Source organism: Sciurus carolinensis, chromosome 4, assembly GCF_902686445.1.
Source record: "Sciurus carolinensis chromosome 4, mSciCar1.2, whole genome shotgun sequence".
Taxonomy (NCBI): Eukaryota; Metazoa; Chordata; class Mammalia; order Rodentia; family Sciuridae; genus Sciurus; species Sciurus carolinensis.
In genome coordinates this window covers 109,162,211-109,224,313 of record NC_062216.1, presented here as the reverse complement: position 1 = coordinate 109,224,313, position 62,103 = coordinate 109,162,211, and the positions used below count along the sequence as shown (strand labels likewise).

At 38.2% G+C, this 62,103-nt stretch overlaps 2 protein-coding genes and 2 pseudogenes across 2 annotated transcripts; 2 read left to right on the top strand and 2 right to left on the bottom strand.

Moving 5' to 3' along the window:
* Window positions 1-7,469: 7,469 nt before the first annotated feature.
* On the bottom strand, window positions 7,470-8,445 carry LOC124982876 (olfactory receptor 11A1-like; annotated as a pseudogene).
* Window positions 8,446-25,355: 16,910 nt separating this feature from the next.
* Window positions 25,356-25,451, top strand: LOC124984154 (uncharacterized; annotated as a pseudogene).
* Window positions 25,452-38,498: 13,047 nt separating this feature from the next.
* Window positions 38,499-40,466, top strand: Lalba (lactalbumin alpha). Its single transcript, XM_047551592.1, has 4 exons — window positions 38,499-38,631; window positions 38,937-39,095; window positions 39,570-39,645; window positions 40,215-40,466. Exons 1-4 carry the CDS (start codon window positions 38,499-38,501, stop codon window positions 40,273-40,275), a joined length of 429 nt encoding a protein of 142 aa, XP_047407548.1. The 3' UTR covers window positions 40,276-40,466.
* A 3,079-nt stretch (window positions 40,467-43,545) lies between these two features.
* Window positions 43,546-46,694, bottom strand: LOC124982875 (olfactory receptor 8S1). The gene is made up of 2 exons (XM_047549762.1): window positions 45,922-46,694; window positions 43,546-43,708 (listed from the first exon to the last, which is right to left on the bottom strand). The coding sequence occupies exons 1-2, from the start codon at window positions 46,692-46,694 to the stop codon at window positions 43,546-43,548; spliced, it is 936 nt and encodes a 311-aa protein (XP_047405718.1).
* Between the last annotated feature and the right edge of the window lie 15,409 nt (window positions 46,695-62,103).

The window sequence follows — 62,103 nt, the reverse complement described above, 5'->3', positions numbered from 1 at the left end:
CAAGAAAAAAAGTCTTCATCTGTAATCCCAAGGATAAACAGCAGGGATAGTCCAGATCCAAACTACAGAAATAACAGTATCTACTTCATAGGGTTACTATAAGGATTAAATAGGTTAACATAAACTACTGAGAATATGACTGGTACATAGTAAACACCCAGGACAGATAAGCTATTAGTATCTCTTGCTGTAGTATCCTTGTTTCTCCCTCTCCTGAGAGGAAATGAAAGTCAGATTGGAAAAGGTTGCTGGTGTTGTTCACATCATCTACTTCCTCCTCCCTTGGCAGTGTCAAAATGCCAGGCCCCTTCTTTTTCTTATTGTCTATTCTTAGGGATCAAGGGAGACCCAGCTGGTCCTTTTTGCAATGCTCTCAACACAGTTACAAAAGATAAAGCTCATTAATCCCCACAGTGCAGGTGCTGTCCTTGGTTCTGAAATCCATACTCTAGGTTTCTGGGGATACATTCCTTATCTCAAATTCATTCTTGCTCAGTCAGCTTCCTCTGACCCTCTGTTCCTTTCTCATATTCTCTTGTTCTCTACAATTCTGGTTTATTTTTTCTTGATTATTTATTTACTTCTAAAAATAATAATTGTGGTTTATTTCCTTTCCCTTTTCTCATCTTCCATTTATTTATTTATTTATTTATTTATTTATTTATTTATTTATTTATTTATTTATTTTTGGGTACCAGGGATTGAACTCAGGGGCACTCAGCCACTGAGTCACATACCCAGCCCTGTTCTGTATTTTATTTAGAGAGAGGGCCTCACTGAGGTGCTTAGTGCCTTGCTTTTGCTGAGGCTGGTTTTGAACTCACAATCTTCCTACCTCAGACTCCCAAGCTGCTAGGATTACAAGCATGCACCACCACACCCAGCTTCCTTTCTTTTATTTTTGACCAAGAATGACAACACTATGAAAAATAACATGGACTTTGAAATTTAAAAAATATTGGACCTTGAGTGCTGGATTAATTCCTTAAACAAATCACATATATGAGTGTGATTTTCTTCAACGATACAATGGTGTAATAATATTGACACCATAGGTTGTTGAGAGGCACCAACGAGATGATAGACATGAAAGTGCTCATCAAAAGTTCATTAGTGTTATTAGCATGAGGTTTTGGTTTTAGTTGAATAAATAGGTATTATGAAGGGAGAGTTTCCAGTAGATCAATACTTTTTGAGAAGATGCACAAAGGTAATAGTGGTAATAGTTGTTGTCTGAGATAGGAGCCCTTTTAGATCATCTTGAATTACCTGGAAAGACTGTACACATGAAAGGGCACTGGATGATGTTGACTTGGAGGTGTGAAGGATAGACTACTGGGCATATGCTGTTTATAATGTTTAGAATAACTAATTGGTCTAGCTATCTGTCTACTCATGCTTCTTTCACTGATTAAATTAGTTCATCAAATATTTATTGTTCACTTTTCATGCAAGTTCTAGGGAAGGCTGATGGGAAATTGTTATAGGTAGAGCAAACAAACCAACAAAAACCCAAACGTAAAAAGGACTGATAGTTGGTTGCAATCAAGGAAAAAAAAAAGGTAAACATATGATTGAAGCATAGAATCTGAGGTTGTCAAGAACTATGTCTGCAGAGATGTGTAGGGTCTAGTCAAATTAAGAAATTTGACCTTTACTCAAAGGGTGTCTATGAGTACATAATTCAGGATTAGATTTTTTTATAGGCAAGTGTGACTAAGAGATAATAGGCAAGGAAATCGAAGGTATTGGCAAAAGAATGGTTTAAGACTTTGGATTATGTAATCTTATCTGGATGAGGCGAGAAGTGAAGACAGGCAGGGGCTAACAAAGGTACAAAGGAAGTGATAGCAATGGACTGAATGTCTTAATGGAACCAAAACAAGAATAGTGGGAACAATCAAGTAAGCAAGTGACCTGAAAGAATAAGAGGTTAATGAGAAAAATGGATGTCTGAGCTTATGGTTTCAGAGGTGAGGCATTTTGGATTTTACAGCAAGATCCAGGATGCTGTCATGGGAATGGACAACTGAAGAGGAGCAGAGGAGGTGCTTATTGGATTTAGGAGGCTAGATCTTGGATTGGACATGGATGTTTGAAACATTCAGAGTAATAGCAGATCTTACATTGAAGAGGCAATTTATGAAACAAGTGCCAGTATTCTCAGGAACAAGGGAGAGTGACAGAAGAGGAATGCTATGTATATCCCAAATACACAAGCCTCAAGGAAATATGCCACTTTAACAGAAAGTGTGTGTGTGTGTGTGGAGGTCTTGAAGTGCTGATGAGAGACTGATTACTTTTAGATCCAGATATACCTGGGCTTGGGAGAATGAATAGCCTCTACTTGTGGCCATTATAAAAAACATAGTAAGGATGATAACTGTGTATGTTATTTCTGTGCAGGTTTTCAGATCTTCATTATGCATGTACACACACATATGAGCAATGTAAGGTATTGTCTTTTGTGATTTTAATCTTTAAACAATTGTACAACCCTGGAAAATTATGCTCCAACTTGTAAAAACATGTTTGTGAGGTTTATCCATGTTGACACTTGCTCTCATTCACATCAACTGCATCGTTTCACTGCACTGTCACACATTTTATAGCAAATATTCTATTGATGGACATTTAGATTTTTTCCAACTTTTGTTCAGAAAATACTGCTATGTATGTGTCTTTTTTATCTGTAATATTCTACAGTTTCATTTTGTGTCTGTGAATTTATATTTTATTTATTTTGTTTGGTATTTCAAATGTATTTTATTTTATTTTTGCGGGGGCTAGGAACTGAACCCAGAGTTTCATGCATGCTATGTACACAACTGAATTAAATTTCAGTTACTTGAGTACTATTTAATGAGAATTTATATCTGGGATCAAATCATAGGTAGATCTGTTTCTTTCCCTTTTACCACAATACCAGCAGCATTTGATCAATCATTAAAAAGATGAGACTTTAAATGGGGATTTCTAATTTAAGGAAAAAGCAGAGGATGGCAGGGACTAGGTGGTGGTGTAGGTGAGACTTGGCTCTTTTTCAAAACTTCAGAGGAATACCATGGAGGCCAGATGCTTTTTGAAGACCTTGGGACCCAGGCGTCTTTTAGTCTGCACCTCCTAAATGTCCTGGAGTAGTCCCTACTTTGTTCTAGGCTGTGTTTTCAATGTCTTTCACATGTGGACTAAACAGAGACCTGTGGGCCTGGTGTGGGTATTCTGAGGAGGGTGCTGTGCTCTCTGTCCTGGGATTTACTGTGCTTCTGGTTTACTCCCTCCAGGTCACTCTCACACAACTCAGGATTTCACTTTTGACTTTAATGCAAAGGATAAACATCACAGGGACATTTTTAACACTCAGATACAGACTAGATCCTGGTCCACTTCCCAAGCAACATGATAGGGGGATTCAAACATCTTTTTCCCTTGCTCTCTATTCCCACTCCACCCAGACAGCCACTTTCTTTCCCAGATCCTCTAATGCCTCCAGATCTCCTCACTTGTCCTCTTTAGTAAGTCTACCTGTCTTAGTCCCACTACTCGGGATTATATCTCTTTATATCCCTGAGCATCTACATTCCTTTTTTTCTTGCTCAATTTTCCTATTATTTATTTTTATTATTATTTTTTATTCTTAGTAAGTACACATAAATTTCATTTGGGAATAGGAAAAATGTGAACATTTCAGAGTAATCCTAGTAAAGAAATATGTGGTATTGAAATTTTTTCATTATCTTTTTTTGACAGTGTTAAATATTTAAAAATTTTTGTACATGTATATAGGGTAATTATGTTTATCTCATTCTATCATCCTCCTATCCCACCTCCCTTTACTCCCCTCTGTACAATCCGAAGTTCCTTCATTCTTCCCTACACACCTGCCACTATGGATCAGCATCTACTTATCAGGGAAACATTCAGCCTTTGGCTCTTACTGAAGCACAGTAAATCCCAGGACAAGGAGCACAGCACCCTCTTCAGAATACCCACACCAGGCCCAAAGGTCTCTGTTTAGTCCGCATGTGAAAGGCATTGAAAACACATGGGATTGGCTTATTTCACTTAGCATGATAGTTTCCAGTTCCATCCATTTACCTTCAAATACCATAATTTCATTCTTCTTTAAGGCTGAGTGATATTCCATTGTGTAGATATGCTACATTTTCTTTATCCATTCATCTGTTGAAGGGCATCTAACTTGGTTCCATAGTTTGGCTATGGTGAATTGAGCTGCTATAAACATTGATGTAGCTGCATCACTGTAATATGCTGATTTTAAGTCCTTTGGGTATAAATCAAGGAGTGGGATAGCTGGGTCAAACAGTGGTTCCATTCCAAGTTTTCTTAGGACTCACCATACTGCTTTCCAAGTGGTTGCACCAATCTGCAGTCCCACCAGCAATGTATGAGTGTACTTTCCCCCCACATCCTTGCCAACACTTCTTATTGCTTGTATTTTTGATAATTGCCATTCTGACTGGAGTAAGATGAAATTGTAGAGCAGTTTTGATTTGCATTTCTCTGAATGCAAGAGATGATGAACATTTTTTCATTTGTTGACTGATTGTATTTCTTCTTCTGTGAAGTATCTGTTCAGTTCCTTAGCCCATTTATTGATTGGGTTATTTGGTTTTTTTGGGTGTAAAGTTTTTTGTATATCCTGGAGATTAGTGCTTTATCTGAGGTGTGAGTGGTAACATTTTTTTCCCATTCTGTAGGCTCTCTTTTCACGTTCTTGATTTTTTTTTTTTTTTTTTACTGAGAAGAAGCTTTTTAGTTTGAATTCATCCCATTTATTGATTCTTAATTTTGCTTCTTGTGCTTGAGGAGTCTTGTTAAGGAAGTCAGGTCCAAGTCATGATGAAGATTTTGGCCTACTTTTTCTTCTATTAGGCACAGGGTCTCTGTTGTAGTGCCTAAGTCTTTGATCCACTTTGAGTTGATTTTTGTGCAGGGTGAGAGATAGGGGTTTAATTTCATTTTGTTACATATGGATTTCCTGTTTTCCCAGCACCATTTGTTGAATAGACTATCTTTTCTCCAATGTGTATTTTTGTCGGCTTTGTCTAGTATGAGATAACCGTGTGTTCTATTTTGTATCATTAGTCTACATGTTTATTTTGGTGCCAATACCATGCTGCTTTTTTGTTACTATTGCTCTGTAGTATAGTTTAAGGTCTGGTAGTGTTATGCTTCCTGTTTCACTCTTCTTGCTAACGATTGCCTTGGCTATTCTGGGTCTCTTATTTTTCCAAATGAATTTCATGATTTTTTCCATTTGGGATTTTAATAGGAATTGCATTGAATATGTATAACGCTTTTGGTAGTATGGCCATTTTGACAATATTCATTCTGCCTATCAAAGAGCATGGGAGATTTTTTCATCTTCTAAGGTCTACTTCAATTTCTTTCTTTAGTGTTCTGTAGTTTTCATTGTAGAGGTCTTTCACCTCTTTTGTTAGAGTAAGTCCCAAGTATTTTATTCTATTTGAGGCTATTGTCAATGGGGTAGTTTTCCTAATTTTTCTTTCAGAGGATTCATCACTTATGAATAGAAATGCATTTGTTTTGTGGGTATTGATTTTATATCCTGTTGATTTGCTGAATTCATTTGTGAGTTCTAGAAGTTTTCTGGTGGAATTTTTTGGATCCTCTAAATATAGAATCATGTCATCAGCAAATAGGGATAGTTTGAGTTCTTCTTTTCCTATTCGTATCCCTTTAATTTCTTTGGTCTGTTTAATTGCTCTGGCTAGAATTTCAAGGACAATGTTGAATAGAAGTGGTGAAAGAGGGCATCCCTGTCTTGGTCTAGTTCTTATAGAAAAATTTCCTACTATTATCACCCTCACCTCTGAAAACCATGCCTTTTCCCTGCACTGATAGTCAATTGTGGTGTTTGTTAAATATGAATTCCTGGGCCCAATTTCTAGGAAGTCAGATACTCTAGGTCTGGTTACCCAGAAATCTTTATTTATAAACAACTATTTGATCATTCTGATATCAGTGGATCATATATCATACATGGAAAAGCATATCCATAAAGTTCAAATTTAAAAATTAGAAATTTGTTTTGGGTGCTGGAGATTGAACCTGGGAACTTGTTAATGCTCATCATGCACTCTACCACTGAGCCATACCTGCAGTTTTTTCTCTTTTTTCCTTTTTTTTAAGAAACAGGGCTGTGCAGGTTGCAGTGGTCCACACCTGTAATTCCAGCTACTCAGGAGGCTGAGGCAGATGGATCACAAATTCTAGGCCAATCTGGGCAACTTAGTGAGACTCTGGCTCAAAATAAAAAAAAAAATGTCTGGGAATGTAGCTAAGTGGTAAAGCACCACTGGGTCCAATCCCTAGTACTGTGTGTGTGTGTGTGTGTGTGTGTGTGTGTGTGTGTGTGAGAGAGAGAGAGAGAGAGAGAGAGAGAGAGAGAGAGAGAGAGAGAGAGAGAGAGAGAGATTGAGACTGACTTACTATATTGCTCAGGCTGATCCTAAACCCCTGGACTCAAAAGATTCTCCTGCCTCATCCTCCCAAGTAGCTGAGACTACTGGAATGCTCCTCCAGAACAGTTTTATTTCATTTTTAAAGGCTTCAAAGATTCTCTGATAGAGAAAAATTTCAGAATCCCTTCATTGAATTAATTTATCCTTCCTATCTTATTTAGTTGCCTCCTTCCTTTCTTCTACTACTTATTAGTCCAACATCAGTAACAAGAGAACCTATGGTCTCAGAGCAGTGGTCTAATTGGCCTCCTGGGCTCCAGGCACAAGTGGATTGGGCTCTTGCCTGTCCTCTAACTGACCTTTGCTCTTCCACGGCCAAGCTCTGTGCGCAGTGGCAGTGCCTCTCAGCCTGTGCACTGCCTATTCTACGGAATTTGGGCCTAAGAGTTATGCTTTTTCATTTTAAAGATTTTGTTTGAAATGTGTCAGGAGATCTTACCTTAATTCTGGTTCTTATTACCGTCTTTCTAATCCCCCTTTTCCTCTCTCCTAATGCCCTTTCTCAGTCCTTGCCACCTTCGATTAAGAATCTGAAAATGTTCCCCACCTGGCATTACTGACCTGCTCCCTCCTGCATTCTCTTCAGTATTAATTTACTCATTTTTCAATTTATAGTTGTGGAATGTCTATAGTGTTCAGGTCCTCTACTAGGTATGCGATTTTTTAAAAAAAAATATATTTTTAGCTGTAGATGGACAAAATACCTTTATTTTATTTATTTATCTTTATATGGTGCTGAGGATCAAACCCAGGACCTCGCACGTGCTAGGCAAGCTTCTACCACAGAGCTACAACCCCAGCCCTAGGCATGTGATTTTGATTCTTATCTAGTTACAATGGAAAAATTGTCACCTCATGTGGTTAGACATCTACTTTTTCCATGGTCTCTATGGTTTTGCTGCCATAGTCTCTAATCTATCCAACTTTGAGGAAGGGGCTAAGCTGAAGTTGAGGAAGAGGTCAATAACTGTCCTGTTCCCCTCGGCAGGCATGCTCTATGATCGGCTGTCCCCTGAGCTGACGAAGAGCACCCTGTACCTCGTGGTTCTCGAGGCCGTAGATGATGGGTTGACCATGGGAGTGAATACAGTGTAGAGGACAGTGAAGGCCTTTTGGAGCCAGCGTGCCATGTGGTCTTTTGGAGCCACACAAACCACAATGAGGGTGCCATAAAACACTCCAACCACATTGAGATGGGAGGAGCAGGTGGAGAAGGCTTTCTGCCTCCTGGGCCTGGAGGTATTTGCAGCACAACCCTCAGGATGAAGGCATAGGATGTCACAATCAGCAGGAAGGGGACCACTGTCAGGAAGCCCGAGATGCTGACTCCAGTTCCCCACACGACTCCCACAATCCCACAGAATAGTCCTACAACTGGAGCGAAGTCACAGAAGGAGTGGTCGATCTCCCTGATGCAAGGACAGAGGGACAGAGGGGCTGCCAGAGCCAGAATGAAGGCAGAGAAGAAGCCACTGAGCCAAGAACCAATGACAAGGCAGCTACAAAACCAGGTGCTCATGAGGACAGGATAGTGAAGGGGATGGCAGATGGCCAAGTAATGGTCATAGGACATGGCCGAGAGCAGGAGGCACTCAGCTGCAGCCAGTGAGGGAAACATGTAGAACTAGATGGCACAGCCAACCAGTGAGATGAAGTCCCTCCCTTCCAGGACACTCCATAACAGCCGAGGCATAATGTTGGAGGTATAGCCAATCTCCAGCAGGGAGAAGTGGCACAGGAGGAAGTACATGGGTGTATGGAGTGTCCGACTGGAGACTACAGCCAGCAGGATGAGGGTATTATCCCCTACTGTCACCACATAGATGGCCAGAAAGAGGCTGAAGGGAAGGAAACCCAGGCGTTGCAGATTCTCAGATCCCACTAGGGTCAGCCAGGTGGTCTGGTTCTCACTGTCATCACTGGACTGCTTCCTCATCTAGATCTGAGCCCAAGAGAAGAGAGAAAGGTAACCAATATTGACCGGTATCGTATAATGGCCACACTCCGTGCTTGGCTTTTTCATTTATACATCACAACAAGCACTGGAGACAAATCTTATTGTCTCCTATTTTTAGAAGAGAAGCTAAGATCCAATGAGTTTAAGTCAATTATTCAGGGTCACTATGGTGGAATCATGATTTGAAACCAAGTTTGCTTGACTCCAAAGCTCCTGTCCAAAATACTGTTCTACAGTGCTTTCCTAAACCTTTTCTGAGTCATAAAAATGTCAGAATTAGCATCACAGAGCAGGGAGTTAGTTTCCTGGCACTCCTAACGGAGCACCAGCAGGAGAACCACACCTGTGAGCAGGTCTGGAAGGGTGGGAGTGGTACCCAGGGGGGAGGTCATTCTACTTTGAAGTCATGTGCATCCCTGAGGCAGCCACTTCCTTTTCCAAGAAAGTCAGACTGGAAATCCAGATAAGCAATCTGTATCATCTACTCTGCGGGAGATGCGATGTAGAAATCCCAGATCCCAGCCCCTTGGACAGTCATTCTTTCTTCCTAGACAAGTGGCCTGGTGACCCTTTGTAAAATAATTTTCAAAATTTGCCCAGTCTCTGGTCAGATATTCAGAAGCTAAGGATTCTTTATTTTTCTTGAGTCTCCTGCCCTGTATTCTCCATACAGGTAAAATACTCAATTTATCCCAACTAACTCTGGGTTCTTAGCAATTTCTACCCTAGTACAGGCTTTCTTCTCTTAGTTTCTGCAGTACTAACTTAACACCAAGCACACAGGGCACCCTGGTAAATATTTATGGAAGGAATAAATAAATGAACTAAGGAATTAGTTACAATAAATTCCCAGTAGCAAATTGCCATGGTAAATTGCAGCATGTGACAACTAATTCTTGTACCACAGAAAGGGGCATGAATGACTACTAAGAGTCATTAGTCTTCCCTAAATGAGAAAACATTGGACTATTGCCATTTAGAGCTTGAGATGGACCTATGATTAAGAATAGAGATGGAAGTCAAAGAGGTGTGCATGTATTCATGTGTGTGTGTGTGTGTGTGTGTGTGTGTGTGTATGACAGGAGAAAGAAACCAGAATGTCCAACATAATCAACATAATACAAATTCTCTACATTTTTGAAGTTGAAAAAGATGCTATTCCACATTCACAGATGGTAGCAAAAACACAGGGTTTTTGTGTTTCTGCTCTGGTCCTACCTTTCCCTCTGGGGTACATCATGCAGACACACATTCAGGAGCCAGGAAGAAACTTGAAACAGGACGCTTGATTTTGCAGACAGATCAAGTGTTCTGTTTCAACTGACCTCAAATTTCTCAAGTGACTAGACTCTGAAGTAGTGCTCAAAAGTTACTATCATGTTTGCCAAGTAATGGATTCAGTCTTGGTGCCTAGTGAAATTCCTAAAGAGTTGTTCTGTAAGAGTTGGAAATCTCAACAGGGATCACCAGGAGCTTGTGAAACTGTGCATGCTCTTTATTGAGAGCATTACCAGATCAGGAGAAAGGATTAGAAAAAGTACATATTAATTTTAGTAAAAAAAGAAGGTAATGACCGTGTGCTTAAAGACAACACTCTTAGTTTTGCTACCATATACCAAAATTATTCATTAATGATTCTGAAAACCTGGAGAAAGTTGTGTAGTGTAAAGGAGAAGGTGCTGGAGATCTTATCTCCACGTATTTTAACAGTGACTTCAAAAGACAGTAAAGATGCATGGCCCCACAAATTTCAGACAATAAGAAATGAAGTGGGTAAATCAATATTATAAGTGGCAGAATTATAATTCAAAACAATCTTGCCTTGGGATACTAACCTAAAAAGATGAAATTTAACAGGGTCACATATAAAAATCTGCAGAGCACTAATGATCAGCTGAAAAAAATATGAGAACAATAAGACCTGATTTAACAGCCATTTTATGTAAAAATAATTTGGATTTGTTTTGTTCATTATCATCAATTAGGATTTGAGAACTGTGGAATAGGAGGAATATATTAAGAATGTGGACGTGCGTATGCCTGTAATCCCAGCAACTCAGGAGGCTGAGGCAGGAGGATCATAAATTTGAGGCCAGCCTCAGCAACCTAGCAAGGTCCTAAGCAACTTAGGGAGAACCTGTTTCTAAAAAAAAAAAAAAAAAAAAAAAAGGAAAAGAAACAAAATGTCTGGGAAAAAAAAGAATGTGGAGATGTTTAATCTGGAAAAGACAAAACTATTGGAAGAATAAAGAAGTTGCTTTCAAATATTTAAGGGAATCTTATGAAAAAGAGGTAATATATTTCATCTATAGAAGTGCGGAAAGCAGAACAAGGGCCAAGGAGGTGTTCGTGGTGGCCTTTGATTGCTCACCTGTGCTGGTTTCCTAAAGGTGATTTTTCTTCTTTTAATGATGCTAGAGATTGAACCCAGGGCTTTGTGCATTCTAGGCAAGTGCTCCACCACTGAACTACAACCTTAGCTCACCTTAAAGTGATTCTTAAGGGGTTAACTATGGTTATTCATAGCATTATTTTTGGGGGTATGAAAATAAGGTAAGATTGAGGGATCAGGGTTGGAGTCAGGGAATAGATTTTCTTCCTAGACCCTCCAGAATTTTGTTGGCAAATACAGGCCTTATCCACTGAAACCTCTTGGAAAAAACAAAACATTAAAGTAATATGGTAAACTCCTATCAGTTTAGGTTGGGTCAGAGGTGGTCGTCTCTGTATGCAGAGAACAATATTGACCCAGATGAAATCTAGATACTCAGATTCAGGGGAGATAGGGACTGACCTGCTTCAGGATTGGAGTCAGCCTCTTTTCTGGATGTCTTTATCCCTGGACTAAATTCTTGTGACAGCTGACGATCTGTGGACTTCCTGCTTCTCTCCTGTGGAACTGCCCTAGCATTGGTTCCTCCCACCCCAGAGAGTTCACAGAAGACTGATGTCCTTATTTTGTGTGTGCGGCTATGGACACACTGCCTTTTTTAGAGCAGGATGGCTTCTCTCCCTTGTGAAGCCTGGAGAAGAGCCTCCATGGAGAGGAGATGTAGCTTGGAGCCAACTGGAGCAGCTGCATCCATGCTTTGGTTCCAGGGGAATGAAGTTTCTGGTCCACAAGAGAGTACCTCCAGGTGTTTCACATGAATCTAATAACATTCTCCTTATGAGACAGGGAAAGACAGGCAAGGCATCTGAATAGCCACAATTAAAGTCAGCATTAACAAATACTTTATGATTTATGAAGCAAATATTAACTTATTTAATAAGTATTCCATTTTCAGAACGAACTGTAAGGTAACATGCAAGTATGTCATTCTTGCAACATTGGAATAGATTAGCAAGAACATGACTATGACTTCTAAAGGCTAAATTAACAGTCTTTCTGCTCTACTATGGGTTAGGACTCCAGGTTCAGCTTCAATCTTGTATCAGGGAGGAGGTGGGGGGAAACTGCTATATAATTATGTAGATAATTTGTTCCATTTAGTTTGATAGTTTAACATCATAGATGAGAATTAAACCAGGTCAAGTGTCTTCAAGATAATGGAAGTAGATAGTAAAATACAGCTGAATGACGAACAAGAAATACAGCACAGAGTCCCTCCCATATGTAACAGAGAGCAGATCTAGACCAGGAGGACTGCACAGAGTCTGAGGTTGGGTTTTCCCGGTTGCACACTAGACTGGTCCTTCCTGGAAGAAATTGAACATGTGTCTCATCTTGGTAGAAGAGACAAAATGGAGAGCCCGGGATGAGGAAAAGCTGACTTCAAGGAAGTAATCAGCATATTTCCATTAAGGAAGTAACTGAGAATAAAATATAGAGGCATAGTCTTGTATTGTGTAAAGAGCCTGAGGGAGATAATAGCTGAGAGAGAGAATAAGATCCTTTTCTGGGTCTAAAGGAAAGTCAATATTTAGTGACTTAAATTTTATGATAATAGTGTGATAAAAATACCCAATTTGTGCTTAAAAGTAATTTTAGTTCTTTTTCTAGTGCTTTAGTGTTATGTGTGAGTTTAAAGCAGAAATGAAGGATCTACATGCTGGTTTTTTCTTTCTTTTTTTCTTTTTGTGATACTAGGGGTAACCTAGTATGGGCTAGGCCAGTCTATCCTTAGGTCTTTTTATTTTTATTTATTTATCTTTGCATACCAGGAATTGGACCCAGGGGTGCTTAAACCCTTAGCTACATCCCCAGCCTTTTTCACTTTTTAATTTTGAGACAGGGTCTCACTAAGTTGCTGAGGTTGGCCTTGAACTTGCAATCTTCCTGCCTCAGCCTCCAGAGTCACTGAATTACAGGAATGCACCACCATGCCTGGCTTCTTTTTATTTTTTATTTTGATACAGGATCTCCCTAAATTTCGCAGGCTGGTCTTGAACTTGAGAATCTTCTGCTTCAGACTCCTGAGTCACTGGAATTACAGGTGTGCACCACTGTGCCCAGACTGTATGCTATATTTTTAGGTATTGCTATGCTTTTGTATAAACATATCATAACATTAATTAATTCAATGTATATTTCTAGAGTGCTTATGGCCTTTCAACCATTGTTCTAAGATTATAGATATAAAGCAGCAAACAAAACAAGATTAGTTTAGAGCATGTATTTATTACTCTTAAGTTACTCATGCCTTGGTAATGGGTTCATAATTCCTTCAGGAGAAACCCTTGTCACCCAGAGGTCATTTTCTTGAATACAACCTGGGAGAAAATTCACCTTCATTAGACCGACTTCTTTTAATTCTCATCCCAACTCATTGATATAAGCATCAGGAAAGAAGGGAGAGGCTATAAAGAGCAGGACATAGTAAAGCCAGATAGCAAAGTAATGATACTAAAAGAAACCCTTTATTGAATAATTTCTAGGTGGGAGAAACTCTAAGAATTTTACAGAAATATCTCCTTGAAACTTTGCAAGAATCCTAGGAGGCAGTTATTATTTTTATCTATGATTTATGTACATCAGGTAACTATGGCACAAAGAGAAATACATTGTCCTGGGTCACAGAGTTAGTAAGTGTTGGAGTCAGAATTCAAATTGGACATTTCAGATTTCAGTTTTGCTTTTGGAAAGGAGAAAGGTACATAAGAGATATTAAGAAAAAGAAGAAAATCATGATTTGACCTGAAAATATGATCAAGTTGGTCCATAAAAATCTATCGTCCGATGTTTCACCTCCTGATTGCAGGTATTCTAGAACAGACACAACAGTTGTGCACACAAATAAAATGTGCCCTAATTTTGCTCCTATTGATTGTCAAGATTTCATCCTGAAAAAAATATAAAGTAGATGTTATCAAACAATGGCCTTAGTCATTAACAAGATCTCAATACAGCATCCTTAAAATACCTCACCATAAGCACTAAAACTTCCTGGTGAGTCCTGAAGGATAAACTAGTTGCAAAGTGAGATTTCAGATAAGGATATGAACTAATACTCTTAATAAGGTTGTTAACTAAATTCAATAAGGGGTTGGAAGATATTAAATAAAGTTTGTTTTTTGGAATAACTGATTGTCCTAAGCCATCCTTCATGAAAGGCATTAGATAGCAAAACCAACTGTCTTTCAAGACTAGTCTTGGATCTTGATAACAAGTCATGTGTCAACAGCACATATGAATTAAAATGAATTAAGTATTTTAAAATATATTTCCTTCTAGTACTCACATTTTTTCACATAGATGTAGTTATTATCAATACATACAATTTGGATCCCTACATCTCATCTAATATTTTATTATAAACATTTTATATGTCTATTTAAAATAATCATAGAATATTCATTATGTAGATGTAGCACAATTTGCCATATTTTTTTTTTCGTTTCTTTTTTTTTTAATTGTAAAAAAATGGGAACATGTTTCTCTATTTGTGCATGGCGTAAAGGCATACCATTTGTGTAATCATAAATTTACATAGGGTAATGTTGTTTGATTCATTCTGTTATTTTTTCACTTCCCCCCACCCCTCCCACCCCTCTTTTCCCTCTATACAGTCCTTTCTTCCTCCATTCTTGCCCCCCTCCCGACCCTAACTTTAACCCCTCCCATCCCCCATTATGTGTCATCATCCACTTATCAGCGATATTATTCGTCCTTTAGTTTTTTGAGATTGGCTTATCTCACTTAGCATGATATTCTCCAATTTCATCCATTTGCCTGCAAATGCCATAATTTTATCATTCTTTATGGCTGAGTAATATTCCATTGTATATATATATATATATATATATACCACAGTTTCTTTATCCATTCATCAATTGAAGGACATCTAGGTTGGTTCCACAATCTGGCTATTGTGAACTGAGCAGCTATGAACATTGATGTGGCTGTATCTCTGTAAAATGCTGATTTTAAGACCTTTGGGTATAGGCCAAGGAGTGGGATAGCTGGGTCAAATGGTGGTTCCATTCCAAGCTTTCTGAGGAATCTCCATACTGCTTTCCAGAGTGGCTGCACTAATTTGCAGCCCCACCAGCAATGTATGAGTGTACCTTTCTCCCCACATCCTTGCCAACACCTGTTGTTGCTTGTATTCTTGATAATCACCATTCTAATTGGGGTGAGATGGAATCTTAGGGTGGTTTTGATTTGCATTTCTCTTATTACTAGAGATGTTGAACATTTTTCCATATGTTTGTTGATTGCTTGTAGATCTTCTTCTGTGAAGTGTCTATTCATTTCCTTAGCCCATTTGTCGATTGGATTATTTGCATTCTTGGTGTAGAGTTTTTTGAGTTCTTTATAGATTCTGGAGATTAGCGCTCTATCTGAAGTATGATTGGCAAAGATTTTCTCCCACTCTGTAGGCTCTTTCTTCGCATTGCTGATAGTTTCCTTTGCTGAGAGAAAGCATTTTAGTTTGAATCTATCCCAGTTATTGATTCTTGCTTTTATTTCTTGTGCTATGGGAGTCCTGTTGAGGAAGTCTGGTCCTAAGCCGACATGTTGAAGCTCTGGACCTACTTTTTCTTCTATAAGATGCAGGGTCTCTGGTCTGATTCCGAGGTCCTTAATCCATTTTGAGTTTAGTTTCGTGCATGGTGAGAGATATGGGTTTAGTTTCATTCTGTTGCATATGGATTTCCAATTCTCCCAGCACCATTTGTTGAAGAGGCTATCTTTTCTCCATTGCATATTTTTGGCCCCTTTGTCTAGCATGAGAAAATTGTATTTATTTGGGTTTGTGTCCGTGTCCTCTATTCTGTACCATTGATCCACCTTTCTATTTTGGTACCAATACCATGCCGTTTTTGTTACTATTGCTTTGTAGTAGAGTTGAAGATCTGGTATTGCGATACCCCCTGCTTCACTCTTTCTGCCAAGGATTGCTTTAGCTATTCTGGGTTTTTTATTCTTCCAGATGAATTTCATAATTGCTTGCTCTATTTCTGCAAGGTACATCATTGGGATTTTAATTGGAATTGCATTGAATCTGTATAGCACTTTAGGTAGTATGGCCATTTTGACCACATTAATTCTTCCTATCCAAGAACATGGGAGATTTTTCCATTTCTAAGGTTTTCTTTAATTTCTTTCTTTAGTGTTCTGTAGTTCTCATTGTAGAGGTCTTTCACCTCTTTTGTGAGATTGATTCCCAAGTATTTTATTTTTTTCGATGCTATTGTGAATGGGGTAGTTTTCCTAATTTCTCTTTCTGAAGATTCATCACTTATGTATAAAAATGCCTTAGATTTATGTGCATTGATCTTATGTCCCGCTACTTTACTGAATTCACTTATGAGATCTAAAAGTTTTCTGGTGGAATTTCCTGGTTCCTCTAAGTATATAATCATATCATCAGCAAATAGGGATAGTTTGAGTTCTTCTTTTCCTATTCGTATCCCTTTAATTTCTTTGGTCTGTCTAATTGCTCTGGCTAGAGTTTCAAGGACGATATTGAAAAGAAGTGGTGAAAGAGGGCATCCCTGCCTTGTTCCAGTTTTTAGGGGGAATGCTTTCAGTTTTTCACCATTTAGAATGATATTAGCCATGGGCTTAGCATAGATGGCCTTTACAATGTTAAGGAATGTTCCCACTATCCCTATTTTTTCTAGTGTTTTGAGCATGAAGGGGTGCTGTATTTTATCAAATGCTTTTTCTGCATCTATTGAAATAATCATGTGATTCTTGACTTTAAGTCTATTGATATGGTGAATGACATTTATTGATTTCCTGATGTTGAACCAACCTTGCATCCCTGGGATGAAACCCACTTGATCATGGTGCACTATCTTTTTAATATGTTTTTGTATGTGATTTGCTAAAATTTTGTTTAGAATTTTTGCGTCAATGTTCATTAAGGATATTGGTCTGAAATTTTCTTTCCTCAATGTGTCTCTGTCTGGTTTAGGTATCAGGGTAATATTGGCTTCATAGAATGAGTTTGGGAGGGTTCCCTCCTCTTCTATTTTATGGAATACTTTGAGAAGTATTGGAATGAGCTCTTCTTTAAAAGTTTTGTATAACTCGGCTGAGAACCCATCTGGTCCTGGACTTTTCTTTGTTGGTAGGCTTTTGATGACTTCTTCTATTTCATTACTTGAAATTGGTCTATTTAAATTGTGTATGTCCTCCTCGTTCAGTTTAGGCAATTCATATGTCTCTAGAAATTTGTTGATGTCTTCGAAATTTTCTATTTTTTGGAGTATAGATTTTCAAAATAGCTTCTAATTATGTTTTGTATTTCAGTCGTGTCTGTTGTGATATTTCCTTGTTCATTCCGAATTTTAGTGATTTGGGTTTTCTCTCATCTTCTCTTTTTTAGTGTGGCTAAAGGTTTATCAATTTTGTTTATTTTTTCGAAGAACCAACTATTTATTTTGTCAATTTTTTGTATTGTTTCTTTTGTTTCAATTTCGTTGATTTGAGCTCTGAGTTTAACTATTTCCTGCCTTCTACTACTTTTGGTGTTGGTCTGTTCTTCTTTTTCTAGGGCTTTGAGCTGTAGTGTTAGGTCGTTTATTTGTTGATATCTACTTCTTTTGTTGAATGTGCCCCATGAAATAAATCTTCCTCTAAGTACTGCATTCATAGTGTCCCAGAGATTTTGACAGTATGTTTCTTTGTTCTCATTTACCTCTAAGAATTTTTTAATTTCCTTCCTAATATCTTCTGTTATCCATTCATCATATAATAGCATATTGTTTAATCTCCAGGTGTTGGAGTAGTTTCTGTTTTCTACTCTTTCATTTATTTCTAACTTCAATCCATTATGATCTGATAGAATACAAGGTAGTGTCTCTAACTTCTTGTATTTGCTAACATTAGCTTTGTGGCATAAAATATGGTCTATTTTAGAGAAGGATCCATGTGCTGCTCAGAAGAAAGTGTATTCGCTCTTGGTTGGATGGTATATTCTATAAATGTCTGTTAAGTCTAAATTATTGATTGTGTTATTGAGATCTATGGTTTCTTTGTTCAATTTTTGTTTGGAAGATCTGTCCAGTGGTGAGAGAGGCGTGTTAAAATCACCTAGTATTATTGTGTTATGGTCTATTTGGTTTCTAAAATTGAGAAGGATTTGTTTAACATACATGGATGAGCCACTGTTTGGGGCATAGATGTTTATGATTGTTATATCTTGCTGGTTTATGCTTCCCTTAAGCAGTATGAAATGTCCTTCTTTATCCCTTCTGACTAACATTGGCTTGAAGTCCACATTATCTGAAATGAGGATGGATACTCCAGCGTTTTTGCTGAGTCCATGTGCATGGTATGTTTTTCCCCAACCTTTCACCTTTAGTCTATGGGTAACTCTTTCTATGAGGTGAGTCTCTTGCAGGCAACATATTGTTGGATCTTTCTTTTTAATCCAATCTGCCAGTCTATGTCTTTTGATTGATGAATTCAGGCCATCAACATTCAGGGTTATTATTGAGATATGACTTGTATTCCCGGTCATTTGGTTCATTTTTTAAATTTTATTTATTTTTTTGACACAACTTCGTTCCTCCTTTATTTGACAGTTTCTTTAGGATAATTCCTCCCTTTGTTGATTTGCTTCTTTGTTTTTTATCTCTTCCTCATGGAATATTTTGCTGAGAATGTTCTGTAATGCTGGCTTTCTTTTTGTAAATTCTTTTAGCTTTTGTTTATCATGGAAGGATTTTATTTCATCGTCAAATTTGAAGGTAAGCTTTGCTGGGTATAAGATTCTTGGTTGGCATCCATTTTCTTTCAGAGCTTGAAAAATGTTGTTCCAGGCCCTTTTAGCTTTTAGGGTCTGGATTGAAAAATCTGCTGATATCCGTATTGGTTTCCCCCTGAATGTAATTTGGTTCTTTTCCCTCACATCCTTTAAAATTCTGTCTTTATTTTGTATGTTAGGTATTTTCATTTTAATGTGCCTTGGTGTGGGTCTGTTGTAATTTTGTGTATTTGGAGTCCTATAAGCCTCTTGAACTTGATTTTCCATTTCATTCTTCAGATTTGGGAAATTTTCTGGTATTATTTCATTGAATAATTGTTCATTGCTTTGGTTTGTTTCTCTAAGCCTTCCTCAATCCCAATAATTCTCAAATTTGGCCTTTTCATGATATCCCATAGTTCTTGCAGATTCTGTTCATGATTTCTTACCATCTTCTCTGTTTGTTCAACTTTGTTTTCAAGATTAAATATTTTGTCTTCAATATCTGAGGTTCTGTCTTCCAGGTGTTCTATCCTATTGGTTATGCTTTCTATGGAGTTCTTAATTTGGTTTATTGTTTCCTTCATTTCAAGGATTTCTGTTTGTTTTTTTTTCAATATCTCTAACTCTTTATTGAAATGATCTTTTGCTTCCTGTATTTGCTCTTTTAACTGTCGATTGGTGCGATCATTCAATGCCTGCATTTGCTCTTTCTTCTCATCATTCAATGCCTGCATTTGCTCTTTCATCTCATCATTTGCTTCCCTGATCATTTTAATTATGTACATTCTGAACTCCCTTTCTGTCATTTCTTCTGCCATGCTGTCATTGGATTTTATTGATGTAACATCTAGATTTGTTTGGGGCATTTTCTTCCCTTGTTTTCTCTTATTGTTCAGGAATCAGTGGATCATTAAGATATTGCAGATTTCCTCTATTGACTTATAATGTCCCTGAAGATTGCTAGTATATTCCCTCTTATCCTTCAGTAGCCTGAAGTCTTAGAGGAAGTTGATAATGCGGTGCTCCACAAGGAAGCTGCCTCTCTAGGGTTGGTGACCCTCAGGTGGGGTATATTCCCTGCTAGTGGGCAGAGGTGCCTCCACTTTTTGACCAATGGTCATCCAAAGGGGAACTAGACTGCGGGCTGAGGCAAGGCGTGTTTGTGCCTGTGTCTCTGGTTTCACTGTCCTTGTGGGAAAACCTCACCCGGCAGGGAAAACTCACCCGGTGGGGAGGTCTCGCTGGTCAGTTCCCCTCCTAGAGGTTCCCCTCAATCTACAACTACCGCCTGTGCTGGGCTGCCTTCCTCTGCAATGTTCCCAGGGTCCTGGACCTACCTCCTGGGCCTGGGAGCCTTACCCTTCTCCTTAGGCTGCCTCTCCTCAGAGAATCTGCCCGCAGTCCTGGAAACTTCGCTCCGCCCCTAGGCGTGTCTCTGTGCGGTTCTTCCACCAAGAAGCGGCCTAGGTCCTGGGACCCTGCTCTGCACCTAATCGCCTGGCTATGCGGCCCTTCCTCTGAGCCGCCACCTGGAGCCCTGTACAATAGCTCCGAGTCACAGCAACACGCCACACGCCTCTTCCTCCGGACAGCCTCCCGGTGTTCCAACGCAGTCACTAGGAGTTCAAGCAACTCACTTCGCGTCTCCTCCTCCCGCCAACCGCCCGTAGCCCTAGGCAGTCACTCCGAGTCCAAGTGTTCCTCCTCCTCCTCCTCGGGGTAGCCCCCCGGGTTTTCAGGAGCGGTCACTCTGAGACCAAGCGACCCACCACGCTCCTCCTCTGGGCAGGCCACCAGTGTTCAGGAGCGGTCACTTTGAGTCCAAACAACTCACCACTCGCCTCCTCCTCTGGCAACCGCCTGTAGCTCTGATGCAGTCACTCCAAGACCAAGTGACCCGCCGCGCTCCTCCTCTTCCTCCGGGTAGCCCCCTGGTGTTCAGAAGCGGTCGCTCTGAGTCCAAACAGCTCGCAGCGCAGCTCCTCCTCAGGCAGCCGCCCGGAGCCCCAGTGGTTGCTCCGAGTCCAAGCGCTGTGCTGAGCCGCCTCCTCTACGATGTTCCCAGTGGTCCGTGTTTACCACTCCAGCGGGGGGAGGGGCGTCTCGCCGGGCAGCTCTACTTCACAAAGTTCCCTGTGTTCCGGGACTACCGCCCCATCCGGGATGCCTCCCCAACGGGAGAGACTCACCCGGTGGCTTTGAGTTGGTTCCAAGTCTCTCACTATCTCCTCTTTTGAATCCTGCGTCCTGGAGCAACATGAAATGCAGCCACCATCTAGTCCGTCATCTTGAAACCTCTCCATATTTTTTTTACTGAAGCTTTGAGTTGGGAGGGACCCTAAACCATATATATTCTAACCTTCCACTAGGTAAGGAGGTAATTTATTCTGCTTTAATCTATGTTCACTCATAAGAAGACGTTATCTTTTGAGGTATCATATTCATTCAACAAATAAACATTTTTGAATCCCACAACATATTAGGCATTATTGGTGTGCAAGACATGGGATTTGTCTGCAGATTAACTGTAGTACAATACTGAATATGTGATAACTGTAACAAAAGAGATACATAGTTTATTGAAATTACAGAGAAGGGAGTAATGGAATTTAATGGAGAGAGTGAACTATGTTTTAGAATTTAGAGAACAGTCAAGGTTTTAGAAAGTTGAAAATCAGGGTAAAGATCTTCAATGCCCACCCATGAAGGAGTAGAGGATATTAGACTAGTTCTCTTGCTGAAGAACTACAAAATAGACCAAATATATGAAATATCTGTCTTCAGCTATTGAAAAACACAACATAGATTTGTAATCCCTTAGAGAAGGGAAGCTATTGAGGTGAGCTCTACTATCATGTCAGTTTTCTGCATTGATACATTTTGCAGATCTGGGTTCTAGGAGGGACAGAGCATGGTTGTCTTGCTGAACTGAAGAGACAGCAATCAGAGTTTGTGAAGGTAGAGATGGTTTGAGTTTGAGGGCAGAAGAGAAGGGATGTATGTAGAGAAGGAGTTCTAGAAACCTGAATAAGGAGGAATTCCCATGAAACTGACTATTAGTAGGAGCTGAAAGTTAGGTAACTACTGGAATTTGTATGGAGTGGGAGAGACTTGAATTCCAACAAACCAGAGTAGAGAAATCTCATTGAAAATCTGAAGTATTCAGTAAGTACCTCAGAAAGGCTACACCTCAGGAATAGGGATTAAATAATCTAAGAATTAATGATTATCTAGATCTGTCCTAAGAAGGCTTAGATATAAAGATTCAACAGAAACCTCAAGTATATTAACTGTCTATGAATACAAAGCCAAAACTCTTAAAAGGAAGACAACAAAATGCAGACACTCAACAACAGAACATCTGTCATACCCACCATTAACTAAAACAGAAATACAAAGAAGCAGATGAATGTGACCATTATCAAGGGAAAAATAAAGCAACAAAGGACATTAGCAAGATGACAGAAGAAGAAACTCCAGTCCCTTCTTCCTCCCAATAAACATGGATTTAATATTCTGTAAACCAATTATCATTATGAAAAATCCAGAAACCAATTAAGAGGGTTAGGCACCAAATGTTAGCTTGAAACCAAACTATCAAAGTCTAGTAAGAAAATTTCCAGCATCCACTTACCTGTTATTCTCACTAAGGTGGCATTGCAGGATCAAGAAACATCTACTTCCTCATGTCTCCCTGAAAGGCGAAAGGAATGAAATGTACTTCCAACATTCTGACTTTTTGGGGTGCTGCTGTGGACTTGGTTTCTGTATTTTCCTGAAACTAAGCATTGACAGGAACAGGGCTTAGATTGTGGATGGTTAAGAACAAAGATCATCAATGTGGCTTGGTCCAGTATCAGATTTGCAGTTATCATAGACTGGCACTAGGTGGAACTCCGGTATAGCAACTTTCCTTTTTCTCTTTTGTGGGCACTGAGGGTTGAACCCAGGACCTCCCACATGCCAGACAAGTGCTCTGTCACTGTAGTATAACCCCAGTCTCAGTACAACAACTTTCTATAGCACCAGAGAAGCAGCAGTATCACAGACAGATACAAAGAAGACCTCCTAAGTAGAAACCAGCAAACCTCTCCAATTAGGAGATTTCATGTATGAATTCAGAAAACATGAATCCTCAGAAAAGACTTGAAAGGGATTGAGATTCTCTAACTGAGCCGCATGGAGAAAGTCCTGTCTGAAAGCACACATCAAAAACTAGCAGCAGCAGTTGGTTTTCAAATGCTAAAGTCTCAACAATAAACAATAACATACAAAGAAACAGTGAAACATAGCCTATTTAAAGGAACACATTGTCTTTAGAAATTGACTTTAAAGAAGGGAGAACACACGAATGAATGTGAAATATAATACAAGTATAGAATTGATCATAAAATGATAGTGTGTTTTTTATTCAAATGCTATAAATTGAACATCCATGTAATGAGCACTCAGATCAATAAATAGAATATAACCAGACTACGAGAAGTCCCCTTTCTGACTGCAACCTTCTCCATTCCCAGATGTAACTACTATCCTTACTTATATGGTAATTATTACTTCCTTACCTTTCTTTACAGTTTACAACTTAGTTGTGCATGCATACAAATAAAATTTGTCTTCCTTGCCTTCTATCCAAAATTGAGTCTCTCTGTGTGCCTTCTTTTTTGACTTGGGTTATTTTGTTCAAAATTATTTATGACCTGAATCCCCACAGCTTTTTCATTTTTGGTGCTGTGTTCTATAGTGAGACTTGTATAACAATTTATTGGAGTGGGATAACTGGGTCAAGTGGTGGGTCCATTCCAAGTTTTCTGAGGACTCTCCATACTGCTTTCCAGAGTGGCTGCACCAATTTGCAACTCCACCAGCAATGTATGAGTGTACCTTTCTCCCCACATCCTTGCCAACACCTATTGTTGCTTGTATTCTTGATAATCGCCATTCTAATTGGAGTGAGATGAAATCTTAGGGTGGTTTTAATTTGCATTTCTCTAATTACTAGGGATGAGGAGCACTTTTCATATATTTGTTAATTATCTGTATATCTTCTTCTGTGAAGTGTCTGCCCAGTTCCTTAGCCTATTTGACCTAGTTATCACACTCCTCAGTTTATACCCAAAGGACTTAAAATCAGCATACTACAGTAACACAGCCACATTAATGTTTATAGCAGCTCAATTTACAGTAGCTAGATTGTGGAACCAACCTAGATGCCCTTCAATAGATGAGTGGATAAAGAAACTGTGGTATATATACACAATAGAATATTATGCAGCCTTAAAGAAGAATAAAATTATAACATTTGCAGGTAAATGGATGAAATTGGAGATTATCATGCTGAGTGAAATAAGCCAATCCCCAAAAACCAAAGGCCAAATGTTTTTTCTGATAAGTGAACGATGATACATAACAGGGGTGGAGGGGTAAGGCATGGATGGAGGAAGGATGGATTGTGTAGAGGAAAATGAGGGGTGTGGAGGGGATAAGGGGAAGGAAAGATAATAGAATGAGACAAACATCATTACCCTATGTACATGTATGATTATATAGTGTGACTATACTTCGTATACAATTAGAGAAATGAAAGTTGTACCCCATTTGTGTACAATGAATCAAAATAATAATAATTTTTAAAAGTCTAATCACATAGAAATATGAATTTTGGTTCAACAAAAGATACTATAAGAGAAAGTCACAAAATAAAAGAAAATATTTGTAACTAATATAAAGACTTAAAATTTGTATGTAGAATATATATGGAACTGATAAATAAAAGACAGAAAGTGGGGCTGAGGGTATAGCTCAGTGGTAGAGCACTTGCCTAGCACATGTGAGGCACTGGGTTCTATCCTCAGCACAACATAAAAATACATAAGTAAAACAATGGTATTGTGTCTGTCTACAAGCAAAAGAAATTTAAAAACAGAAAGCTCCACACAAAAAAAAAAAATTGGTGAAAAACTTGAACTACTCCTTAAAAAGGAAATCCAAGTAGTCAATAAAAATAACAAGGGGGATTCAACCTCACTAATAATCAGATAAATTTAAATTAAAATCTCAATGTGCTAACAGTATGCACCCACCAGATTAGCCAAAATACTAAAAATCTGACAGAACTAACATAAAAAGGACTTTTATATCTTTTATATCTTCTGGTAGGAGAAAAATTTATGTAACTACTTTAGAAAACATGTTGGCATTACCTAGTATATACGAAAGCCATAGGATGCAGAAATTTCACTCCTACATATAAAAATTAAAGAACTTCATACCCAAATCCTAGGATACTTATAGCATAAATATAGGCCAGTAGAATAAATAGGAACTGGGAGGAGGGAAAAGAGAGAAGTGAAGGGAAGGGGAAGATAATGGGCAGTGAAATTGGTAAAATATGTTATGCTATGTGATACAAATGTATCACAACGAATCCCACTGTTTGTATAATTATAATGCACCAAAAAAACTTTCATGCCTATACTGTTAGTAATCCCCAAAATATTAATAACCCAACTGTGCCTTAAGAGTATAATGGAAAACAGGGCATAGCGGTGCATGCCAGTAATCCCAGCAACTCAGGAGGTTAAGGCAGGTGCTAGCCTCAGCAACTTAGCAAGAACCTCAAAAACTTGGTGAGAATCTGTCTCAAAATTAAAAAAGGAATGGGGACTTAGTTCAGTGGTAAAGTACCTGTAGGTTCACTCCTCAGTACCAAAAAAAGAGGTGAAAAGAAAGTATAATGGACAGATCCTTTGGTGGTTCATAAGGGTGGTGACTGGGTTTTCAGAACACTGTGTGAGATATGCCTTTCTCAAACATTATCCACACATTACCCATCTGATGTGAAATAATAATCATAAAAATTTTTTTAAGGAGTAAAATCAATAAACTGTTTTTTATGTTGTTGGTTTTTTTTTTTTTTACATAGGATAATGATGTCTGTCTCTTTCCACTATCTTTTCTGTTCCCACCCTTTCCCCTTCCCCATTTCCCTCTACACAATCCAAGTTTCTTCCATTCTTCTCCTACCCCCTAGTCCCGCCCCCCATTATGTATCATCATCCATTTATCCGAGAAAACATTTGGCTTTTGGTATTTTGGGATTGGCTTACTTCACTTAGCATGCTATTCTCCAATTTCATCCATTTACCTGCAAATGTCATAATTTTATTCATCTTTAAGGCTGAATGATATTCTATTGTGTATATATACCACAGTTTCTTTATCCACTCATCTATTGAAGGGCATCTAGGTTGGTTCCACAATGTAGCTACTGTAAATTGAGCTGCTATAAACATTGATGTGGCTGTGTTACTGTAGTATGCTGATTTTAAGTCCTTGGGTATAGGCCAAGGAGTGAGACAGCTGGGTCAAATGGTGGTTCCATTCCAAGTTTTCTAAGGAATCGTCACACTGCTTTCCAGAGTGGCTACACCAATTTACAACTCCACCTGCAATGTATGAGTATACCTTTTCCCCCACATTCCCACCAATACCTATTATTGCTTGTATTCTTGATAATCGCCATTCTAGTTGGGGTGAGATGAAATCTTAGGGTAATTTTGATTTGCATTTCTCTTATTACTAGAGATGTTGAACAGATATATTTTTCATATATCTGTTCATTGCTTGTAGATCTTCTTCTGTGAAATGTCTGCTCATTTCCTTAGCCCATTTATTGATTGGGTTATTTGTATTTTTGGTATAGAATTTTTTGAGTTCTTTATAGATTTTGGAGATTAGTGCTCTGTCTGATGTGTGTGTGGCAAAGATTTTCTCCCACTCTGTAGGCTCTCTCTTCACATTGCAGATCAGTTCCTTTGAAGAGAAAAAGTTTTTTAGTTTGAATCTATTCCATTTATTGATTCCTGCTTTTATTTCTTGTGCTTTGGGAGTCATGTTAAGGAAGTCTGGTCCTAAGCTGACATGATGATTTGGATCTACTTTTTCTTCTGTTAAGTACAGGGTCTCTGGTCTAATTCCTAGGTCCTTGATCCATTTTGGATTGAGTTTTGTGCAGGGTGAGAGGTAGGGGCTTAGTTTCATTTTGCTGCATATAGATTTCCAGTTTTCCCAGGACCATTTGTTGAAGAGGCTACCTTTTCTCCATTGTATGTCTTTGGCATCTTTGTCTAGTATGAGATCTGTATTTATTTGGGTTTGTCTGTGTGTCCTCTATTCTGTACCACTGGTCTGCCTGTCTATTTTGGTGCCAATACCAAGTCATTTTTGTTACTATTGCTCTGTAGTATAGTTGAAGTTCTGGTATTGTGATACCTCCTGCTTTGCTCTTCCTACTAATGATTGCTTTGGCTATTCTGGGTCTCTTATTCTTCCAAATAAATTTCATGATTGCTTGCTCTATTTCTGTGAGGTACATCATTGGGATTTTAATTGGAATTGCATTGAATTTGTATAGCACTTTTGGTAGTATGGCTATTTTGACAATATTAATTCTGCCTATCCATGAGCAAGGGAGATCTTTCCATCTTCTAAGGTTTTCTTTAATTTCTTTCTTTAGTGTTCTGTAGTTTTCATTGTAGAGGTCTTTCACCTCTTTTGTTAGATTGATTCCCAAGTATTTTATTTTTTTGAGGCTATTGTGGATGGGGGTAGTTTTCCTAATTTCTCTTTCAGAGGATTTACCACTTATGAATAGAAGTGCATTAGATTTATGGGTGTTGATTTTATATCTTGCTACTTTGCTGAATTCATTTATGAGTTCTAGAAGTTTTCTGGTGGAGTTTTTTGGATCCTCTAAATATAGAATCATGTCGTCGGCAAATAGTGACAGATTGAGTTCTTCTTTTCCTATTTGTATTCCTTTAATTTCTTTGGTCTTTCTGATTGCTCTGGCTAGAGTTTCAAGGATAATATTGAATAGAAGTGGTGAAAGAGGGCACCCCTTCCTTGTTCCAGTTTTTACAGGGAATGTTTTCAGTTTTTATCCATTTACAATGATGTTTAGACTTATCATAATATATTTTTTGGTGGCATTTAAAAGAAATCTTTGCTTACCCTGAAGTCATAGATGTCTTCATTTTCATCTAAATGTTTTTTTTTCATTTTTTTTCCTGTTAGTCATTAATTTATTTGTAATTGATTTGTGTCTGTGTTGTAATGTAGAGCTCACATTTCTTTATTTTCCCTGTATGATTATTATATTGTCTAGAATAATTTATTGAAAAGTCTGTTATTTCCCTGTTGTTTTTTTATTTAATATATATTTTATTTGTTTTAATTAATTTTACATGACAGTAGAATGCATTTTGACATATCATACATAAATGGAGTATAACTTCTCATTTGTCTGGTTGTACATGATGTAGAGTTACACAGGTCACGTAGTTGTCTATGCACATAGGGTAATAAAGTCTGATTCATTCTACTATTATTCTTACCCCTCAGTCCTTCCCTTCATTACCTTCTGTCTAGTTTGAAATACCTTTAATCCCCCCCCCCCCCATTGTGAATTAGCAACCACATATCAGAGAAAACATTAGAATTTTGGCTTTTTGGGATTAGTTTATTTAACTTAGCAAGATATTCTCCAATTCCATCCATTTACCTGCAAATACCATAATTTTATTCTTCCTTAAGGCTGAGTAATATTCCATTGTGTATGTTTACCACAGTTTCTTTATCCATTCATCTGTTTAAGGACACCTGGGTTGCTTCCATAGTTTAGCTACTGTGAGTTGAAACTCTATAAACATTGATGTGGCTATGTTACTGTAGTATGCTGATTTTAAGTCCTTGGAGTATGAACTGAGGAGTGGGATAGCTGGGTCAGATGGTGGTTTCATGCCAAGTTTTCTGAGGAATCTCCATGCTGCTTTCCATAGTGGTTGCACCAATTTGCAGTCCCACAGCAATGTATGAGTGTACTTTCCCCCCACATCCTCACCAACATTTACTTTTGCTTGTATTCTTTGTGCCTTCATCAATCCCAATAATTCTTAAATTTGGTCTTTTCATGATGTCCCATAGTTCTTGGAGATTCTGTTCATGATTTCTTACCATCTTCTCTGTTTGGGCAACTTTAGTTTCAAGATTAAATATTTTGTCTTCATTGTCTGAGGTTCTGTCTTCCAAGTGGTCTAGACTTTTGGTAATGCTTTCCATTGAGTTTTTTTATTTGGTTTATTGTTTCCTTCATTTCATGGATTTCTGTTTGGTTTTTTTTGAGAATCTCTATCTCTTTGTTGAAATGATCTTTTGCTTCCTGCAGTTGCACTTTCAACTTATTGGTATTATCAATCATTTCTTGCATTTGCTCTCTTATCTCATCCTTTGCTTCACGAATCTTCTTAATCATGTATAATCTGAAGTCCTTTTCTGACATTTCTTCTAACATACTGTCATTAGATTCTATTAATATAGAATCTAGATTTGTTTGGATCATTCTCTTCCCTTGGTTTTTCATGTTGTTCATGTATCTTCCCCTCTAGCAGTGCAGATCTGGGGTATTACAGATTTCCCCCTACAGGCTTATAGTGGCCCTATAGGTTTCCAAAACCCTTTCTGTAAGGGGAGATCAATATTAGCAGTGCCCAATTCAGACACTATGCAATCCTAGACCAAATAGCCCCTAGGAGGACAATAACAAAATTGTCATAATAACAGAGTGAGTTCAAATATTATCTTCAGTAAAACAAACAAGTTTGCAGTAAGGTCTGCAGTTTCAAATGGAGGACAAAGAGGATGCAGAGGGATGTAGAATGTAGCTATTAATGGGATAAGAAAAGAATATACAGAAGTTCTAGATAATAGAAAGGGTGAGAGTGTAATCAAAAGAATTGGATATTAGCATGCAAAAAAGGGAGAAAGAGACTCTGAGGGAACAGGTAAACAAAAGGAAAAGAGAGCAAGAAAAGTAAAGAAATAAAAACAAAATTTTTCAATAAGGAGAAAAAAGAAAATCTGCAGTTTAACAGTCATATAGTAATGAAACCTCCCAGTGTTCAGTAGCCTGATGCATGAGAGGTACCTGACAATGAGCTTCAAGCCTCCAGCAGGCGTCTCAGGATGGGATTTGCCCCACCTGAAGATCGGAGCTATGGCTTCCAGGATTATCCAAGATGGCCGCTCTGGCTTTGAAATGTGTTGGCAAATGGGGAGCTGCAGCTCAGGGTGTGGAAGTGGTCAGCTGGAGGTCCTGGAGGTGGGATGCGGTTGGTCAGGTAGGGGTCCTGGAGGTTGGGTGTGTTTGGTGTGGTTGTGGGATCCTGGAGGCTGGTTGCAATCAGTCGGTCTGGGGTCCCGGTGATAGGGCGCAGTCAGTTGGTCTGGGGGTCCTTGCGGCAGGGAGCATTCAGTCGATGTGAGGGTCCCAGAGGCAGGGAGTGATCGGTCGGGCTGAGGGATCCTGGAGACGGGGCTCAGTCTCAGTCTGGTCAGGGGTCCTACGGGGCTTGACTGTTGTCTCAAAATGGTGGCAGCCATGTGTAATCAAAACTGCAGGTACTGTAACAGTGAACTTTCAGGCAACAGCAGGCAGCTGGTGCTCCACTGGCAGTCAGCGATCAGTTTACTGACTGTTGTCGATGGATCGGGAGGTGAACCTTGTGCATTGGGTGATGGATAGGTGTAAGGCAGGCAAATGGATGGACAGGCGAGAGGCAGGCAAATGGCGGATGATAGGCACCTGACAGTGAGCAATCTGCACTCAAAAAATGCGTCAATATGCTGGCAGACTGCAGGTGATCACAGCAGACAAATGGGGTAAACAGCAGGGGATCTATAAGCATCAAAAACGGCCTTACCAAGAAACAGATATCCTCTGCTTGAAACCAGAGTTACGGAGCGACAAGGAACGCAGCCTCCCTCTAGTCCTCCATCTTGGATCTCCAACTTGTATTCTTGATAATTGCCATTCTGACAAGCGTGAGATGGAATCTCAGTGTAGTTTTGATTTGTATTTCTCTAATTGCTAGAGATGTTGAACATTTTTTTCATATATTTGTTGATCTCTTGTAATTTTAATTTTTTTTTTTTAATTTTGAGAAAGGGTCTTACTAAGTTGCTTAGGGCCTGGCTAAATTGCTGAGATTGGCTTTGAACTTGCGATCCTCCTGACTTAGCCTCCTGAGTCTCTGGGATTCCTGGCATGTGCCATCACGCCCGACTCTCAGTCCCCATTTTAGATGTCAATCACAGGTAGTATGCCATCACCTATATTTCTGTACCTGGCCTATGTCATTCTGTTTCTTTCTGTTTTGAATATCTAACTCCAGAAAGCAGACATTGTTGTTACTATCTTTCGTTACAGATCATTTCCCCCTGGGTAACAGATTTCAAAATAGAAATTGGTATATAAGTTTACTGGTTTCAAAGGACAAAAATTACAAAAATTTTAGCTATAGCTCTAATTGGATTTTATTTATGATTCATGAATTAGGGCAGCTTCCATTCTATAAAATAGGAGAATGCCCACTGGGCAATGACTGAAAAGTGGTTTGTGAAGATGGTACCAAGGAAGTAGCATAATAGGAAAAATAATTGGTTACTATTATGGTTTGGATGTGAAGTGTCCCTTAAAAGCTCACATGTGAGACAATGCAAGAACGTTCAGAGGAGAAATGATTGGGTTGTGAGAGTCTTAACCCAATCAGTGAATTAATCCCCGATGGGGATTAACTGAATGTTAACTGAAGGCAGGTGGGGTGTGGCTGGAGGAGGTAGGAGTTGGGGGCATGGTTTTGGGGGACATATATATATATATATATATATATATTTAATTTTTTAAAAATTATTTTATTTATTTTTATTTGTTCTAAGTAGTTATACATAATAGCAGAATGCACTTTGATTCATTGTACATGAATCACAAAATATACTTTGATTCATTTCTCTGGTTGTACAATGTAGAGTCATGGGGTATATATTTGTATCTGGCCAGTGGAGACCTCTCTCTCTGCCTCCTGATCATCATGTGAGCTGCTTCCCTCTGCCACACTCTTCTGTCATGATATTCTGCTTTACCTTGAGCCCTGAGGAATGGAGTCGGCCTTCTATGGACTAAGACCTCTGAAACTGCGAGCCTTCTAATAAAACTTACCTTCTCTACAGTTGGGTCTTTCAGTCATAGCAGCACAAGAGCTGACTAAAACAGTTACTATCATTTTACTTCAGGTTACTTTTTTGGTAAGGGTTTAAGCAGAGAGGACTGCCTTGTTATGCTGATGTGGCTAGACTGGAATCTTCTGTTTTCAGGAAAAACTAGTCTGTTTTGGGATCTATCTGCTTCCTGAAAATTTCAGTTTGATTATGTGGCATTTGACTTGAGTGATGCCATTTTGGTTTGATATGGTCTGTTGGGGCCTAGTGCAGGAGCTCATTTAAGGAAAGGTCTCCCATAATTTTTAACACTGGAATTACTGGAAAATACTATTGGAATCAAAGCCTGTCGGGGAGTGGTGGTGGTGGTGGGAGGTTGAAGGAAGTGGGATTCATCACATGGGCTAGGGCAAAATAAACTATGATTCAGTCACAATAGAGTGCCCAGCAAATCTTACAGGAAGCTGTGGAGCTGAGTTGACCCCAGAGAGTTGTTCCCCACTGATGCACAGGGCCTGTCAGAGATTCAGCTGAGTGCTATCAGTACTGGGGCAAGAAGTGCTTTAATCCAGAAAGGGGTGGAGGGAATCTGGTTGGTATACGATAGCATTCACTCTAGTCCATCTGTGTGCTGTTTGGATCCACTTGCTTTGTACAACTCCTGGGAACTTCTACTTCATGATTTTGGTGATGTCTTTTTATGAAGAAACTTAAAAGAGGTTTAGTGGGATAAGTTACAGTTCTTACTGCTACAGCTGGTCTCTGGGCTGCAAATGATTCTCATTGTCTTTCTCCACTACTACTCATTCCAGATTCTTCTCACCTGCTGGGCTAGGTGGCCTACATGGTGGTCTGACTCAGATCCTCATTCCTGAAGTGTCTAAAACCGTAATCACCTTACTCTTTTTGGTCAGGATTTCTGTGCTTGTAAACTACAATCAAAATTGGGCAAGGGACTGGGTGTAGTGGCATTTACCTATAATCCCAGTGACTCAGGAGGCTGAGGCAGGGGAGTCATAAGTTCAAGACCAGCTTTAGCAACTTAGCAAGGCCATGTCTCAAAAGAAAAAAATAAAAAGGGCTTGTTATGTAGCTCAGTGGTAAATCAACTCTGGGTTCAATTCCCAGTATCCCCTCCAAAAAAAAAAAAAAAAAAAAAAAGTTGGGCAAGAGAGTAGCAAGATACACCACAGTGAATCACCTGTGTGCCAAAGATATTCTTCCTTGTTCCTCATCCTGAGTCATTCCCACCAGGATGGGGACTTTTTTGTGCCTGTTAGTTACTTGGCAAGAGAAACATAGAGTGATCAGATGGCAGCTATAGCTTGAATTTTGTGGGACTCCCACCAAATCCCCTGGACCTGGAACTAAAACCTCTTACCCACAGAGCTTAAAGTTGTAGGAAAAGGGCATACAATTCCTAAAACAGGTCACTGGGAGTGGTGGTGAAGAGGGAAGTTTTACATCTATCTTTTGGTTCCCAGGTCCATTAATTCTATCAGAGATACACTACCATACAATAGTCATGTATCCTATAATGGAAGGTGGTACACCATTCTTATAGGATGTCACCCAAATCCCATTTGAGAGTCTGATTTCTTGGACTATTTCTGACAACCAACTGTTTTAGGTTAGGTTCCCTAGGTAATAGATTCTGATATGGAGATTTGCATGCAGGAAATGTACTGGGGATGTACTTGGGCTTCAACACCTACGGGATGGTATCGAAGGAAGCAGGATTGGCCAGAAGTTGAATTGTGCCGCCTTCATAACAAAAGCTTCAGATGATTCCATAAGGGTCTCTGGAGCTGGGATGGCCCTGAAGAATTGTCCTCCATTGAGGTACAGGGGATGAGATTATCAACATCAACCAGTTTTTGGGTCTGGATTGCTCCTAGGAAGTAGATGTGACTTGGGCAGTGTGGCTGTCTTCAGCAGAGGGAAGTTCTTTCTCCCAACTTTTTGTAAATTTTGTAAACTTTTGTAAATTTTGTAAATTTTATGAGATATTTGGTTAACTTAATCTGTGGGAATTTTAAGGACTTCCAAGGAGGATTTTTATAAGTTTATTCTACATTCTACTTGCATTTACTTTGGAATTTCCTTGACTAGATGTTGTTATGTAAACATGAACTTCAGACTTGAATGAGGACAGGTCAATGATTTTATATTCTCATGGGAGAACATTACTGTTATGGTGAATTATTTTAGGCCACAAATCATGGCAGAAGCAGGCAGCTCTTCTGGTAGTTTCCTTTCACCAGAAGTCAAAGAACCAAAAGAAAGACTTTACCTACTACTTTTGGGGATAAAATGATTGTATTACTTGGAAGTCCCAAAACAATAAAATTTATGACATATTGTCAAGGTGGCCATGTAAAAGGTAATTTGAAGAAAAGTACCTGTTCTCTTTATTACTTATAAGTTCCTAGAAATGGAAAGAGGACTATATCTCATAGTAAAACAAAAAGTGCCACATACTTTACAAAAAAATTAATAAAAAAGGCACTGAATTTGTATGAAGAGCACTATAAAATCTTACTGAAGCCTATAAAATAATATCTGAGCAAAGGAAAACACATATATTGAGATAAAAAATTTGATATTAAAAAAACCACTTTAAAAAAAGTAATTATGTACATGTTGTAGGATCACATTCCTACTGAGTCACAGGGCCTGTCATGCAGTCATGCATGTATATGAGGTAATAATGTCTGTTTCAAAATGATACTATATTTATGTATGATCTATCAAAATATATAAATGCTTTCTATTGTCAGGTACAAGTAATTAGAACAAATAAAAATTAATCATAAAAATAAAAATTAAAAAAGTTTTATAAATTGAAAAAAGTATGTATATTATGTGTAATTTCAATTTGAATTTTAACAGGTTTTTGGTGGAAATTAGATAAGATGTTAAAATTTATATAGAAATTGAATTGAATAAGATAAGCATATTTTCAAAAGGAATAATAGCATAATAAGAGTATGCAAAAAAAGAGCAAATATGGCAAAACGTTGACAGTGGGTGAATGCACAGGAAGGGTGTATGTGAAGTTATCATAATATATCCACAACTTCTGTGTAGGATTAAATGTGTTTTTTTTGAAAATAAAGAGTTTTATTCATCTTCTAAGAAAAAGGCAATATCAAGGAAAACCTGCCATACCAGAAAGAATATGCTAAAAAACTGCTGCAATGAAATCAGTAAGGCATTTTGTTAGAATAGACAAATATGGCAAGTTGAACAGAATGGGGAACCTGGACAGAATTGTAGATATATTAAAAATTTGAACTGAATAGCAGAATAATACACATGTGTAATATATACATATGTACAATATTTGAGAGTAATGTGGACAGATATGTGGTAGATTGTTAATATAGGTTAGCTGGATAATCTGAGACAGGGAAGAAGAGAGGAGGGAGAGGGAAGCCTATCCACAAAGGAAAGGAAAATGTACAACAGTAACTAAAAATAAAAAAACATAAGATTCTATTAAGTAAAATTATGTAAAGATATGTTTATTCAAAAGTAAACATTTTATAATATAAAAATAAAAAATCTATTAAGATTTGCAAAGAAATTTTATTACCTTTTTGGTAATTACATATATATTTGTCTTAGCTAACATTCAATTAAAAAGGTAAAAATCATTTTAGTATACTTTAATTAAGTCATGTATTATTTATTTATTTATTTATTTATTTATTTGCAATGCTGGGGATTGAACCCAGGGCCTTGTGCTTGATAGGCAAGCACTCTACGAACTGGGCTATATTCCCAGCCCAATGTATTATAATTTAAATGTACATGTTTGCATTTTTTTGTTGGTACAAATCCCAACTCAGACAAATGAATCAATGGTTCATTTAAGCATAAAACAGCTGAGTGCAGTGGTGTACATCTATAATCCAGTTGCTTGGGAAAGCTGAGGCAGTTCAAGGACAGCTTGGGGAGTCTAGCAAGGCCCTGTCTCAAAATAAAGAAATAAAAAGAAATAAAAAGGGGTAGGGATATAACTCAGTGGCAAAGTGCCTTTGGGTTCAATTCCTAGTAAAATATGTGCACGCACACATACACACACAAACATGCATGCAAAAAAGCAGTTATAGAAGTAGTAATGCAAATCTAATAATTTAAAAACAATCTTACATAAATTGAGAGTAGTATTTCAGTATGGAACTATAATGTGTATCCATAGGACACTTTGAAGTGACTTTTCCAAAAGCAGTCAAAAAATGAAAGTGCTAGTAGAAATCACTTCTTCAAATCTTAATTGCTTTAACTCTAGTACAATTAATCATTTGTGTGTAATTTGGGTTTGAAGTCCAAGATATAACCTGAATTATGGGATGAAGTAGAAAAATGTAAGGATATTGACTGTAAGAAGTATTTCTCTAGGGGCTGGGGTTGTGGTTCAGTGGTAGAGCGCTTACCCAGCATGTGTGAGGCACTGGGTTCAATTCCCAGCACCACATATAAATAAATAAAATAAAGATCCATTGACAACTAAACAATAAATAAATAAATAAATAAATAAATAAAAATAATAAAAAGAAGTAGTACTCCACATTATCATGACCACCAGGATGTTTCCTCCAAATGATAGCCCTAGGCTCTCTCAATAAACTACCATGCTGCTATAAACTAGTTTTAGATGACAAATATATTTTGAAGCACAAGCTTCTATTTCCTTGATTTCTAGAATTCCTCCTAAAATATGATTCCTGGTTTTAGAAACCCTGAATTTTACCACAGCATCTGAGATAATGAACCTATATTACTAATATGTTTCTGGAAAAAGCTAGGAAAGTATGTTGTAAACACCTCTTCATTATTTTGATTTAGATTTCAGCCTCCAAGCAGAGCACCCTAACTAAACCTCTCTGCAAAGGGAGGAAGATTTGGGTAGGAACTTTCCTCTATTAGCAGTGCTTATGTCTTTCTCTATACTTCGTGCTGTGATCATTGTTTGTTGTTCTCCTTTGGATCATCTCCAAAAATCTAAATCTTTCTCTGAATGTTTGCAACAATTCCCATTAGACATTTTCTATTCTCTTTTTCAGATGACCCAGATACCCTATTTTATAAACATTTCTAGAGAAATAATGGTTCCTCTTGCTTGAGGCACATTTGTTTTCTGGTTTTAGCTGTGAATCCTGGTCTGTATGCTGCTTTTTGTTGCTTACAGGGAAGGGCAGAGATATAATCAAATTGTAGGCAAGCAGGTAGCTGCCCTAGGTCTTGACTCAACAGGAGGTGTAGAAAGGTCCTGTGATTCCTGATACCCCAAGCCACTGGTTTAATCTATCATAGGTACTTAGTCCACAACCCAGGGAAGGAGGTGTTTTACACAGACTCCGTTATTGGAAAGACAAGTCCTCAGGACTAGCTTTTCTTATCTGACCCTCTCCCACATGTTTCAAGGTCATCCTCTCATTTGTAGCCATATTCCCTACAAAACTTGCTCCTGTTCTTGTCATCCACCCTTCCATGCTTTGGGATAGAAGGGAGGAGAAATGCAGCAGCAGCACTTTTACTGTGTTTCTGAACATACATCTGTTTCTTATCAGTATTCTCTGCTCATCTCTCATCTCACATTCTCCACACTAGTTTCACGCATACTACTTCATATACTGGTTATTCATAGTATAAAAGTTAGAATTAAACTGAGAAGAGTTTTTCTGACTCTGAAAACTTACAGTTTGTAGATCTTATACGGTATGGCTTGGGTGGATGACCCCTGAAATGTAAGAAATTGGGATAAAGAAGAAAGCCCTGGTACAAAGGAGGGTAACAGCTACTGGCACTACAGCATAACACTTGATATCAGCAAATTTAAGGAATTATTCAAAACTAGTACCTCCACTCTACTTGCTCAGGGGTACTCACTTTATGGCTCAGGAACTTGTTTTACAGCCTTCAGATATATCTTTGTCCAATCTTAAAGAACTTAAAAGTCCAATCTCTCATTGACTTGGGTAACCCTCTTTCTAACTTTCTGTGGCCAACTCTGAGGTTATCTGTATCTTCCTATACCCACGAATAAATCTATAACAAGTTATTAGTCTTGGACGGACACATTGTCTTAATTAATAGAAATGTAGTGTCTAGTTATTTATGGTAATGGTGATTGGGGGTGGAGAACCTGACAATAGCTCACAGGGTAGCTACATATTTTCAAACATGCTCTTCAAATTATTCATCTTAAGTAGGAAGTCTTGGGATCCAAGTTATGTTTTATTCTCATAGTCTATGTTCTTATGTTCTATCCTTATTTCTGAACTCTCATCCATAAACCACCATATCAAAGGATTCTTCCTGGACTTTATTCCATGGCTAAGTTGGCCAGACAAGTGTCTGGGATAGATAGCATATACTCCCTTTCCAGTTCTGTATGCCTTTAGTGGGAAGAGAGGAAATGACTATGGGCCCTTATTGTATTTTCTGATTGCCTCACTTTTACTGACCCTGAAGACCCCTTTGTTCTTAAAGTAGGCTGTGGATATCCTGTTTCCTAGAACTAACCGTACAAGAAACAAAGGTATAAACAAAACCAAAAGGGAAACAGGGTAAGGTTTGGAACTCTCTGTTGGCAGAGAACAATACTTGGTATTGACTAGATATTGGGGGAAGGGAAGGAAAAGGATGAAATTGTGGAAGGAAGCTGGCAGACTCAGTGTTTCTTGTCTTGGCATAACGACTCTCTCTTCATCCTCTTCCTGGGTGTAGGTCTTGGTGCCAGGGCTCCTGAGACTTTCTACACGAATAAAAGGAGGTGAGACTGAGTGGCACCCCCATTTCAGGTTCTCGAGGGCAGCCAAAATGATGTTCTTTGTCTCTCTGTTCTTAATGAGCATCTTGTTCCCTGCCATGCAGGCCAAGCTATATACAAAATGTGAGCTGTCCGAGGTTCTGAAAGACATGGATGGCTATGGAGGCATCACTGTGCCTGAATGTGAGTTCCCCACTGCCTTTCTTCATCTCATTTCTCATTTGTCTCTTCTCCATCCACTTTTGATTAATTAACTAATAATTTATTACATTATTTTTCATGTCTTCTTTTATTCAATTTGTTCTCCTATCCTTCTTTTCTCCCATGATCTGATCCTTTTAGGAACTCTCCTTCTAATCTGATCAAATGCCCTATGCTTTGCTATCTTTGGAAGATTGGCTGGAAAGTCTTTTTTCCTCTTTGGAACAGGTCTTATTAATGTTGATTCTAAACATTTTTGTGATATCTCTTTCTCATATTTCCCTCAGGGGTCTGTATCATATTTCATAGCAGTGGATATGATACACAAACCATAGTGAAAAACAAGGATAGCACAGAATATGGACTCTTCCAGATCGGTAATAAATTTTGGTGTGGGAGTAGCCAGAATCCTCAGTCACGGAACTTCTGTGACATCTCCTGTGACAGTGAGTAGCCTTTACCCTGTTTCTCTGTTTTTCTGGAGCCTACCCCTGCTATAACCTTTTTGGTGTTAATTATACCTCTGGCTTCACTGACTTGTTTGGAATTCACAAAAACTGTGTGACTTGAAGTGATGATGATAAGTAAGAGGTTGTTTGGATTTTTCATAATCAATAAATCCCAAGACAGTTCGGGGGTAGACAATCTAAGCTGTCTAGGAGTTTTAAAGTTGGATACTCCACATTCTCAGGGTATCAGTTAATGAAGTTGATGATTTCTCTAGAGGTGTCCCAGGGAAATGAAGGAAGTCCCTGCCCATGAAGAGGCATTACTGTATTGGGCTTTCATATACAAAGACACTAGGCATAGACCTTCAGTTCATAGAACAAGATCCACTAAATCCAGGGAACAGAGGAACTCATTACCTATCTGGTAGTACTTCTCATCTCTCTCATTCCTTTCCTTCCAACTCCTGCCAGAGTTCCTGGATGATGACCTTACTGATGACAAAATGTGTGCCAAGAAGATCCTGGATAACAAAGGAATTGATTACTGGTGAATCCCCATTCTATTTTGTGCCCCTTCTTATCCTTTTTTCTCGTACCCTTTTAGCCCATTGCTACTTTATTCATTCTAGATCTCCTGGTAATTTAATCTAGAATATAGTCTCCCCCAAAAAACTCATCTAACAGACTCAAGTTTCAATTTTTAAGCTTCCTTTGCTCCACTCCCTAATAACTTTCCTAATAAGGGATTCCCTAATGGAAGACTAATACCCAGGCCTCTCTTTACATGGCCATGGACATCTAATTCCACTTTTTTAGTTCTATACCGTAAATTAAGCTTTTGTAATCATTGCACATTATTTTCTAACCCTAAAGTTCTCTTGGATTTAAGAAATGAACCCGCCCACTAGATGGCATACTAACCCTTGCCGTCTGTCTAGGAAAGTCTGTGTCATTCTCATGCATACTCTTCTACCTCAGTACTCCTGAGGATGAAGCCAACTGGAAATTTTGGCTAAGATATAGTCAGTTCACTGATTCTTAAAATTTATATACCTGGAGCATTTTGGCTAAATGGAATTTTGAGTCGACTCACCTTGTCCCTTTCTTTATTGCCAGGTTGGCCCATAAACCACTCTGCTCTGATAATCTGGAACAGTGGAACTGTAAGAAGTTGTGAGCATCTGCTGTCCTTGCCATGTTCTGCCCTTTCTATGCTCCTGGAACTCCTCTTCCCTAATGCTACCTCAGTTTGCCTCTTCTACCCTCCTGAAGCAGATTTGTCTCTGAGCCCTGGACCCTATTGTGACACCACTGGACTCTTGAGGACTGTTCTTCAGGGATGCCCCAGTGGTACACTGGACTTTAGATTCTTGCTCTGTTCCCCTGATGGCATGTTCACGACAGCAACAGATCTCATTTCTGTCCTGAATAAAGGGCCTGATTTGGAAAGCCGGGTTGTATTTTCTTCCTAAAGGGAAAGGGAGAAAACAGGGTGAGTGAGGGAATACTGAGGCATAAATCAGAGCCACTTTCCATCTCTACAGAAAAAGTTGCCTTCATTTACCATAGACATTGATACCAATTCAACAAAATTTTATTAATCATATAATATATTGAAGGAACCATGGCAGGATTCTAAGTTGCTAAAAGTGTCTCATCTCTCAAGGATTAATAGGAGAGACAAGATAAACATTGTTAAATAGTTATGAGGAATAATGTGTCATAAGCACCACAAGAGAGGTAAAAAAATATGGCCTGGGTATTCATAAGAGGGAAGAATTTATATTGAGGGAATGTGGGGAAAAAGGGATCAAGAAAGGATTCATGGAAGGGGTGATTTTGAAGTATGGGTGGGCTTTTGATGGGAGATTTTTGTGGGAAAAAGAGAATGGCAGGGGCTCCAAGAATCTGAAATGGATAGATTGAAGGGGTTGAAGGTTTTTCTTACCTTTCAAGAAGAGTTGTGAAAGGAGCTTCCTCTCTAGAGATCAAAGTTATAATGGAGATTGTGATTGTTATGGTCAGTTCAGCAGTTCTTTTTTTTTTTTTTTTGGTGCTGGGGATTGAACCCAGGGCCTTGAACATGTGAGGCAGGCACTCTACCAACTGAGCCATATCCCCAGTCCCAGTTTAGCAGTTCTTAAAATTTATATATATGGAGCTTTTTGGTTTTGTCCTTCCACTCCATTTCTTTTCCTTGTTCTTCATTCATTTTAAGGAGGATGTCTGTAGAAATTTATTTATTCTAATGATGTGGGATGTATGGAAGAAGAATCAGGAGATTTGAGTTCTACAGTTTGTGCTACTCACTGATGGTCTGAACATGGGCAGGTCATCTTGATCCTCTGTGTCTCAATCTCCTCATCTTAAAGTGAAGTTTCTGGTCTAGATGCCTTTCTGAGATCTCTTCCTGTTTTGACAATCTAATATTCCAGTGCTACAATTTAATTTACCTCATTTGTGAATTAGCAGGGAATGAGATTCACATCTTCCTTGCCTTCCTAAGATGTCTAATATTGCTCATTAAACCTTTCCTACCCTAATACCCTTAGGACTTTGGACAATCAGATCATATTTCCTTTGTCTTAGAAACCATCAACTCCCAAATGAAGTCCGCATGTTTAGGGAACCCATAGGTCTATACGAGGGAGTGGGGAGGCCATTCTGTCTATACCTAATGAAAGCAAACTCTCAGGAAATAGGTTGATATTAGTCATTTTAGTATGACTTTAAACACAATGTGATGTATTTCATGTTTTCTTTCTAATTATGAGATGAAGGGTTTTCCCCAAGTCTTCAGTGTTTCAGGCATACCCTGTGTTATGGTTTGGATATGAAGTATCCTCCAAAAAGTCATGTGTTGGAAACATGATATTCAATGTAGCAATGTTCAGAAGTGAAATGATTAATTAGATTGTGAGATATGTAGCTTCATCTGTGGATTAATCCATTTGATGCATTAATAATTTGAATGGATGACTGGGTGGCAACTGTAGGCAGGTGGGGCATGACTGGAGGAAGTAGGTCACTTGGGGCATGTCTTTGAACTTTATATTGTCTCTGGCTCTACTCTTTTGCTCTGCTTCCTGGCTGCCATGAGCTGAGAAACTTTCTTTCATCATGCCCTTCCACCATAATGTTCTGCTTCACCTCAGACTGACAGCAAATGGAGTTGGCCAGTCATGAACTGAACCTCTGAACCTGTGAGCCCTGAATAAATTTTTCCTCCTCTAAGTTGTTCTAGTCAGTTATTTTGGCCATAGTGACAATAGACTGTATAACAGACCCTGTGTATGATGTATGTGAAAGGGCAGAGGTGGATGGACATTCCGTCCACTGAGTTCACACGTACTTCTTGCTTATTAACCTGCCATAGCTATAGCCTCAGAAGACCCCATCTCTGGAAATGTGGGGGACCAGCTCCATCAAGTGGTGGGGGTAAGACTGCCAGTAAAGCTGGGGTTGTGCCAGTTAGCTCCAATTTTGTGTTACTACTCAAAATATCTGAAGAACCTAACTTGCAAAGAGAAAAGTTTTATTTAGCTCACACTTTTGGAGGGTCAGATTCCAAGACTGAGGGAATAATTTGTTTGGACTCTGGTAAGGCTTGACACATCATGGCAGGAGTGCATGTAGGAACTATCTCATTCCCCTTCTGTGTCATTCACACTCTCCCCCATTTATCTAACACCATATATAGGTGGCAGGATGCACTGGATATTGGGGACACAGAGCTATTAGACAGAGGTTTTACTCTCAGGACACTTATACTTTAGAGGGGGTTATTCACCTCCACCCATTTACTAGGATCCTGTAAGAAAAAGTTCTCTTTGGATGAATCCATCACTCATTCCTTCATTTATTCCTTAAGTTGTCCACAAATAGCTATTAAGGATTTTCTAGATTCTACCTCAGGTGCTACTTTTTCTTAGAAATGAAGGTAAGAAAACACACATTTATTTGTTCTATTTCCTGCCAAATTATTAAGGATATGTATTTCTTGCACAGGAATCTTTAGGGATGGGAATAGAAGGGAAGTCAGGTTTTTCATTGCCAAGATGGGACTTTCCTAGAATGAAGTGGGATATTTGCTGGAGGCCTGATATATTGACTTACATTCTGCATAGAAAAATGTAAAGGGGAAAGGGACAGGGAAGAAGGGAAATGGTAGAGAAGACAAGAAACCCGAGGAAAGATCAATAGCTATCAAAAGGTCAATGATTCCCCCGAGGATTTTCTTGTGAGTGGACCCTCTGTGGATGATGTCACCTGCTCTGTTGTGGGGGTTTCCTCATCTCTCTTCATTAGGGACAGAACACTAGAGGAAGAGAAGTTAAACCTTCTGTTTTAGAAAATGATGAATTCTGAGACAGCTGAGTGGTGACAGTTTTTCCTGCTTCTTCTTCCTCCCATACATTTTTCTCCTGGTGAAGTAGGGGATTCTGGGTTAGAAGGTCAGCCTGGACTTCCTGGTCAGTGTCCTCCTGAGAGCTGCCTTCACCTCTTTGTTCTTCAGGCTGTAGATGAGGGGGTTTAACAGAGGGGTCACCACACTGTACTGCATGGATAGCACTTGCTCCAGGGTTGAGCCAGGTGCTGGAGTCATATACCTTGTAGGAAATTGCACAAAAGAGCAAATTCAGCTCAGGACAATGGCCACAATATAGTTGACAGCAATGGTTCATCTCCTCCCTGCCAATTCTTCAAAAGGAGTCCTCAGAGCTGAGCCAACTACTGCTGGTGGTAGCAACTAGAGATGACTGATCAGCGAAGAGTCAGTCATTTCTGACTTCAAATACCTCTAAACATGGGTGATCCCAAACAGAAAGTTACAGAAGCTGCACAAGAGAAAAAGAAGTTTTGCAGCATACCAAGGTCCACAGGTTAGAATAGAATAAAATAATTTCACACATTTCCATAGGACTTCATTCTCTTCAAAGAATCTTGCTTAATCATTGTGATGATGAGTTATGAGTTTTTCTTTTTTCCTTTATATGAAAAACAATACTGACACTCTATGTTCTAATTTCATGACGACTGTTCCTTGTAAAACTGGATGCTTAGTTTATCCAACACTTATGGCTCTGGGAATTATCCACACAATCATAGCATACTACTTTTATAATGCTAAATGGAGCAAACATTTATTCTTTTAGTTGTGTTTTCTTTGGTTTGGAAAATAAACCAAGACTGGTAAATGAAGTAGGAGATAAAAATATGTTGAGCAAAAGATATGGTTCTAAAATAATAAAATTAAATTTTTGGGAATGATATTTTAAGTATCACTGGGGCTAGTTCCCAAAGAATCATGGTTATTATTATTTTTTGATTTTTTAAAAATATATTTTAACTTGTTGATGGACAATTATTTTATTTACTTATATATGGTGCTGAAAATTGAACCCAGTGCCTCATATATGCTAGGCATACCACTGAACTATAACTCCAACCCTATGTTTTTGACATTTTTTTTAGTGCTAATCTGTTTTATTTTTTGTGAGTTTAGTATAATTATATATAATATTGGGGTTCATTCTGATATATTTATGTAAGCATGGAATATAATTTATTCCAATTCAGTCCACAGTATACTCCTTTCCTCACTTCTCTCTTTCTCTACTCCATTGATTTTTCTTCTATTTATCTATTTATATATATATTTTAAATTAGGACTTCATGCATAAAGGTGAAATACATAAAGGTGAAATTCACTGTGGTATATTTATATATGTACATAGGAAATTTCCATCAGATTAATTCTATCATTTATTGTTATTTTTCAATGGTAACATTATTACTAGAATAAGTATATCAAAAATGTTCCTTGTGGATTCTGGTATATTTGGTTAAAAATTACATTCATTTTACTCATTTTTATTCATTTTAAAAACTCTTCTAATTTATCCCTTCTTACATTTCTGTGGAGTAGGAAGGAGAACTCTTATTGTTCTTTAAGGCATATGAAGAAACTGAGATCAAGGAAGATAAGATTTTGTCCTCAGGTTCAGAGGAACTCTCCTGAACTATTCTTTATCATCCATCTACACTTTCTTACTTCTATCCAAGTCACAGCAAGTGAGGAAAAAAGTATTAAGGAATTTGTGAAAGTCCTTGTCCAGTTCCCTAGTAGAGAGAATGGACATTATTCTGTCTCCTAGAAAAGGAAGACACTTTTACATTTGAGAGAAGCATGGTAGGAAAGAGTATGAGATTTGGTTCAATTGGCTCCATAACTAGCTCATTCTGGGGCTATTTTGGGAAATTATCTAGTTACTTCCCAAACTCAAGTTTTTTACCAGAAAATAGGATTTAATAATATTATCACTTGTGATGTGATGCATGCTAAAATTGAGCTTGACCGTGTAAAGAACTGGTGTATTGTAGGTGCCAAAGAATAGTTATAACATTAACAAGCTTTGAAGATGACATCTTCCAGTAGGAAAGGAAGATGGTATCTGTTTCAAGGATGCTGTGTTTTATTTTAATTTTTTTGTCTAGTACTGAATAAAAAATCAAGCAAAGTTTCCTAATTTCCTTTTGATAACTCTCAAACCATAGGTTCATAAAAATATTTTTCTAAAATAGAAAAATCTTTAGTCTTTGTCTGAACTTATTGTTTTTCAAAATAGACAACTGAACCTCAGAAAGAAAATGGATTCTTTATAAACCACACAGCTTCTCCACAGCAGAACCAGAACTAGAGCTCAGGCCAGTTGAATTCCTGTATGATTCTTTTCTTGCCACATTGAAATACTCTGTTCTATAGGGCATTTAAGGTGAGGAATATGCCACATTTACACTTAGGAGATATACTATGACATACCTGAACATGCCTGAGCCATAAAAGATGGTGACCACAAGGAAATGAGAAGAGCAGGTGGTAAAGATCTTGCTCCGACCCATGGCAGAGTTGATCCCCAGGGCTGTTATGATGATTCGGCTGTAGGAACCCAGAAGTAGGACAAGGGTCCCAAAGCCCAGGACCACCATGGTGGTCAGGATGGAGGCAGTACTACTGTAGGGGTCAGAACAGGCCAATAAGAGCACTGGGGGAAACTCACAGGCAAAACTGTGAATGAGGTTGGGGCCACAGAAGTGCTGCTGAGCTAGGAGGAGAGTGTTAATTAGGCTGGTACTTATTCCTATCACCCAGGATGCACCTACTAGGACTGTACATACTTTCCTGTTCATAGCCACTGTATACGAAAGTGGGTGGCACACAGCCTGGAACCGGTCATAAGCCATGACAGAAAGAAGGCAGGCTTCAGTGGCCCCAGAAAATATGACCAGGGAAATTTGGGTGAAACACTCAAGGAAGGATACAGTTTTCCACTTAGAAAGAAGGTTCTCTAGCAGTTTAGGTACAATGATTGAGGAATAAAAAGCATCCAGGAAGGAGAGGTGTTTTAGGAAGAAATACATGGGGGTTTGGAGAACGAAATCAGTATTGATCACCAGTAGTACCAGCAGGTTCCCCATGATGGTCAAGAGGTAAATCACCAAGAAAAGCACAAAGAGTAGTACCTGGATCTGAGGATTGTTGGACAGTCCTAGGAGAACAAATGCAGTGACTGAGGTCTCATTGTTAACTTCCATGGAGCATTCAAGGACTTTGGAGGGATGAGGACTGAAAAGAATGCTCAAATGGGCTATCAGTCTCAGGCATTATGAGCAGAGCTTCAGAACTAACCTGGACAGATCACGTAGCAGAGGCAGCCCTGCCCTGTCAGACATTTTCAGTTCTTCTTAGTCCAGGACAGTAATCTACTGACCAAAATGGAAAAGGTGGGGAGGAAGAGTGTAGAGAATCAGACCTAGAAAGGAAAGAGAAGGACTACTCCAAATGGATGAGAAAGGAAGGGAGTTGAGGATAGACTCAAGGATACCTAGAAGATTGTTCTCTGTTTCCAAAGGGAACTGAGCTCAGATGATCTGACTGACAGACCACGATGAATGTGAATGTGTTTGAATAATTGATCGGGGAAGTGTGACATCTGATGACAGTGCAAGTCCTTTCTCTGTTCCTGAAAACTTGCTCATGAGTAAGTCACTAGAGTTTTTCATTTGAAAAATCCATCTGTGAAAACTAGTTTCCAAAGTTCATTCCACTTTAGAAATTCTAAAGATGGAAATGGTCTTTCTTGGGTGTCTACAGTACAAATAGAAATCCCCTCATCTCTTCTGTGTCAACTCAGGCAGCAGTGGCATACCATTGCGCTGGTTACGTGAAAGCCACAGAGGGGAAAATTCTCCAAATGCAGATAAGGGCTGTGTGCATCAGTTATTCCAAGACCTTCCCGTTCCAGGAATCTGGGAACCTATGATGTCCTATTTCCACTCTAATATTGGGGCTTAACCTGAGTCCACAAATATGGGGCTATTCTCTGGGTTGGTGCCAGGAATTTTGAATAAAGTCAAATTAGACTTGGATCAGTTTCTGTTCAGAGATCATGGCTCATTTCAGGGACCAAAAAAAAAAAACACCTGGTAAATGAACAGTTATAGGTTTAGTTTAGACCAGAGGAAGGTGGTCCCCTCACCTTACCTTGATGGATAATTCAGAGAAGTTATAAATGAGGATCTAATCTCTATTCATGACATGTACACTCACAGGTTCCTAGAATGGATAGTTTTAGGAGAAAATGAATTTGAATGGAATTTTCTTCACCTGGACTCTCTAGACCAACAACAGTTACCCTCAGTGGAAGATACCTGTATGGCATCCTTTCCCATGTGGGAGCAAAGCTACAATTATGACTAGGGTTCTGTGGCCTTCTTTTGACTTTGTCCTTCCTTTAGAGGATGTAGGGGAGGGAGTTCTGAGAAAGGAACTAGTCCCATAGTCTTTATGTCCAAGGGGAAGAATTTTGACTCTGCTTTCTAAATAACAATGGCCAGAGAGACTTGATCTCAGCTGTAGACCTTGGAGAATAGGGAGGTCCCTGGAGAGACCCTTAAGCAAGAGGCCTGCTCTGATTCTGAATGGTTCTCTAGAATCAACTCCTCTTCCCTTGTATTACTCTCATTTCAGTGGGTTACATCATCCAAGAGGGCTCTGGGGGTGACCAATAATTTATTTTTTAGTTCTACTATAAGTTTTAAAGGTGTCTTTAAAAAATTTTATAATATTGTCAACTTAAACACCATTCATGCTGAGCACATATATCAACTTAACCTCCTCAAATATAAATTTCGAGAAGTCAAAATCATTCTAGTTTTGTTAAAATAAAAGTTGCATTGCAGACTATTGTCATGATGGCTAACAAATCAAGGACAAAGCAGTGCTCAACTCATAATATTACAGTGTCTTCAATTAATTGTATTATAGGTTGGTTAAATGTCAGGATTCACACTGGTGTACCTATGATGCTGTAACTCCTTAAAAGATATGCAGTTCTTAAATCATGTACTTCCTCAATAACATTAGGAGCAGAATTCAACATTTCTAACATAAGAGCATACCATAAATGCTAGGACTAGTTTTCATTTGTGGTGAGTTTTCTCTTTCTGTAACAAAATACCTGAAATATTCAACGTGTAAAGAGAAAAGGTTTATTTTGGCTCTTTTTTTTTGAGTTTTCAGTCCATAATCAAATGCCCCTCATTGCTTCAAGTTTGCCATGAGGCAACATATGGTGGGGTGTGTAGCTAAGCATAATTGCTCACCTCATAGCCTGGGTTGTGAAAAAAGAAAAAAGGGGGAGACTGGGGTTTAACAGTACCAGTGATTTAAAGACCTGTCCTTGGGTGCCACCTCTCAAAGTTTCTACCACCTCTGAATAGTACCAGTTGGGAACTAAGCCTTTACCACATGGACCTTGGGGGACTCTTAAAATCAATATAGTAGTGTGGTCTTGCTTGTAACCTCTGTAACCAAAGACATGCTTGTCCACAATGAATTATTTCAAGTTAACTGAGAGGTCTTCTTGAGAAAAGGTAGTTCCCCCCCCCCCCAAAGGGACAAATACAAATTTTAGTATGAACTGAGGAACAATTAGAACTTTATTTAAGTTTATTCATTTAAAAATGTTTAGGGATTAACAAGCATTAGTTAACTCTAAGGAATCATTTTAGCTTCAGAAAAGATAATCTAAATCCTCCATCAACATAGGTGAGATTCCAATTGATTTTTTCAGGTACCGAATTGGTATTTCCACCACATTTTATACAATTGACACATTTCCCATTGATTTTGGTGGCACGCTTATCACATGTTAACATACACTAAATCTCTCTCAGTCCTCTTTTCTTTCCTATTGTCCTGTTTGCTCACTTGAATCTTTTTATTACTAAGATCTTGTAATATCTCCCAGAGGGTAGGCAATTATCTTGCTATCTTAACTCTTTATTTTAACCCATTATGTCCTATAATTTCATTTAAGAAACACCTAAAAAATTTAGACTGAGCAAAAAAATTTACCACTGACAGTAAATTTGAAATAAATATTGATGTTTTTAGAGTTGTATTTTTTGAGAAACATAACAGGTGAATGATTAGTGATAATATTCATAATATTATTAATGATAGTAAATTATGTAATAAGCTCTAGATTATGATTTACAACCTACTTTTTTTTTTTTTGAGCAACTTGCCTTTTTTTATTTATTTTTTATTTTTTATTTATTTTTATTTTTTTACATTTACATAGGGTAATGATGTTTACTTTATTTTTCCCCTCCCCCCACCCCTCCCACCCCTCCCACCCCTCTTTTCCCTCTACACAGTCCTTCTTTCCTTCATTCTTGCCGCTGTCCTTAGCCTAACTCTAAACCTAACCCTAAACCTAATGCTAGCCCCTCCCACCCCCCATTATATGTCCTCATCCGCTTATCAGCGAGATCATTCGACCTTTAGTTTTTTGAGATTGGCTTATCTCACTTAGCATGATATTCTCCAATTTCGACCATTTGCCTACAAATGCCATAATTTTATCATTCTTCATTGCGGAGTAATATTCCATTGTATATATATGCCACAGTTTCTTTATCCATTCATCAATTGAAGGGCATCTAGGTTGGTTCCACAATCTGGCTATGGTGAATTGAGCAGCAATGAACATTGATGTGGCTGTATCTCTGTAGTATGCTGATTTTAAGTCCTTTGGGTATAGGCCAAGGAGTGGGATAGCTGGGTCAAATGGTGTTTCCATTCCAAGCTTTCTGAGGAATCTCCACACTGCTTTCCAGAGTGGCTGCACTAATTTGCAACCCCACCAGCAATGTATGAGTGTTCCTTTTTCACCACATCCTCGCCAACACCTATTGTTGCTTGTATTCTTGATAATCGCCATTCTAATTGGGGTGAGATGAAATCTTAGGGTAGTTTTGATTTGCATTTCCCTTATTACTAGGGATGTTGAACATTTTTTCATATATCTGTTGATTACTTGTACATCTTCTTCTGTGAAGTGTCTGTTCATTTCCTTAGCCCATTTGTTGATTGGATTATTTGTATTCTTCGTGTAGAGTTTTTTGAGTTCTTTATAGATTCTGGAAATTAGCGCTCTATCTGAGGTATGGTTGGCAAAGATATTCTCCCACTCTGTAGGCTCTCTCTTCACATTTCTGATAGTTTCCTTTGCTGAGAGAAAGCTTTTAAGTTTGAATCTATCCCAGTTGTTGATTCTTGCTTTTATTTCTTGTGCTATGGGTGTCCTGTTAAGGAAATCTGATCCTGAGCCAACAAGTTGAAGATTTGGACCTACTTTTTCTTCTATAAGATGCAGGGTCTCTGGTCTGATTCCAAGGTCCTTGATCCATTTTGAGTTGAGTTTTGTGTAGGGTGAGAGATAGGGGTTTAATTTCATTCTATTGCATATGGTTTTCCAGTTTTCCCAGCACCATTGTTGAAGAGGCTATCTTTTCTCCATTGCATATTGTTGGAACCTTTGTCTAGTATGAGAAAATTGTATTTATTTGGGTTTGTGTCCATGTCCTCTATTCTGTACCATTGATCTACCTGTCTATTTTGGTACCAATACCATGCCGTTTTTGTTACTATTGCTTTGTAGTAGAGTTGAAGATCTGGTATTGCAATACCCCCTGCTTCGCTCTTGCTACTGAGGATTGCTTTAGCTATTCTAGGTTTTTTATTCTTCCAGATGAATTTCATAATTGCTTGCTCTATTTCTGCAAGGTACATCATTGGGATTTTAATTGGAATTGCATTGAATCTGTATAGCACTTTAGGTAGTATAGCCATTTTGACGATATTAATTCTGCCTATCCAGGAACATGGGAGATCTTTCCATTTTCTAAGGTTTTCTTGAATTTCTTTCTTTAGTGTTCTGTAGTTCTCATTGTAGAGGTCTTTCACCTCTTTTGTGAGATTGATTCCCAAGTATTTTATTTTTTTCGATGCTATTGTGAATGGGGTAGTTTTCCTAATTTCTCTTTCTGAAGATTCATCACTTATGTATAAAAATGCATTGGATTTATGAGCATTGATCTTGTAATCTGCTACTTTACTGAATTCACTTATGAGTTCTAAAAGTTTTCTGGTGGAATTTCCAGGTTCCTCTAAATATATAATCATGTCATCAGCGAACAGGGATAGTTTGAGTTCTTCTTTTCCTATTCGTATCCCTTTAATTTCTTTGGTTTGTCTGATTGCTCTGGCTAGAGTCTCAAGGACGATGTTGAATAGAAGCGGTGAAAGAGGGCATCCCTGCCTTGTTCCAGTTTTTAGGGGGAACGCTTTTAGTTTTTCACCATTTAGAATGATATTAGCCATGGGCTTAGCGTAGATTGCCTTTATAATGTTTAGGAATGTTCCCACTACCCCAATTTTTTCTAGTGTTTTGAGCATGAAGAGATGCTGTATTTTATCAAATGCTTTTTCTGCATCTATTGAAATAATCATGTGATTCTTAACTTTAAGTCTGTTGATATGGTGAATGACATTTATTGATTTCCGAATGTTGAACCAACCTTGCATCCCTGGGATAAAACCCACTTGATCGTGGTGCACTATCTTTTTAATATATATTTGTATGCGATTTGCTAAAATTTTGTTGAGAATTTTTGCATCGATATTCATTAAGGATATTGGTCTGAAATTTTCTTTCCTCGATGTGTCTCTGTCTGGTTTAGGTATCAGGGTGATATTGGCTTCATAGAACGAGTTTGGTAGGGTTCCCTCTTCTTCTATTTCATGGAATAGTTTGAGAAGTATTGGAATGAGCTCTTCTTTAAAGGTTTTGTAGAACTCGGCTGAGAACCCATCTGGTCCTGGACTTTTCTTTGTTGCTATGCTTTTGATGACCTCTTCTATTTCATTGCTTGAAATTGGTTTATTTAAGTTGTGTATGTCCTCCTGGTTCAGTTTAGGTAGTTCATATGTCTCTAGAAACTTGTTGATGTCTTCGAGGTTTTCTGTTTTGTTGGAGTATAGATTTTTGAAATAGCTTCTAATTATGTTTTGTATTTCACTCGTGTCTGTTGTGATGTTTCCTTGTTCATTCCGAATTTTAGTAATTGAGTTTTCTCCCTCTTTCTCTTTGTTAGTGTGGCTAAGGGTTTATCAATTTTATTTATTTTTTCAAAGAACCAACTATTTATTTTGTTAATTTTTCCAATTGTTTCTTTTGTTTCGATTTTGTTGATTTCGGCTCTGATTTTAACTATTTCCTGTCTTCTACTATTTTGGTATTGGTCTGCTCTTCTTTTTCTAGTGCTTTGAGCTGTAGTGTTAAGTCGTTTATTTGTTGATTTCTACTTCTTTTTTTGAATGCACCCCATGAAATAAATCTTCCTCTAAGTACTGCTTTCATAGTGTTCCAGAGATTTTGATATGATGTGTCTTTGTTCTCGTTTACTTCTAAGAATTTTTTTATTTCCCTCCTGATGTCTTCTGTTATCCATTCATCATATAATAGTGTATTATTTAGTCTCCAGGTATTGGAGAAGTTTCTGTTTTTTATTCTGTCATTTATTTCTAATTTCAATCCATTATGATCTGATAGAGTACAAGGTAGTATCTCTATCTTCTTGTATTTGCTAACAGTAGCTTTGTGGCATAAAATATGGTCTATTTTAGAGAAGGATCCATGTGCTGCTGAGAAGAAAGTGTATTCGTTCTTTGTTGGATGGTATATTCTATATATGTCCGTTAAGTCTAAATTGCTGATTGTGTTGTTGAGATCTATAGTTTCTTTATTCAATTTTTGTTTGGACGATCTATCCAGTGGTGAGAGAGGTGTGTTAAAATCGCCTAGTATTATTGTGTTGTGGTCTATTTGAATTCTGTAATTGAGAAGGATTTGTTTGACGTACGTGGATGAGCCAATGTTCGGGGCATAGATATTTATGATTGTTATGTCTTGCTGATTTATGCTTCCCTTAAGCAGCATGTAATGTCCTTCTTTATCCCTTCTGACTAGTTTTGGTTTGAAGTCCACATTATCTGAGATGAGGATGGATACTCCAGCTTTTTTGCTGTGTCCGTGTGCATGGTATGTTTTTCCCCATCCTTTCACCTTTAGTCTCTGGGTGTCTCTTTCTATGAGGTGAGTCTCTTGCAGGCAGCATATTGTTGGATCTTTCTTTTTAATCCAATCTGCCAGTCTGTGTCTTTTGATTGATGAATTCAGTCCATTAACATTCAGGGTTATTATTGTGATATGATTTGTATTCCCAGTCAATTGACTCATATTTGTTTTTGACATGATTTGGTTTCTCCTTTATTTGGCTATTCCTTTAGGCTAGCGCCTCCTGTTGCTGATTTGCATCGTTGTTTTTCATCTCTTCCTCATGGAATATTTTGCTGAGAATGTTCTGTAATGCTGGCTTTCTTTTTGTAAATTCTTTTAGCTTTTGTTTATCATGGAAGGATCTTATTTCATCGTCAAATTTGAAGGTAAGTTTTGCTGGGTATAAGATTCTTGGTTGGCATCCGTTTTCTTTCAGGGCTTGGTATATGTTGTTCCAGGCCCTTCTAGCTTTTAGTGTCTGGATTGAAAAATCTGCTAATATTCTTATTGGCTTCCCTCTGAATGTAATTTGATTCTTTTCTCTCGCGGCCTTAAAATTCTGTCTTTATTTTGTATGTTAGGTATTTTCATAATAATGTGCCTTGGTGTGGGTCTGTTGTAATTTTGTATGTTTGGATTTCTATAAGCCTCTTGTACTTGGTTTTCCATTTCATTCTTCAGATTTGGGAAATTTTCTGTTATTATTTCATTGAATAGATTGTTCATTCCTTTGGTTTGTTTCTCTAAGCCTTCCTCAATCCCAATAATTCTTAAATTTGGCCTTTTCATGATATCCCATAATTCTTGTAGATTCTGTTCATGATTTCTTACCATCTTTTCTGTTTGGCCAACTTTGCTTTCAAGATTAAATAATTTGTCTTCAATGTCTGAGGTTCTGTCTTCCAGGTGTTCTATCCTATTAGTTATGCTTTCTATGGAGTTTTTAACTTGGTTTATTGTTTCCTTCATTTCAAGTATTTCAGTTTGTTTTTTTTTCAGTATCTCTAACTCTTTATTGAAATGATCTCTTGCTTCCTGTATTTGGTCTTTTAACTGTTGATTGGTGTGATCATTTAATGCCTGCATTTGCTCTTTCATCTCCTCCTTCAATGCCTGCATTTGCTCTTTCATCTCCTCATTAGCTTCCCTGATCGTTTTAATTACGTACATTCTGAACTCCCTTTCTGACATTTCTTCTGCTGTGCTGTCATTGGGTTTTATTGATGTAGTATATAGGTTTGTTTGGGACATTTTCTTCCCTTGTTTTCTCATATTGGTCAGTTGTCAGTGGGACCCTGAGATATTGCAGTTTTCCGCTATTGGCTTATAGTGTTCCGGTAGATTTCCAGTGTATCACCTCCCAGCCTTCAGTAGCCTGATGTCTTGGAGGAATCTGATAAAGCAGCTCATCCGAAGAAAACTGCCCCTAGCCCCCTACTGGTTCCACGGTTTGGAACTGGCTCTGTGCGGAAATGCTCTCACTGTGGGCCTGCACCGTGCAGCTGGCCGTGTGGGAGGAGCCCACTGCCGGAGTGTGGAAGGCTACCTTGGGAAGACTCTAGCTGCCCTGCCCGGCTCCAATAAGCCACCTCTATCTGGGCCTGCCACCCGGGCCGAGCTTTACCCAGTGGGCAGACTCACCTGTGGCTCTATTTCAGTTCGAGTCTCTCAATGCCTCCCCTTCTTAACTCCAGGGTTCTGGAGCGACTGGGGGTGCAGTCTCCCTCTAGGCCACCATCTTGGATCGCCCTGTGAAGAGAGCCTGCAGCCGGAGTGGGCAGAGCCGCCTGAAGAGGTCTCTGGCTGCCCTGCCCTAATCCCAGAGGCTGTTTGCGGATCGCGGCTCTCCGCTGGTTCGTTGCCAGAGTATGCTGCGCTGCAGGGGCTCTGGGACTCGGAGCTTGTTCTGGTCGGAAAGATTCTCACTAGCGGGCCAGTTCCGGTCTGAGAACCTGGAGAAGCTGGCTGTCCAAGCTACTTTATTTATTGAATTTTTGGTTCTAGGGATTGAACCCAGGAGTGCTTAATCACTGTGCCACACCCCCCAGCCCTTTTTAATGTTTTATTTAAAGTCAGGGTCTCCCTAAGTTGCTTAGAGCCTCACTAAGTTGCTAAGCTGGCTTTTTTTTTAATTTATTTTTTATTTTTATTTTTTTATTGTAAACAAATGGGATACATGTTGTTACTCTGTTTGTACATGGCATAAAGGCATATCATTTGTGTAATCATAAATTTACATAGGGTAATGTTGTTTGATTCATTCTGTTATTTTTTCCCTTCCCCCAACCCCTCCCACCCCTCTTTTCCCTCTATACAGTCCTTCCTTTCTCCATTCTTGCCCCCCTCCCTAACCCTAACTCTAACCCTAACACTAACCCCTCCCACCCCACATTATGTGTCATCATCCACTTATCAGTGATATCATTCATCCTTTGGTTTTTTGAGATTGGCTTATCTCACTTAGCATGATATTCTCCAATTTCATCCATTTGCCTGCAAATGCCATAATTTTATCATTCTTTACAGCTGAGTAATATTCCATTGTGTGTATATATATATATATATATATATATATATATATATATATACTACAGTTTCTTTATCCATTCATCAATTGAAGGGCATCTAGGTTGGTTCCACAATCTGGCTATTGTGAACTGAGCAGCTATGAACATTGACGTGGCTGTATCCCTGTAGTATGCTGATTTTAAGTCCTTTGGGTATAGGCCAAGGAGTGGGATAGCTGGGTCAAATGGTGGTTCCATTCCAAGTTTTCTAAGGAATCTCCACACTGCTTTCGAGAGTGGCTGCACTAACTTGCAGCCCCACCAGCAATGTATGAGTGTACCTTTCTCCCCACATCCTCACCAACACCTGTTGTTGCTTGTATTCTTGATAATCGCCATTCTAATTGGGTGAGATGGAATCTTCGGGTGGTTTTGATTTGCATTTCTCTTATTACTAGAGATGTTGAACATTTTTCCATATGTTTGTTGATTGCTTGTAGATCTTCTGTGAAGTGTCTATTCATCTCCTTAGCCCATTTGTCGATTGGATTATTTGCATTCTTGGTGTAGAGTTTTTTGAGTTCTTTATAGATTCTGGAGATTAGTGCTCTATCTGAAGTATGATTGGCAAAGATTTTCTCCCACTCTGTAGGCTCTTTCTTTGCATTGCTGATAGTTTTCTTTGCTGAGAGAAAGCTTTTAGTTTGAATCTATCCCAGTTATTGATTCTTGCTTTTATTTCTTGTGCTATGGGAGTCCTGTTGAGGAACTCTGGTCCTAAGCTGACATGTTGAAGATCTGGACCTACTTTTTCTTCTATAAGATGCAAGGTCTCTGGTCTGATTCCGAGGTCCTTAAACCATTTTGAGTTTAGTTTTGTGCATGGTGAGAGATATGGGTTTAGTTTCATTCTGTTGCATATGGATCTCCAATTCTCCCAGCACTATTTGTTGAAGAGGCTTTTCTCCATTGCATATTTTTGGCACCTTTGTCTAGTATGAGAAAATTGTATTTATTTGGGTTTGTGTCCGTGTCCTCTATTCTGTACCATTGATCTACCTTTCTATTTTGGTACCAATACCATGCCGTTTTTGTTACTATTGCTTTGTAGTAGAGTTGAAGATCTGGTATTGCGATACTCCCTGCTTCACTCTTTCTGCTAAGGGTTGCTTTAGCTATTCTGGGTTTCTTATTCTTCCAGATGAATTTCATGATTGCTTGCTCTATTTCTATAAGGTACGTCATTGGGATTTTAATTGGAAGTGCATTGAATCTGTATAGCACTTTTGGTAATATGGCCATTTTGACAATATTAATTCTTCCTATCCAAGAACATGGGAGATCTTTCCATTTTCTAAGGTTTTTTAAAATTTCTTTCTTTAGTGTTCTGTAGTTCTCATTGTAGAGGTCTTTCACCTCTTTTGTGAGATTGATTCCCAAGTATTTTATTTTTTTCGATGCTATTGTGAATGGGGTAGTTTTCCTAATTTCTCTTTCTGAAGATTCATCACTTATGTATAAAAATGCATTAGATTTATGTGCATTGATCTTATACCCCACTACTTTACTGAATTCACTTATGAGTTCTAAAAGTGTTCTGGTGGAATTTCCTGGTTCCTCTAAGTATATAATCATATCATCAGCAAATAGGAATAGTTGGAGTTCTTCTTTTCCTATTCGTATCCCTTTAATTTCTTTGGTCTGTCTTGAACTTGTGATCCTCCTGACTCCACCTCCCCAGTCTCTGGGATTACAGGCGTGCTCCATTCTACTTTAATGCACCTGTGTCAACTTCATTGAAATCTTTGCAGAATTGAAAACTTGGGACTTTAAAGAGGTAAACTTGGTTAGTGTTCATTATTCTACATAAATATTGAAGTAATAGTTTATTTGGATCCTTAAAGAAAACCAACAGGAATTTTGATTGGTTTCACATTGAAATTATAAGTTAAATGGGAGAAAAACTGAAACATTCATAGTAGTCAAACATCTCATCCAAAATCCTGAAATGTCTTTCCATTTAGTCAAATAATCTTCAAAGTCTTTTAAGAGAATGTGAGTTTTTCTCCGTTAATATCTTAACTATCCCATAGTGGTTTACTCCTAGAAATATAATAACTTTTGTAAATACTAACTTGTTGTTGATTATATTTTCTGGGTAGATAGTGTGTGAGTAGAGACATTCTATTTGTTTTGGTAGTTTGATTTTATAATTGTAAGCCTTACTAAATTCTCTTTTCAGTTCCAGTAATGAATTATTTTGGGTTTTCTAAGTAATAATCATATTTATTATTTTAAAGTTATGCATAACATTAAAGTTCATTTTGACACAATTATAAAAGCATGGACTATAATTTGTTCTAATTTAACCCCCAGTATCACCCTTTTTTTTCCTTTTTTCCTTCCTCCCTGTGTTTCCTTCCCTCTACTCTGCTGATCTTTCTGCTATTTACTTACAGTGTTTTTTAAAATTAGTGTCTTGTGGATGTACATGATGGTGAGGTTCACTGTGGTATATTCATATATGTACATAGGAAAGTTAGGTCAGATTCACTCTATTGTCTTTCCCTACCCCATCCCTTCTCCCTTCCCTTCATTCCCCTTATTATACTATACTGATAGTTCTTTTATTTTTTTAAATCCTCCCTTATTTTGGATTAGCTTCTTCATATTAGAGAATACTTTTGACCTCTGACTTTTTGGGACCGGCTTATTTCACTTAGTATGATAGTCTCCAGTACCATTCATTTACAAGCAAATGCTATAATTTCATTCTTCCTTAAGGCTGAGTAATATTCCATTGTGTATATATCTACCACATTTTCTTTGTTCATTCATCTGTTGAAGGACTCCTAGGTTGGTTTCATAGTTTAGCTGTTATGAATGGATGTACTGTGTCACTATCGCATGCTCGTTTTAAGTCCTTTGGGTATATACTTAGGAGTGGGATAACTGGGTCAAATGGTGGTTCCAGTCCAAGTTTTCTTAGGAATCTCCATACTGCTTTCCATAGAGGTTGCACCAGTTTGCAGTCTCACCCTTTTCCCCACATCCTCACTAACATGTATCGTTATTTGTATTCTTGATAATTAACATTCTGACTAAAGTAAGACGAAATCTCAGTGTAGTTTTAATTTGCATTTATCCAATTGCTAGAGATGTTGCAAACTTTTTCAAATATTTGTTGACCAATCATGTTTCTTCTTCTGTGAAGTGTCTGTTCAGTTCCTTTGCCCATTTATTGATTGGGTTATTTATTTATTTTTTTTGGTGATAAATTTTTTGAGTTCTTCATATACCCTGGAGATTAATGCTCTATTTGAACTGTAGGTGGCAAAGATTTTCTCCCATTCTGTAGGCTCTCTCTTCACATTCTTGATTGTTTCCTTTGCTGTGAAGAAGCTTTTTAGTTTGATAAAATCCTATTTATTGATTCTTAATTTTTCTTCTTGTGCTTTAGGAGTCTTGTTGAGGAATTTGGTTCCTAATTTTGCCTACTGTTTTTTGTAGTAGGCATGGGGTCTCTTGTCTAATGCCTAGATCCTTGATTCACTTTGAGTTGAGTTTTGTGCAGGGCGAGAGATAGGAATTTAATTTCATATTGCAGCATCTTTTGTTAAAGAAGCCAATGTATGTTTACAGCTCCTTTGTCTAGTAAGAGATAACAGTATTTATGTGGGGGTCTGGTATTGTGATGCCTTCTATTTCACTTTTCTTGCTGAGGATTGCTTTGGCTATTCTGGACCTCTTATTTTTCCAAATGAATTTTATGACTGCCTTTTCTATTTGTACAAAGAATGTCATTGGAATTTTAGTAGGAATTGGACTAAATCTGTATAGCACTTTTGATAGTATGACCATTTTGACAATATTTATTCTGCCTATCCAAGAGCACGGGAGATCTTTCTATTTTCTAAGGTGTCCTTCAGTTTTTCTTAGTGTTCTGTAGTTTTCATTGTAGAGATCTTTCACTTCTTTTGTTAGATTGATTCCCAAATACTTGTTTTTTTTCCCCCAAGGTTATTATGAATGGGGTAATTTTCCTAATTTCTATTTCACTTGCTTGATCACTGATGTATTGGAATGTAACTGATTTGTGAGTGTTAATTTTACATTCTGATACTTTGCCAAATTCATTTATGAGTTCTAGAAATTTTCTGGTGAAATTTTTTTTTTTGGTGTGCTAAATATAGAATCATATCATTGACAAATAGGAATAGTTTGATTTCTTCTTTTCCTATTCACATCCATTTAATTTCATTCCTCTCAAAAAACTAATTTTTGTTTCATTGATTGTATTTTCAAAAAAATTTCAATTTCATTGACTTCAGTTCTGATTTTAATTATTCCCTGTCTTTTACTGGTTTTGGTGTTGGTTTGTTCTTTTTCTAGGGCCTTGAGATATAATGTTAGATTACTTATTTGGTATCTTTCTATTCATTTAAAAATTTATTTATTTATTTATTTATTCTTATTTGTTCTAATTAGTTATACATGATAGTAGAATGCATTTTGACACATCATATATAAATGGAGTATAACTTCTCATTGTTCTGGTTGTACATGATGTAGTCATATGTGCACATAAGGGAATAACGTTCGATTCATTAAACTATCCTTCCTCCCTCCATACCTCCTCCCCTCCCTTCACGCCCCTCTGCTTAATCTAAAGTACCTCTATTCTTCCCTAGACCCCTCCCGCATTGTGAATTAGCACCCACATATCAGAGAACATTTGGCCCTTTGTTTTTTGGTATTGACTTATTTCACTTAGCATGATATTCTCTAGTTCCATCCATTTACCTGCAAGTACCATAATTTCATTCTTCTTTAAGGCTGAGTAATATTGCATTGTGTATATATACTCCACTTTCTTTATCCATTCATCTGTTGAAGGGCATCTAGGTTGGTTCCAAAGCTTAGCTATCGTGAATTGAGCCGCTATAAACATTGATGTAGCTGCATCACTGTAGTATGCTGATTTTAAGTCCTTTGGGTATATGGGGAGTGGGATAGCTGGGTCAAATGGTGGATCCAAGTTCTATATGCTAAATATAGAATCATATCATTGTTTTCTAAGTTTTCTAAGGAATCTCCATACTGCTTTCCAAAGTGGTTGCACCAATCTGTAGTTCCACCAGCAATGGATGAGTGTACCTTTTCCCAAGTTTTCTAAGGAATCTCCATACTGCTTTCCAAAGTGGTTTTGGAAAGTTTTCTAAGGAATCTCCATACTGCTTTCCAAAGTGGTTGCACCAATCTGTAGTTCCACCAGCAATGGATGAGTGTACCTTTTTCCCCACATTCTTGCCAATGCTTCTTAATGCTTGTATTCTTGATAATTGCCGTTCTGACTGGAGTGAGATGAAATCTTAGAGTAATTTTGATTTGCAGAGAACAGTGATTTCTAAGCCTTAATCAGTACAAGAGTTGGGGTGAGGGTCTGTTGGTGCAAGAGGAAGTACCTTTGTGGCTGGTCATGTCTAGTGACTGTTAAGGAATTGTCTTTGTGGCTAGGAATAGCTGGGGTCAGAAGTTTGATTTCCTAATTTTCTCTTCGTCCTTTTCTTCTCTGAGACCCTTTTCCTGACTGCCTATGGGTGGTCTATTTTTTTTGTCTCAATAACTAATCTTCCAGTCTCTCCAGGTCTGGAACTTTGTAATACTGAGTCTTAGAGCATTTATTTTGTTACCCATCTCTCAATTCTGCTTTTTTCTTTGCTGCCTTCTTTCTGTATTGTGAGGAGATTGGGACTTGCTGTTTAGCTCACTTCCCTCCTCTTCCCATATTTTAGGTATATTAATTTTTTGTATAAAATTGATACGGAGATAATGATATTCTGAGGAAGTCGATAATACTGTCAGACAATAATAATATCAACAATAGGGGTAATAATAATATTATTATTAAAACAGTAGGGGTGGTATTGGCAAGATTTCCTTATTCCTAGTCTTTAAGACAGTCACTGTAGGGCTGGGAGATAGCTCAGCTGGTAGAGTGCTTGCCTTGCAAGCACAAGGCCCTGA

Excerpts from the sequence above, each read along its gene's own strand:
- LOC124982875 (XM_047549762.1), bottom strand. The coding sequence starts at position 46,694 with ATGGAAGTTAACAATGAGACCTCAGTCACTGCATTTGTTCTCCTAGGA. Across the intron at positions 43,709-45,921 it reads TATGGCTCAGGCATGTTCAG|GTATATGACTCCAGCACCTG; the intron begins GTATGTCATAGT and ends ATTTCCTACAAG.
- Lalba (XM_047551592.1), top strand. The coding sequence starts at position 38,499 with ATGATGTTCTTTGTCTCTCTGTTCTTAATGAGCATCTTGTTCCCTGCC. Across the intron at positions 38,632-38,936 it reads AGGCATCACTGTGCCTGAAT|GGGTCTGTATCATATTTCAT; the intron begins GTGAGTTCCCCA and ends TATTTCCCTCAG. Across the intron at positions 39,646-40,214 it reads AACAAAGGAATTGATTACTG|GTTGGCCCATAAACCACTCT; the intron begins GTGAATCCCCAT and ends CTTTATTGCCAG.